Source organism: Anolis carolinensis, chromosome 4 (assembly GCF_035594765.1).
Source record: "Anolis carolinensis isolate JA03-04 chromosome 4, rAnoCar3.1.pri, whole genome shotgun sequence".
In the NCBI taxonomy this organism is placed as follows: Eukaryota; Metazoa; Chordata; class Lepidosauria; order Squamata; family Dactyloidae; genus Anolis; species Anolis carolinensis.
In genome coordinates, this window is record NC_085844.1 from 251,435,827 (window position 1) to 251,507,915 (window position 72,089).

General features: G+C 43.1%; 2 protein-coding genes and 1 long non-coding RNA gene across 4 annotated transcripts in view; 2 read left to right on the top strand and 1 right to left on the bottom strand.

Annotated features, from left to right (window-relative positions):
- The first annotated feature begins 14,334 nt into the window (after positions 1-14,334).
- On the top strand, positions 14,335-23,947 carry LOC134298564 (uncharacterized). Of its 2 annotated transcripts, XM_062979197.1 has the most exons (8): positions 14,335-14,398; positions 15,122-15,233; positions 18,415-18,628; positions 21,078-21,209; positions 21,435-21,584; positions 21,758-21,818; positions 22,227-22,287; positions 22,882-23,947. In XM_062979197.1, the coding sequence occupies exons 2-7, from the start codon at positions 15,128-15,130 to the stop codon at positions 22,242-22,244; spliced, it is 681 nt and encodes a 226-aa protein (XP_062835267.1). In that variant the 5' UTR covers positions 14,335-14,398; positions 15,122-15,127; the 3' UTR covers positions 22,245-22,287; positions 22,882-23,947. The 2 variants fall into 2 exon arrangements, with proteins under 2 accessions (XP_062835267.1, XP_062835266.1); XM_062979196.1 differs by lacking the exons at positions 22,227-22,287; positions 22,882-23,947 and having other exon boundaries at positions 21,758-22,099.
- Positions 23,948-38,932: 14,985 nt separating this feature from the next.
- Positions 38,933-39,935, top strand: LOC134298733 (uncharacterized). The gene is made up of 2 exons (XR_010005823.1): positions 38,933-39,023; positions 39,164-39,935. It is a non-coding gene; the product is annotated as an uncharacterized LOC134298733 (long non-coding RNA).
- A 13,312-nt stretch (positions 39,936-53,247) lies between these two features.
- Positions 53,248-72,089, bottom strand: part of LOC134298565 (BPI fold-containing family B member 3-like) — a 19,162-nt gene continuing 320 nt past the window's right edge. Inside the window, exons 1-13 of the mRNA XM_062979199.1 lie at positions 72,069-72,089; positions 68,586-68,670; positions 67,297-67,479; positions 66,623-67,156; positions 63,744-63,835; positions 62,600-62,776; positions 59,265-59,318; positions 58,493-58,645; positions 57,800-57,867; positions 57,193-57,235; positions 56,122-56,185; positions 55,924-56,003; positions 53,248-53,534 (exon numbers count right to left, since the gene is read on the bottom strand). The exon at positions 72,069-72,089 is cut by the window's right edge and continues 320 nt beyond it. Of these exons, the coding sequence (XP_062835269.1) occupies positions 53,496-53,534; positions 55,924-56,003; positions 56,122-56,185; positions 57,193-57,235; positions 57,800-57,867; positions 58,493-58,645; positions 59,265-59,318; positions 62,600-62,776; positions 63,744-63,835; positions 66,623-66,644 (792 nt within the window). The 5' untranslated portion in view covers positions 66,645-67,156; positions 67,297-67,479; positions 68,586-68,670; positions 72,069-72,089 and the 3' untranslated portion in view covers positions 53,248-53,495. The remainder of the gene's footprint in view (positions 53,535-55,923; positions 56,004-56,121; positions 56,186-57,192; positions 57,236-57,799; positions 57,868-58,492; positions 58,646-59,264; positions 59,319-62,599; positions 62,777-63,743; positions 63,836-66,622; positions 67,157-67,296; positions 67,480-68,585; positions 68,671-72,068) is intronic.

Sequence of the window (72,089 nt, forward strand, 5' to 3'; positions counted from 1 at the left end):
CCAGACAAGACCTCGATGTGAGCCGGGTCGGTCATGTATTTCTCTACCACGAGCTTGGGTGGTCCAGTCTCATTTTGCATCATCTGAATAATGACTTTGATGGTAATGTCCAGAACAAGATGTGGAAGATCAGTCAGAGCCCTGGAAGGTCTGGAAGAGAAAGGGGATCATTGCTTTAGAAGCCCAGAATTGGTATCAAGACCTCCAGGGCCATCCACCCCCTGTCCAAAAACCTCCAGACAAGGAGACTTGGTTGATATCGATAGCGCTGTATGTTGCATTTTTGATTTCTCAGAAAGGTGGGCTCATGCAGATTCCTTTTGCGTTTCCTCTTATTTGAGGAAAACAGAGGCCCCTTCTACACTGCCATATAAAATCCAGGTTATCTGCTATGAACTGGATTATATGGCAGTTTGGAAGGGGCCAGAGGGAGGTTATTAAGAGCTAACAAGCAAGAAGCAAGAGCCTGAGAGCCATCAGATGCCAATAGTTAGACAAAAATGGAAAGTAGGAAAAAAAGTTCTTCATTTACATAAAACTCTTCACACCTTCCTTTGAATAAGAAGGTTTAAATATCTTTTCTTGCTGTAGTATTCTTTGATACTCCTGCACACATATCTCTATTTGTTATCCTTTCTTGAAGTACATCATGTGTCCAATCATAGCTTATTATGTGAGTAGAGTGATGCTCTGACAATATGAATCTGCTGTTTAAACTGGAAAATCCTTCCAGACTGGATTTGGAGGAGACCTCCCAGCTTGGTCCACTGCTACAGAATGGACAATAAATAGCTGAAGGAGGTTGTTGGTGTTATCATTTATATAAGCACTAGCTGTCCCCGGCCACGTGTTGCTGTGGCTAGGACTTAATTTTTCTTTTCTTTTTGTTGTATGAACGTAGAGGCATGGATGACAGGTTGTGCTGTCAATTTTCAAGGTTGTGGGGCATTTTGTTTAGTTGTTTTGTCTGGTGCCGTGATTCCATTACCCTTTTATATATATAGATCACAGTTGGGCTATATCAACATCACAGGACTTGCCTTAAGTTTGTGTGCTTGCTTTTAATTGCTGGCTAAGCATTCAATAACATAGGGACAGGCAATTGTGAATCCTGAGGGAGAGGATTCTCAGACCAGGCCTTTCTGCTCACCTGGCCTTCTTGGGTGCAGCACCTGAACTATTGCTCCGGAGTTCCAGTTTGACAGGGATCACCAGTAGGAGCCCATCATCTGGCAGGGTTTTCAGGCTGACATTAAGCAGCTTGGCATCTGCAATCTTCCAACTAGAAAGTGAGAGAGAGTTTGGCCAGAGTCAGAAATGGAAACTGTGGCTGGAAACTTTATGCACATAAATGACCTGCTTTGAGCCACACACAAGGAGGTGCAGTCAGCCCTCCACTTTCACTGGGGTTAGGGGCACAGGAACCCGTGAAGGTGAAGCAATGTGAATAATGAAATTACTATGTTTTTACATGCGTTGACAAACACCTCCCAAGGAAATTCTAGGTCCTCCACCATGAGTCTGGGCTCAGCCTTGCCTGGAAGCTGACCACAGGTTTGCAATAAAGGATCAAGGTGTTCTCTCTAGAAATCTCTAGGTCCTTCCATGTGACTGGGTGAAGTTGACCATGGAGTTGTACTGGGATATAGGGACAGTATAGAAGGAGACTTAATTGTGTATCTTACACTTTACCAAAAAAGAGAACCATCTCCTTCCCTGAGTAGAGTGTCAATTTGCTGGCTCCCATACATACTTTTATATATTTTACTAGCTGTGCCCGGCCACGCGTTGCTGTGGCAAAGTGGTGGTGGTATTGGTTAAAAATTGTTGTGTAATTTTTATTTGACGTTATTTGCATTTTTTATTAATTTTATTGTAAGTTATCTTTTTATTTATTTTATTTTATTATTTTCTTGTATTATTTGTAGTTATTTTCTGTTATAGTATTTTATTGTATTAATTTTTAGTGTTTTTAATTATTTTTTATTGGGTTGCTAGGAGACCAAGTTGGAGGAGCTTAGCCTTCTAACTGGCAGCAATTGGATAAAAGCAATTATTCCTCTCTCTCTAATTAGGACTTTATTTTTCTTTTCTTTGTTGTATCAACCTAGAGGTGTGGTTGATGGGTTGTGTTGTCAAATTTCGAGGTTGGGGGGCCTGTAGTTTTGTTGTTTTGTGGGTCGCCGTGATGCCATCACTCTTTTATATATATAGATTCATCCATTGAATTTATGTTCCATCTTGTTCCCAGTATCACTTACTTAAGCTGATTCTGGAGACTTCCAAGCCGACCTTCCTTGTCTCCCAAGACATTTCCAGGCAGACCTTTCTTGCCTTCCAAGGCACCGTGAAGCAGATCTCTTCTTCTTCGCCCAAAGAGACGTATAAACCGATCTCCTTGATTGTCCTGGATGCCACCACTTAAGCCTTCTAAAACACCTCCTTGGAAGGCATCTCCAAGAAGTTTATTGTAGCCGAAGATCGGACGGAGTACTGTAGAAAGTTGATACCATTTTGTACCAGAGATGGAAAGTCAACAAAGTAAAACTGTGTCCCAGCATTATTTCCCACCATCATTATTGTTTTACAAAACTGACTCCTGACTTTATAGGCAACTCCATAGTGCCAAGAAAAACACACTGATGGTTCCAGCACCAACACCCTGCAGATAAAGACTCTGTGTTCCTTCTCTGAGCAAATCACTCCTCTTCTACCTGAGTAAACAAGGCTTCACCTGAGTCTCGGCTTTGTCCTGGATCTGCCCAAAAGTGTGTGTCTCTCATTCATAAGAAGTGTCTTCTTTCAGACATAAATTTCAGAGGAAATAAGGAGGATTCCTAAATTCAGATAGAGTACAACCCACATATATTCTTGCACTTACCACAGGAATGTGAAAACACAGATAATAACAAACCCTATTGAAATGAATAACTTTGGGAGGAATCATATCATAGAATAATGCTGTAGGGTTTAATAAATGCCTTGTGGGGATACATCTCTAGCATTTCTAGGTTCTCCAGCATGACTGTGGTCAACATCCAGTAGAAGCAAACCATGCACTGATGCTGGAGGACCTAGAAAATGCCTAAAAAGAACACCGCTCTAGCATTTCTAACTCTTCCACTATTACTTTGTGGTCAACATACTAAAGAAACATGCAGACGACTTAGAAGATCTCTAGACTTGTAGTGGTTCTCAATCTTTGGATTTCCAAGTGTTTTGGACTTCAGTTGCCACAATTCCTAATAGCTGGTAAACTGGCTCGCATTTCTGGGGGCTGAAGTCCAAAATACCTGGTAGACCAAATGTTGAAAACCACTGGTCAAAGTCCAGCATTTCTATGGCCTCCAGCATGATTGTGTGGTCAACTTCCAGCAGAAAGACTTCTGAAGGCCAGACAGGAGGCCGGAAAAGGTAGGGCCTCAGATGCAAACCACAATACCTAGCGGAAATTGTGGTTTGAAACAGACATCTATCACCCAATTCTTTCCATCTATAGTTTCTAAAAAAAAAAGAGAAAGTAAAGGCCCTTAAAGAGGGGAACCCTACATACCTATACAAAAATAGAGTCACCCAGTCACATTTAAATAGTTTAGGCCCGAACAACTATATAAAAATGAAAACAGCAAAGGAGCTAAAGATCCTGTCCTGGAATATTGCTGGATGGATGGGAAAACTAGTGGACAAAGAGTTCACAGAATATTTACAGGAGTTCTCTATCATCATGCTACAGGAGACCTGGGTGGAGGATACTCCAAACCTCACTTTGCAGGGTTTTAGGAGTTTTGCAGTGGCTGCCTCGAGGCGACATAAGTGGGGGCGCTGCTGTGGGGGTTTAGCAGTTTTTGTTTCAGTCGAGATAGAAGCTGAATGTCAAATTATGATTAACCACACGAACAATAATGTTTTAGCAGTAGAGATAAAATTCAGGGATAACCAGGTTCTGCTGTGTATTAATGTATACGTGCCCCCAGTAAACTCAAGGTCTTCGATCAAAGAGGTATGGAGGCTACTAGACGCAGCCTTAGGGGACATTACCGCGGACTTGGAAAACACGAACATAGTCTTAGGAGGGGATTTTAACGCGAGGTTGGGAAAATCAAATGAGGATCTAGCGCAGCATTTTGGGCTTTATCTAGAGAACCAGTTCTCGCTTGGCAGAAACTCAAGAGACGTGAAAATTAATAAGAATGGGCTGGAATTATTCTTACTAGCCTATAAGCATTTTTTATTAATTATGAATGGTAGCTATTTAGAGGAGTCATCTGGACTATACACTTACCACTCAGCAAGACGGGGAAGTGTTCTAGATTACTTTATAATCTCAACTGGGTTGTTACCAGCAGTTAAAACCTTTAAAGTGGACATGCGCCCAGAAAGTGACCATCACCCAATCAAATTAATTATAAAAACAGAAGTAGAGCAGGACAGTGCGTCAAATAATTATCCGCTGGACCTGGTCTCCACGGGCCCCAGACGACTCAAATGGTCAGGGCCCATGTGCGAAAAGATGTTAGACCTACTTACCGGACCGACTCTCGAAACTTGCAGAGACAAGATACTCAAAAGCACTATCGACCCAATAGAAGGTTATCAACAAATTATTACCTCCCTCAAACCCCATCTGATTCACTCAGATCCAGCTAAAGACATCAAGCACAGCAAAGGAAGTTGGTTCGATGCAGAATGCAGGAGCCAAAAAAAGACCCTTGTCCGGGCCATTAGAGCAGCCAATAAAAATGGGACCGAACAATCCTATAAAAGTCTGAGTGTAATCCGTTCACAGTATAAATCCCTACTAAAAAAGAAGAAATTCGAATTCAACAGGCAAAATTGGTGCAAACTGGCCCTGGCAATTAGGCAAAAGGATGAGGGCAAATTCTGGAACATGGTACATTCTGGGCTAAGGTCCGTGCAACCCCACTTAGATTCCCAAATTTCAGCTCCTACATGGGAAGCCTATTTTGGAGAGGTATTTGACGACCCGGAGGCAGCGGGAGAGGTATCCGAACCTATTGACGCTCCTGCTTGGCCACCAGTTTCTTCTGAGGAAATGGAAGGCCTACTTCAAAAATTAAATGCTGGAAAAGCTCCAGGAGAGGACATGCTCCCCCCAGAACTGTTCAAATGTAACATCTCCTGGTGGGCCCCCATCTTGGCCAAACTGTTCACACATATCAACCAGACAGGAATCATTCCGAGTGGGTGGAAAACCAGTATAATTGTTCCACTATATAAAAAAGGTAATAGGACGGACCCCCACAATTATAGACCAATTAGTCTGTTGGATGTAGTATCAAAAATCTATGGTAGGTTTCTGTTAAACAAATTACAGAGTTGGGCAGAAGAAAACGCTCACCAATGCGTCGTCTTCATCATGGAAAGAAGTGACAAGTGGAGTGCCGCAGGGCTCCGTCCTGGGCCCGGTTCTGTTCAACATCTTTATTAACGACTTAGACGAAGGGTTAGAAGGCACGATCATCAAGTTTGCAGACGACACAAAACTGGGAGGGATAGCTAACACTCCAGAAGACAGGAGCAGAATTCAAAACGATCTTGACAGACTAGAGAGATGGGCCGAAACTAACAAAATGAAGTTCAACAGGGACAAATGCAAGATACTTCACTTCGGCAGAAAAAATGGAAATCAAAGATACAGAATGGGGGACGCCTGGCTTGACAGCAGTGTGTGCGAAAAAGATCTTGGAGTCCTCGTGGACAACAAGTTAAACACGAGCCTACAATGTGATGCGGCAGCTAAAAAAGCCAATGGGATTTTGGCCTGCATCAATAGGGGAATAGCGTCTAGATCCAGGGAAGTTATGCTCCCCCTCTATCCTGCCTTGGTCAGACCACACCTGGAATACTGTGTCCAGTTTTGGGCACCGCAGATGAAGGGAGATGCTGACAAGCTGGAAAGCGTCCAGAGGAGGGCAACTAAAATGATTAACGGTCTGGAGAACAAGCCCTATGAGGAGAGGCTTAAAGAGCTGGGCATGTTTAGCCTGCAGAAGAGAAGGCTGAGAGGAGACATGATAGCCATGTACAAATATGTGAGGGGAAGTCATAGGGAGGAGGGAGCAAGCTTATTTTCTGCTGCCCTGCAGACTAGGACACGGAACAATGGCTTCAAACTACAGGAAAGGAGATTCCACCTGAACATCAGGAAGAACTTCCTCACTGTGAGGGCTGTTCGGCAGTGGAACTCTCTCCCCCGGGCCGTGGTGGAGGCTCCTTCTTTGGAGGCTTTTAAGCAGAGGCTGGATGGCCATCTGTCGGGGGTGCTTTGAATGCGATTTCCTGCTTCTTAGCGGGGGGTTGGACTAGATGGCCCTTGAGGTCTCTTCCAACTCTACTATTCTATGATTCTATGATTCTATGATTCTATGATTCTATGATTCTATGATTCTATGAAAATAATATTATTGCGGAAGAACAGGCTGGATTCCGTCAAGGCAGAAGCACAATAGATCAATGCTTTGTGCTGTCGCACTTAATCCAAAATAGCCTGAGGAAACCAAAGGGTTGCCTTTACACAGCATTTGTGGATTTCACCTCAGCTTTTGATTTAATTGATAGACAACGTCTGTGGGCAAAGTTGGCAAAAACGAATGTGGACAGATGACTGCTGTTATTATTGCACCAGCTATACTCGGGAACTGATCTAAGAGTGAGGTTAGGGCTATCAGGCAAGCTATCGAACAACATTGATACCAAAAGAGGAGTGAGGCAAGGCTGCTTGCTTGCACCTTTTTTGTTTATCTTCTACGTGAATAACTTAGTGGCCGAGTTGAGCTCTCCTGAACATTTTCCCCCAGCAGTAGGTAACAGGAGAATCCAAATCCTATTATATGCGGATGATATGGTGCTACTCTCATCTACGCAAATAGGTCTCAGGAGACTTTTGAGGTCACTAAGTAGGATTTGTAAACAAGAGAAGCTGACAATCAATCACTCAAAAACCAAAGTGATGGTATTCTCCAAAAGGAAGCAAAGTCACACCTGGAAATTGGATGGTCACTCAATAGAGCAGTGTGATAGTTTTAAATATCTGGGCTTACACTTCGCATACAACGGTAAATGGAAGAACCATATAGAGGCAGCCAAATTATCTGCCTGGAGGTCAGCGAAAGCAATCCTAGCCTTTGGAAAAACAAAGGGAGGTTCACTGGTTTGTCCCACAGTAAAGATTTTTGCCGCTAAAATTTTACCCCAACTGTTATATGGAGCGGAAATTTGGGGGCAAGGTATCACAGAACAGGTTGAATGCATCCAGAACAAGTTTGCAAGAGCTCTTTTAGCCCTTCCCTCGGGGACCCCAGCCGCCTTGTTAAGACTGGAATTAGATCTTCCCTCACTCAAGGCCAGAATGCACAAGCTTAACATCTCGTATGGGAAGAGATTGCTAGGAATGGAGGAGGAGAGCATAGCAAAGCAATGCTTGAGGGAACAGTTTAAACGGGGAGGTTGGGTGCAATCCTGGCTAGCCTTGCTCCATCAATATTTTGATGGGTCAATAACAACTCTAATGCAGCTAGACAAGAAGGCGATTAGGGACAATATCTTTGAGAAGGATGCAGCCGACAATTTAGAGATTAGTAAAAAGCAAAGTTTTTCTATATGGTATCCCAGACTAAAGATTGACCAATACTGCCAACAATATCTTCAAGACCTAACGTCAGCTGAGTTGAGGAAAGCCTTTACAGCCCTGCGTTTCCAAACAATGCCCTCAAACTGGCTAGAAGGGAGATACAGAGGGATCCCTCATGCCCAAAGGCTTTGCATTTGTGGCGCCGGGGAAAAAGAAGATCTAACTCACTATCTATTGCACTGCCCTTTGTATAATGACCCCAGAAAAAATCTCCTGGGAACACTCCTTGAAGAAAGGGCAGCATGGCAAGAACCTGCCGTGATTGGTGCCTTACTAGCAGATTATGATAAAAATATAACACTAAAAGTAGCCACATTTGCAATCGCTGCCCAAAAGATCAGAGACAGAGTAGCAAAAACCTCGCCGGAGACCAGATAGGGAAAGGGAGATGGTTAAGGAGGTCACAGATTAGACGCTGTTATTGCTAGGTTTCTGCCAGCAAAATTTTAAAGTACTAGTTTTTAAATCTTGAACGGGTTTTGCTTTACATTGGAATGTGTTTATAAAGGTTGTATGTTATTGATGTCATGGCCTATGGCTAGTGCAATAAACTTTATTGATATATTGACTTCTTGGATCCCATCTATACTTCCATATAATCCAGTTTGCATTATAATAGTCAGTGTAGATTCATGTAGTGACAACAAAAGTGATTTACAGATGGGCTTAAAGCTAACTTACACAATGTGGCATAAACTGTGAGAATTAGGAAGTCCTGACCCTTGAGCATCTATCTGGAGGTCAGGTGTGACCATCAGCCCTGTGGATTTTGAAGATGAACAAATGGAGGGTGAATGGGAGAAATGTGTCAAGAGGAAGAAGAAACCCCAAGCAAACCCTTGTCATGACCTCCTTCCATCTAGAAATGTATATCCTCACGATGAAAAGAAACCCATGCAGATCCAGAATAGATCTCTACATTTTGGTGGTCCCACCGCCAAAACTCTAACTCTGGAAGACAATCAGACTCATGGGCCACGAGAGATCGCCTGTGGTATAGTACAATAATGCAGACTGCAAATCATTGAACTGGATTATATGAATCTACACTGTTATATAATCCAGTCAAATCCAGTTAACCTGCATTCTGAAAGTAGATTTATATGGCAGTGTAGATGAAGTCATAGACTCGTGCTGGAGGGCTTAGAAAATATCTAGAAGGAACGTATATTTTCAGCTGTGCCTTAAGTGAAATCACAAGAACTGGTTTCATGGCTATGGGTATTGCAGTGTATGTCATAAATGGCTGGTCTGAAACATCACAGAAACTTTCACACTACACATTCCGCTTAAATATCATGTTCACTACCATGGATGCAGACAACAGAGCCCAGGGATTTGCCTTTTTGGGAGGCCAATGAATTGTGAATCCTTCACAGAACTACTAATTCCAGGATTGTGTTGGATGGAGCCAGGGCAGTTAAGGATGTATCAAAGTGGAATGATTTTGTGGTGTGAAATGTACCTTAGTATGTGCAGGTTTAGGAATTAAGGAGAAAGCATCAACACTGATGGGCCCAAGTTATTTGAGTCCCAATGTGAGGAGCCCTGTGGTGGTGAGACAAGATGGAGGTGTAGTCTTCTGGTGCAATAGGTCTATTCTAGTTGGGACTCATAATAGGATATGGACCATAGCAACCCAAGCAGTTGGATAGCAGATCCACTGACAGTTTCTATGAGGACCTGAAAGGCAGTTTGAGTAAATCAGAAAATGGATTTCACAACATACACACAGCTTGGGTGTATCTATACTAGGCATGGGCCAACTTGGGACCTCCAGGTGTTTTGGACTTCAACTCTCACAATTCCTAACAGCTTTCAGGAATTGTGGAAGTTGAAGTCCAAAACACCTGGAGGGCCCAAGTTTGCCCATACCTGATCTATACTGTAGAATGAATGCAGATTGACAGCACTTTTCTTGCCATGGATCACGGAATCTATAAAATCATGGCAGTTGCAGTTTTAAAGGTCTTTAGCCTTCCCTGCCAAACTACAACTCTCCAGATTGGGTCATGCCAGATAAAGTGGTATCAAGCTGTATTAAATCTACAGTTTAGATGCATCCTGAGACACCCGCTAGAAATATAACCAATTGCCTTGAGATTTTTTTTAAAAGTCAAGATTCTTTTGTGAAAATTTCATTTTTGTAAAAGAAACAAAACCATTTCTGTGCCCAAAGTATTGTTATTGTGCTATTTGTCTGTCTATCTGTCTGTCTATCTGTCTGTCTGTCTATCTACCTACCTATCTATCTATCTATCTATCTATCTATCTATCTATCTATCTATCTATCTATCTATCATCTATCTGCTATCTCTCAACATAAAAAATCAACCCACATACAAATACTGACCTTCTTCTAAGGTTTTGAAATCCAACCCGACTGTTGAGGTCTTGCGCAGCAGCTTGTTGGAAGGGCAAGAGGCCACACAAGACAATGATCCAAACCGTGAGCATCTTGACCTGAGAAAATATGGATCCTGGAGTTGGAAAGGGACCCCAGGGCCACCTACATCACTCCCTTCACCCAGGTAGGAATCTACAATGCAAGCCCTCCTGACAGATGGCCATAATCCAGCCTCTGCTTATGAACCTCCAGAGATGGAAGGAGGTTCCACCAAACTCCCAGGCACCAGATTCCCCTGGAGAACACTTTGGACCCTCAGGAAGTTCCTCCTAATATTCAATGAGATTTCTTTTCCTGGAGTCTGACTTCATGGGGGCATCTACACCGTAGTTGGACACCACTGTAATTGCAGTAGCTCAATACTATGGAAGTTGTAGTTTTAAAAGGTCTTGGGTCTTCTCTGCCAAAGAGCACTGGTTCTTCACCCAACTCCAACTCTCAGGATACCACAGCATTGAGCCATAAAAGTTGAAGAGATGTCAACCTGCATGAATTTTGCTGTGTAGATGAAACCTAAATGTAAATGTCATGGAGTCAGTGGGTTTCTTCAACATGGGACCAGCTATTTAGATTAGAAGAAAATCCCACAAATGTTCATTTTAGCTTCTGTTGCGATCATATATGAAACTGAATCACCCAAAGCCAGATGCTCATACCCCAAATCCATTCCTGCTTAGCCATCTAGCAATGGGTTGAATGTAAATTAGGCTAATTGTAACAAATACATGGATTTATTTATTTATAAATACCTAGCCCTTGAAAGATCATTCTTGAGTTTGGAAATCAGACTGGTTGATTCATTTTGGGAAAAGCAACCTTTTTGCAAGGGAGTCAAGCTGAGCTCCCTTTGGATCCTGACCTTACTCACCTGTTGGCTTCTCAAGGTGTCCCCAAGGTGTTGTCCTCTGCAGAGGAAGATGTTGTGAGCCAAGAGCCGATGTGCCTTATATAGAAAATATATACATCAGGAATGAGGAAAACCCTCTCTTTGTGGGAAACCCATGACATTTACTTGGGTATAGAGTAGCAATTACTGCGTGCAAAGCAAATATTTTTAAATTTGAAAAAGTTGGCAAATTGTTGTTATGCAAGAATATATGGAACACGTCAGCAGAGGCATTTGGCCCAAGATTGATCTGGGATGCCAGAGTCAAGTGGAGAGAGTCAGTGACCTGGACAACTGAGGACAGAGCCATCTGAGATTTACAAAATACCAATGAAAATTTATTGGGTAAGTTTCGATTGTAAAGTTTTTGTTGCTGGCTACGCAAACGCGTTGAATATCACTTTGGATGTACAGATTTAACAAATTTCCTTATGACTTACAAAACATCCAAACATTTTGCACATGCCTACTGGGTACGCAAGCTAGTTTATATACGAGTATATATAAAAGTTAGAATCATAGAATAGTAGAGTTGGAAGAGACGTCATGGGCCATCCAGTCCAACCCCCTGCCAAGAAGCAGGAAATCGCATTCAAAGCACCCCCGACAGATGGCCATCCAGCCTCTGTTTAAAAGCCTCCAAGGAAGGAGCCTCCACCACGGCCCCGGGGAGAGAGTTCCACTGCCGAACAGCCCTCACAGTGAGGAAGTTCTTCCTGATGTTCAGGTGGAATCTCCTTTCCTGCAGTTTGAAGCCGTTGTTTCATTGCGTCCTAGTCTGCAGGGCAGCAGAAAACAAGCTCCCTCCCTCCTCCCTATGACTTCCCTTCACATATTTGTACATGGCTATCATGTGTCCTCTCAGCCTTCTCTTCTGCAGGCTAAACATGCCCAGCTCTTTAAGCCGCTCCTCATAGGGCTTGTTCTCCAGACCCTTAATCATTTTAGTTGCCCTCCTCTGGATGCTTTCCAGCTTGTCAACATCTCCCTTCAACTGTGGTGCCCAGAATGGGACACAGTGTGATTCCAGGTGTGGTCTGACCAAGGCAGAATAGAGGGGAGCAGGACTTCCCTGGATCTAGACGCTATTCCCCTATTGATGAGGCCAGAATCCCATTGGCTTTCTTAGCAGCCGCATCACATTGCTGGCTCATGTTTAACTTGTTGTCCACGACGACTCCAAGGTCTTTTTCACATGTACTGCGGTCAAGCCAGGCATCGTCTCCCATTCTGTATCTTTGCATTCCATTTTTTTCTGCCGAAGTGAAGTATCTTGCATTTGTCCCTGTTGAACTTCATTTTGTTAGTTTCGGCCCATCTCTCTAGTCTGTCAAGATCGTTTTGAATTCTGACAGTACCGCAGGGTTCCATCCTGGGCCTGGTTCTGTTCAACATCTTGATTAATGACTTAGATAAAGGGTTAGAAGGGATGATCATCTCGTTTGCAGATGACACCAAATTGGGAGGGATAGCTAATGCTCCAGAAGACAGGAACAGAACTTAAAACAGTTGTTTTCAACCTCTGGGCTGTGGCCTAGCAGTAGGCCGTGAGAACGAAAATCTGGTCCACAAATCTCCTTCCTCTTTATTTATTTATTTTAATTTATTTCCTCCCCTTTCTGCAGAGCTGACCATTGCATTGGATAGACCACATCAGCTCTAAATTATTAAATATCATTTTCTGTGGGCGAGCAGATGGCAACTACTGCATGGCATATAATAATAATAATAATAATAATAATAATAATAATAATAATAATAATAATAATAATAATAATAACAACTTTATTTTTATACCCTGCCCCATCTCCCCCAAGGGACTCGGGGCGGCTTACATGGGGCCTGGCCCAATAAAACAAACAAAACAGTAACAAAGCAATAAAACAATTATCCCAGTAAAAAACATCAACATCGATAAAAACAATCATTAAAATCAACAAGCAGGATACAGTGTTAAAAACAGGAGACTAATTCGTAGATCCCAGGCGAAATGCAGAATGATACGAAATGGGAAAAGGAAATTTCACAGTTGGACAATAAAGTATGATCTGTATGAACAATATGATCTGTATCAGAAACTAGAGTTGATGTGGTCCATCTAATGCAATTTTCTGAATCAGCATCTCAAATAATGAAACCAAATCTAAAGTTGACCAAAAACTTGATTTGTAACCCTTTAATACAAATGTTGGAGAGTGCTCCCTGGTCAAGTGGTCCTTGGTCAAAAAAAAGTGTGGGAACCACTGATTTAAAATGTTCTTAACAGATTAGAGAAATGATTGGCCAAAACAAACAAAATGAAGTTCAAAATGCCAGATACTCTACTTAGGCAGAAAAAAGAAAATGCAAAGAGACAGAATGGGGGATGATGCCTGGCTTGACAGCAGGATGTGTGAAACAGATCTTGGAGTCCGCGTGGGGAGGAAGGGGAACATGAGCCAGGAATGTGATGCGGCAGCTTAAAAAGCCAATGGGATTTTGGCCTGCATGAAGAGGAGTCTAGTGCCTAGATCCAGGGAAGTCCTGCTCCCCGTCTATTCTGCCCTGGTCAGACCACACCTGGAATCACACTGTGTCCAATTCTTGGCACCACAGTTGAAGGGAGATGTTGACAAGCTGGAATGTGTTCAAAGGATGGCAACTAAAATGGTCAAGGGTCTGGAGAACAAGCCCTATGAGGAGCGGCTTAAAGAGCTGGGCATGTTTATCCTGCAGAAGAGAAGGCTGAGAGGAGACATGATGAGGGCCATGCATAAATATGTGAGGGGAAGCCATAGGAAAGAGGGAGGAAGCTTGTTTTCTGCTTCCCTGGAGAATAGGACACGGAACAATGGCTTCAAACTCCAGGAAAGAAGATTCCACCTGAACATGAGGAAGAACTTCTTCACTGTGAGAGCCATTCAGCAGTGGAACTCTCTGCCAAGGAGTGTGGTGGAGGCTCCTTCTTTGGAGGATTTTAAGCAGAGGCTGGTTGGCCAACTGTCGGGGGTGCTTTGAAAGCAACGTTCCTGCTTCTTGGCAGAATGGGGTTGGACTGGATGGCCCATGAAGTCTCTTCCAACAGTATTATTCTATGATTATATGAAAAGCCCTGTTGCGCCAACCTCTCTCATCTCAGAGAAGATCTTGACATTGTTTTGGGTTGTCAAGGTCCTTGTCTCTCTCCGCTTGAATCTGGCATCCTATATAAATCCTGGGCCAAATCCCTCTGCTGACGTGTTCCATACATTCTTGCATAACATAACAATTTGCCAACTTTTTCAAATGTATAAATATTTGCATTGCAACAGTAATTGCTGTTTTATACGCAAATAAATGTCATGGGTTTCCCACAAAGGGAGTGTTTTCGTCATTCCTGATGTATATATTTTCTATATAAGGGAATCTGCTCTTGGCTCACAACGTCTTCCTCCACAGAGGACAACGTCTTGGAGACACCTTGTGAAGCCAACAGGTGAGTAAGGTCAGGATCCAAAGGGAGCTCAGCTTGACTCTCTTGCAAAAAGGTTGCTTCTCCCAAAATGAATCAACCAGTCTGATTTCCAAACTCAAGAATGATCTTTCAAGGGCTAGGTATTAATTCGTGTATTTGTTACAATTAGCCTAACGTACATTCAACCCTTGATGGTTAAGCAGGAATGGATTTGGGGAATGAACATCTGGCTTCAGGTGATTCAGTTTCATATATGATCACAACGGGAGCTAAAATGAACATTTGTGGGATTATCTTCTATTCTAAATTCCTGGTTCCGTGATGAAGAAACCCACTGACTCCATGACATTTACATTTAGGCTTCATCTACATGGCAAAATTCATGCAGGTTGACATCACTTAAACTTTCTCAATGCTGTGGTATCCTGAGAGTTGGAGTTGGGTGATTAACCAGCGCTCTGTGGCTCTTTTTCTTTCATTGGACAATGTAGATGCCCCATGAAGTCAGACTCCAGGAAAATAAATCCCAATTGAGTATTAGAAAGAACTTCCTGAGGGTCCAAAGTGTTCTCCAGGGGAATCTGGTGCCTGGGAGTTTGGTGGAGCCTCCTTCCTTCTCGGGAGGTTCATAAGCAGAGGCTGGATAACGGCCATCTGTCAAGAGAGCTTGCACTGCTTGGCATAAGGGAGTGATATAGATGGCCTTGAGGTCCCTTTGTAACTCCAGGATTCATATCTTCTCAGGTCAAGATGCTCAAGGTTAGGACCATCCTCCTCCTGTGTGGCCTCCAGATCTTCCAACAAACCACAGCGCAGGAAGGAAGCCCTCTGACAGCCGTATTTGATGATGAAGATGGTCAGTATTTGTCAAAGACAGAACGCCACAAGGTCAAAGATAACAGAGTTTATTGGAATTACAGAACTCAAAATGCCCGTAAAAGACAAGGGCTAGGCAAACACTGGCCTTAAAAGTAAAAAGAGAACAGAAAAACGTTCTCTTTCAATGTTTATATTAGGATAGACGATAGAGATAGATAGATAGATAGATAGATAGATAGATAGATAGATAGATAGATAGATGATAGATAGATAGATGATAGATAGATATAGCATGATTATGTATGTATGTATTTATTTATTATTCTATTTATAGGCCACCTTTCTCTACCCTGAATGGGACTCAAGATGGCTTACATAGAGGCAATTATTCAATGCCTTAAAACACATACAATTTCAAAAATACTGGGAACATGGTGGAACATTAATTCAATACATGAATAAAATATATACAAGTCTGTATGGGGGTTGGAAAAATGAGCTATGTGTAATAGGACCAAAGCCTAGCCATCCTGCTGTAAATTGGGACATTGGCTGGGGAGTGCTGAGGTGCAAGAATAGATGTTGATATGCATTGGGGTCCTCTTGCTGGCATCCTGTTACAAAGCTTTGCAGTTCACTAATTGGGTTTCTTAGCTCCTCCACTTCATAGTTAAGTAGACTCAAAGTTACATAATGTAGACTATGATACAGAAGAGGTTCCACCTGAACCTTGGGAAGAATTTTGTGATGGTAAGAACTGCTCAACAGTGAAATATATTATTGCCTGGGAGTAGGGCCGTAGCCAGAAAAAAAAATGGGAGGAGGGGGTTGAAACCTTTTTTGGTGAATCATGAAGAGTCGTTCCATAACACAAAATGATTTAATGTGTTGTTGAAGGCTTTCATGGCCGAGATCACAGGCCATGTTCCAGAAGTATTCTCTTCTGACGTTTTGCCCACATCTATGGCAAGCATCCTCAGAGGTTGTGAGGATGCCCGCCATAGATGTGGGTGAAAGGTCAGGAGAGAATACTTCTGGAACATGGCCATACAGCCCGAAAGACATACAACAACCCCAAAATGATTTAAATAGTATGGTTCATTCTGTATTTTTATATTGTCTTAAATCAATTTCCTATTTTAGTTACAAAGTTTCAAGTCTCTTGGTAATTTATAGTTACAAAAGAATACCACAACGTCTGTTGGAAACACCTGAAAACTGTGTCAATACACTTTGACAGAAATCAGGCTCCATCGATAAACTTCAGTGGACACTCAAGAGGGCAAGTCCAGCCAGCCTTTCTTGCCCCATTGTACTTCTTATGTATGTTTTCAAACGTTTAAAACTTCCCCGTTCTCTGTGTTTATGCCACATTTTGTAGGTTAGCTTTAAACTCATCTGTCAATCCCCTTTGTTGTTATTACATGAGTCTACACTGACTATAATAATGCAAACGTAATTATGCAGCATTGTAGATGGGGCCCAAGATATGCTTCTGCTGGAAGTTAACCATAAAGTCATGCTGGAGGATGTAGAAATACTAGACCTGGACCTGTGGTTCTCAACCTTTGGTCTTGCAGGTATTTTATCAGCTATTGGGAATTGTGGGATCTGAAGTCCAAAACACCTGGAGAACCAAAGGTTGAGAGCCACTGCCAGTCTAGACATTTTTAAAGTCATTCTCATATTTCTTTCATAAGCTATCATCAAACATTGACCATAGAGTCATAGTGGAAGAGCTAAAAATGCTAGAGGCTTGAATATGTTTTAATAGCTTTAAATGGGAATTTCTTAATAGTGTTTACATGTAATCCTGTTTTAATGTTTGCATGTTTGGATACTTTAAATGGTATGTGATGCTTATACAGTAGAGTCTCACTTATCCAACACTCGCTTATCCAACATTATGGATTATCCAACACATTTTTATAGTCAATGTTTTCAATACATAGTGATATTTTGGTGCTAAATTCGTAAATGCAGTAATTACTACATAGCATTACTGTGTATTGAACTACTTTTTCTGTCAAATTTGTTGTCTAACATGATGTTTTGGTGTTTTATTTGTAAAATCATAACCTAATTTGATGTTTAATAGGCTTTTCCATAATCCCTCCTTATTATCCAAATTATTAGCTTATCCAAGCTTCTGCCGGCCCGTTTCCATTGGATAAGTGAGACTCTACTGTAAACGAATCTGGTTTGAGTCTCTTGCAGGAGAGATATACCGGAGAATGAATTATTATTAATTATTAATTAATTATTAATAATTATTAATTATTAATTATTAATTAATTAATTAATAATTAATAATTAATTAATTATTAGTAATTATTAATAATTAATTAATTATTAATTATTATTAATTAATTATTAATTATTATTAATTAATTATTAATTATTATTATTATTATTATTGAGAGGTTCTTTTTAGCCATTTTAGGTCCTCCAGCATGAGTTCATGATATGGTTCTACTGGACATTGACAATAGTAATGTCAGGGATGTCTTCCCTCTAGGCATTTTCTAGATCCTACAGCATTATTCTATCATATGCTTCCTCCAGAAGTCATTCATTGCAATAAGGTTCGCTACTATTTGTGGTTTCACCTTCCCATGGCAAGTGCAAGAAGACATATGGGTTGTACTCTATCTGCATTTAGTAATCCTCCTTATTAACTCTAAAATCTAAAGTCTGACAGAAGACATGTCTTATGAGTGAAAGACACATAAGCGAAGCCTTGTTTACTAAGGTAGAAGAGGCGTGATTTTCTGGGAGAAGGAACAAAGAGTCTTTATCTGCAGTGTGTTGGTGCTGAAACCATCCGTGTGGTTTTTTTGGCACTATGGACAGTGCTAATTATTAATCATCATTCATTGCAAGGGAATGCCATTGTCATTAACTTGGCAATGCCAAGCTTGAAGACCTGACTATGTAGCACTAAAAACATGCCCTTGTTGCACATAGTCCCCTTCAGGAGAGAGGGTGGTCTATAAATAAAGATGATGATGATGATTTATAGCTTCTAGATACTCATGCCCCATCTGCATATAATTGATGATGAGACAAAAATGGAGTAAGGGGTTGCCTATAAAGTCAGGAGTCAGTTTAGTAAAAAGAAACACAGCATTGGGAATTAAAAGGAGGTGGAGAATAATGCTGGGACACAGTTTGTTGACTTTACATCTGTTGTGCTAAACAGTATCAACTTTCTCCAGTACACCCTCAGATCTTGAACGATGATGGAGCTGTCACAGAACTATTGGGAGGAGATCTTTTAGGAGACTTACCTGGTGGCACCCTGGACACCCTGGGTATCATTGGGCGGCAAAGAAGAGATCTGCTTGGAGGTGCCTTGGAAAGCAAGAAAGGTCTGCCTGGAAATGTCTTGGGAGGCAAGGCAGGTCGGCTTGGACGTCTCCTGAATCTTAAGTAAGTGATACTGGGAACAAGGTAGAACATAAATTCAATGGATGAATAAAATATATAATAGTATGCAGGGAAGCTGGCAAAATGACATATGTGTAATGGGACCAAGATGTAGCCATCCTGCAAGAATCTATGTAGATATGCACTGGGGTCCTCTTGGTGGCATCCCGTTACAAAGCTTTGCAGTTCACTAATTGGGTTTCTTAGCTCCTCTGCTTCATAGTTAAGCAGACTTAAAGTTACATAACATAGACTATGGTACAGAAGAGGTTCCACCTGAACCTTGGGAAGAACTTTGTGGTGGGAAGAACTGCTCAACACTGTTGCCTGGGAGCCTGGTGACATCTCCTTTTCCAGAGCTTTAGTAGCAGAAGCGGGATGCTCACTTGTTGGGAGAGCTTGGATTGTGTCCTCCTGAGTGGCAGAAGAGGAGAGGATTGGGTGACCACGGGGGTCTCTCTGAAATCTGGGATAATTGACTCTGGACATAGAAGTGGGGAAGGGGAAGGCAACCCCAAACAGATTGCAGATGGTCATTCATCCTTGCTGAAGCTCATGAGTGAGAGAAAGAGCGATAGCAACGATGGTATCATATTAATAATATACTCATGTACATGTTGGCCTCATGTATAAGTTGAGGGCAGACTTTGGGCCCAAATACTGGATTTAGAGATAACTTTTGGTTAAGGCAAAGGTCATTCTGCAGAGAGAAGAACGGACTAGGACCACCTCAAGGGTCCAGCTATGTCTGATCACCATCACATTCCAAAGGGTTTTCATCATTCTCCTCAGGGAAGGAGGTGGTTCCCTTTTTTTGATACACTATTAAGTCCCCTTCTACACTGTCCTTTTATCCCAGGACCTGATCCCAGATAATCTACTTATCCCAGATAGTATGGCAGAGGAGACTCATATAATCCAGTTCAAAGCAGGTAACCTGGGATAAGTCTAGTGGTGTTCGACTCTGGGGGTTGGTGCTCATCACCATTTCTAAGACGAAGAGCTGGCGTTGTCTGTAGACACCTCCAAGGTCATGTGGCCACTGACATGACTTCATGGAGCGCCATTACCTTCCCGCCGAAGTGGTACCTATTGCTCTACTCATATTTGCATGTTTTCGAACTGCTAGGTTTGCAGAAGCTGGGGCTAACAGCGGGTGCTCACTCAGTTCCCCAGATTTGAACCAGCGACTTTTCGGTCAGCAAGTTCAGTAGCTCAGCGGTTTAATCTGCTGCACCACCGGGGACTCCTAGAAGGGGTGTCAGTCTTATCAAAAATGAAACCATTCCTTTGTCTGAGTAGAGAGAAGAAAGGTGAGAACTTAGTCCATAAGACCTATACTTGGCCTATGCAGTAACATCCTGCCTTCCTCCCAGCACAGGATTCAAGGTAGCTTATTACAAGTGAAACCATTTCAGCATCATTTCCCTCTCTCTCCCTTTTGTGAACCTTGGACGGCTGCATTCCTGCACAAAATATATTAAATTTTGCACTGAAATGCCCTGAATTCTGTGGGCATTTCCAGCATTCATTGAGAACCACGGGCAGAGTGTATATGGTGCCATTGGCTCCAATGCAAACTGGTTTTCTGCTTACATGGAAATGGCCACCATCCCAGAAACCGGGCCACTTGGTTTATCCCACGTTAAAAACTGTAAGTCCCCGGATATTGTTTGGACATCCAAAAGGGACCTGAATAGACAAGTCTATTTCGTTGTATGTTTTTCATCACCTTTGGGCTAGAGGATGCAGTCAGCCCTCCGCATTTGCAAGTTTAATTATCCACAGGCTACTCAAAGCTAATTCAAGCTTGTTAATTGCAACATTTACACTGGCTTTAAACTGACAAGGGTTCTTTCTCCCACTCTGGACATTATTCCACAGGTATTATATGCATTCCATTTGCCTCACTTTCAACAGACCTCTGAAAATGCCACCCAAAGATGCAGGCGAAACATCAGGAGAAAATGCTGGTGGAACATGGCCATACAGCCCAAAAAACTCAAAGCACCCAGAGATTCCAGCCATGAAAGCCTTTGACAACACATTCACAGATCTGTTTAAAAAGTTCTCTCTAGCAATCTTGAGGCCACCCAGTACAACTCCATGGTCAACTTCACCCAGTCACATGGAAGGCCTACAGATTTCTAGAGAGAAGACCTTGGACCTTCATTGCAATCCTATGGTCAGCTTCCAGCAGAGGTTGAGCCCAGAGTCATGCTGGAGGACCTAGAATTTCCTAGGGATGTGTTTTTCCTCTCATGTAAAAACATAGTAATTTCATTATTCACATTGTTTCATCTTCACGGGTCCCTGTGCCCCTAACCCCAGTGAAAGTGGGGGGCTGACTGCACCTCCTTGTGTGCGGCTCCAAGCAGGGCATTTATGCGCATAAAGTTTCCAGCCACAGTTTCCAATCCTGACTCTGGCCAAACTCTCTCTCACTTTCTAGTTGGAAGATTGTGGATGCCAAGCTGCTTAATGTCACCCTGAAAACCCTGCCAGATGATGGGCTCCTACTGGTGATCCCTGTCAAACTGGAACTCCGGAGCAATAGTTCAGGTGCTGCACCCAGGGAGGTCAGGTGAGCAGAAAGGCCTGGTTTGAGAATCCTCTCCCTCTGGATGCACATTTACCTATCATCACATTATTACATGTTTAGGCAGCAATTAAAAGCAAGTGCTATCAATATCACCCGATTGCCTGGGAGTGTGGCGGAGTCTCCTTCTCTGGAGGTTTTTGGACAGGGGTTGGACTGGGGGGATCTTGATTCCAATTCTGAGGTTCTAGAGAACCGTTTTTTTTCTAGGTCTTCCAAGGCTCTGATTGATCTTCCGCGTCTTCTTGTGGAAGTAAATATCAAAGCTTCTCTTCAGATGGTGCAAAACGAGTCCGGAGCACATAAGCTAGTGGTTGAGAACTATATGACCGACCCAGCTCACATCAAGTTCTTGTCTGGGTAGGTGTCCAGAGATCTTAATAATGTTTTGGGGACAACAGTTTGGAAAGTGATGTTGAGGGGAGTGTGTATTCCCCTCCCCTGCATGAGTGGTCAACGGACCATATCTTGGCCCAGAAAGGAGGATGTTTCTGAAGTCAACGTTTGAAGGATGAACCCTTTCTCTTTCTTAGGACCAGGCAGTTGAACTCGGATGCCAGCTTCTCCATCCTCTTTGACGGATTCCTTCGTTCGGTGTGTTTTCCAGGGATTTCGGTTCTCCAGGGTCATTGATCATCCCATTTAGTCTCTCAATGTGTGACATCCCTATTGACCCCAGTCAGAATCCAAACTTTTCAGATAATTACCAACATCTATCTGAGTTTTCTCCCTACAAAAACCATTTGTAGCAAGCCATAAGAATGCATGCTGAACAACCTCTTCTTTGCATTGGCCAAGACAAAGCTCCAGTTATTTAGGCCTCCATTTAATTGCTACACCCCAGAACTGAATCTTTGAACATTTATCCTGAACCCACCTGCAAACTAAAACAGACCCATTCAATGATTTAGCTGAACTCGTCAAGATTGCAAATGCTGTCCTACAAATATGTGGGGAATGAAGTTCTGTTCCTCCCACTGATCATCTTCCTTTCTTTTGCAGCTCCGTCCAATTGTATAGTTTATGATGAATGGCTTGAACACACGTCTTGGGACAGTCACCAGTAAGTTGTCCCAAACTCTAACCCTTGAAACAGAAAACCTTGGATGTGATCTCCATGTCCAACCAGATGCAGGAAAACAATCCAAAACAATGATGTTCCAGGTGATAGTCCATGAATTATGGACCATGAACTATGGGCCTCTGGTTTATGCTAAGTTAGGCCCCACCTACACTGCCATATCATTCAGTGCAAAGCAGATACTGTAACCTCAATTTGGAAACTTGATTGTATGGCAGTGCAGATGGGACCTTAATTCCAGAAAAGGGAGAAACAGCCATTGGGCGCAAATGTAGTGACTGGTGCCTAGAACCTTTGGTGGGAAAATCTTCCTGGCCTCCAAACCAGAGTCCTTGAAAAACACTCATCTAAGGGAAATTACATCCCCCCAACCTTCCCAGTATTTAAGTTGGTCAAGTTATGCATGACACATGTGGTCCAGATCCATGGTCATTGGGCATCTACGACAACGCTGGCTCTTTTGCTTAGAAATGGAGATGAGCACCAACCCCCAGAGCTGGACACAATTAGACTTGATGTCAGGGGAAAACCTTTACCTTTAGTATTTTTTTTCCTTGCCCTTGCCATGGTTGCCAGAACACACCATCGTGACACCGCTGACTCCTAAGCTTCCATAGATGGATCCATGTTGCTGCAGAAAGAGCTTCAAGATAGACCAGATCTCCTTTCTGGCTGCTTCATCTGCCATCTTGGCTCCAAGTCTGAACCATGGAAAAAACATCAGATGTATCCTCATTTTTGTTTCTCTTTGAGCTGTAGACCTGCTTATCTTTGTTTCATCTTGTCAAAGAGGGATGTCAACTGGCTCTTCTCCAGTCAATAAAATATATCATTTCCTAGCATTTGCTGTGTCTGTTAAATGTTTTTCCTCTACTTTAGTGCATTTTGAACAAGTCCAGTCTCAGCATGTGTTGCCCCCTATGCAGTCAACCCTTCACTTGGGTCAAGGCTTAAAGATGCAGGACCACCCCAAAAACTGTACCGGTCAAATTCTTCATCTGAATGCAGAATAATCACAGGTTGTCTTAAACCTACACCTGTTGATAAACTCTACAAGTTAGCTGGCATTGCCCCTCCTGACGTGCGACGGGAAGTTGCTGCTAACGGTGAGAGAAAAAAGGTCGAACATTGTGAAAGCCACCCACTGCATGGCTATCACCCTCCTCCCACCAGACTCAAACCAAGGAAGGGCTTCATGAGAACCACCACTCCTCTTGATGTTCCTCCAGCAGCAGCAAGGGTGTCCCTCTGGGCAGCTAAACCAGGCAATTCCAACTGGATGGCCCCCCATGAGGGAGCTTCTGCCTCCAGGGGCAAACCAAGAATGGGCAACTTGGAAGTCCCTGAACAGACCCAGAAGCGGAGTGGGCAGATCTAAAGACAACTTGGCAAGGTGGCACTACCTGGAGGAATCCTCCACCTCGTGTGACTGTGGAGCAGAACAAACAACTCCGCATATGTATGCTTGCCCACAATGTCCTCCCTTATGTACGGAGGAGGAGTTGCTTAAAGCTACGGACAATGTGGTTACTGTTGGCCGCTTGTGATTTCCTTTTTTTCATCATTTTTAAAATGTATTTGTTATGCAATGCTTTTGACACGAAATAAATAACCCCAAGAAGTGGGGAACTGGAATTGAAAACCTCTCTTTTTTTTGCCTGAGAGAACGCTTCTTTAGGAATCTCTGGGTCTTCAAGCATGACAAACTGATATATACTCACAAGTACAATGCTATGCACTAGTAAATGGTCAATAAACAGATATAAAATATAAACTTATATTGAATGAAGTACAATCAGTACAGAATTTACAATGTGATGTTAATGTTCCATACATCAAAATGACTATATAACTGAACAATGTTTGCTAAATTTCTAAATTGAGTTTTAACCACTTCCACCTCCTGATTGAAATCATATTATGAAGAGGAATTATGCTTAATTCTAAGTATCTGTGCAAAGGGTAAGTTATTCTTCAAAGCCCAGTGATGGTAGATGTTGTAATGTAGTAAAGCATGTCTGTGGATTTACGATGATTTCTAACCTTCAGTTGGTCATTCTCTTTTATAACTGAAACATCCAAGAAGACTACAGATGTAGAACTAATGTTTCCTGTGAATTTAGTGTTGGGGTGAATGGTATTAATCCATGACAGTAGTTGTTCTGCAGCCTGGTGGGATTTAATGATGATAAAAATGTCATCTATAAATCTGCAGTATTTAATTACACTGTCTGTAATAGGGTTGTGAGAGTGGTTGAGAATGAAGTTGCATTCTAAGTTATCCATGAATAGGTTGGCTATAGAAGGGGCCATGGGACTCCCATAGCTACGTCTTGTACTTGGAAGTAAATTTCTGATCAAATTTAAAATAATTTTTCTCTAGGATGATGTCAATTAAGTCTAACAAAAATGTGTAGGAGGGTGACAATTAGCCCTTTTATTCAAAGTTAATTCACATACGGTACGTGCTTCATGCAAGGGGATGCTGGTATACAACGCTGCAACATTTATAACCATTAGAACAGAATCAATAGGGATTGTCCCTAAAACTTAGTTTAGAAATCGGGGCTATCCTGAGCACATAATTCAATCAGCTTTTTTAAGAGCATCTAATATACCAAGAACTAAATTACTCAAAGACAAGACTAAACATAAAGTAGAGAGGTTGATATGGCCACTCACCCTTACAAACATGTCTAATATTGCCATCAAAACTGTTAAAACTATTGGAATTTAATTAATGATATCCCAGGATGTGGGAGACCCCCTTTAATTGCTTACAAGAGAACAAAAAACATTAAGAACATACAGACATTCAGACATTGGCCACAATAAACATCTTACCAAACCTAACTTAATAGGGAATTACCGATGCCACCATTGCTCTGTATGCTCTCAATTGGGAGCCTCAAAAACATTCATAGAAAAATACTGCAGAAAGTCTACCATATTACCTGGGACTTTGAATTTACAAAAACTGTCCAGACCCTCCTGGAAAACAGCAGCTTCTACGTGGAGTTTCAGGGCAGGAAAAGTAGATGAAGGAGGCAGAAGAATAGTTTGTCCCAAGGCAGCGTTCTTGCCCTGATCTTATTTAACATCTTCACGAACGATCAGCCACAACCACCACTCACAAAGAGCTTTATATATGCTGATGACCTTGGCCTAACAACACAAGCAAAAGACTTTGAAACAGTTGAAAAGCAACTCACTAATGCCTTGAAAGATCTCTCCAGCTACTACAAAGAGAACCACCTGAAGCCTAACCCTGCCAAGACACAAGTGTGTGCTTTCCACCTACGTAACAGTGAAGCCAACAGGAAACTGAAAATTACTTGGGAAGGCCAAGAACTCAAACACTGTTTCCATCCTAAATATCTTGGTGTCACCTTAGACCGAACACTAACATATAGGAAACACTGCATGAACACCAAGCACAAAGTAGCTGCATGCAACAACATCCTGCGGAAACTTACTGGCAGCCCATGAGGTGCAGACCCACAAGTAATAAGAACGTTAGCCCTGGCCTTGTCTTTCTCAACTGCTGAGTATGCCTGTCCTGTCCGGCACAAGTCTGCCCATGCGAAGCAGGTGGACATAGCATTGAACAAACATGCAGAATAATCACAGGATGCCTTAAACCTACACCTGTTGATAAACTCTACAAGTTAGCTGGCATTGCCCCTCCTGATGTGCGATGGGAAGTTGCTGCTAACTGCGAGAGAAATAAGGTCAAACATTGTGAAAGCCACCCACTGCATGACTCTCAGCCTCCTCCCACCAGACTCAAATCAAGGAAAAGCTTCATGAGAACCACCACTCCTCTTGAGGTTCCTCCAGCAGCAGCAAGGGTGTCCCTCTGGGCAGCTAAACCAGGCAATTCCAACTGGATGGCCCCCCATGAGGGAGCTTCTGCCTCCAGGGTCAAACCGAGAATGGGCAACTTGGAAGTCCTTAAACAGACTCAGAAGCAGAGTGGGCAGATCTAAAGACAACCTGGCAAGGTGGCACTACCTGGAGGAATCCTCCACCTTGTGTGACTGTGGAGCTGAAGTAACAACTCCGCATATGTATGCTTGCCCACAATGCCCTGCCTCATGCACAGAGAAGGACTTGTTTAAAGCTACGGACAATGCAGTCACTGTTGCCAGCTTTTGGTTTAAAACTATTTAGCTGTTTGTGATTCCTTTATTTTATCACTTTCAGACTTGTTTGTTATGCAATGCTTTTGACACAAAATAAATAAAAACCTTTTTGGCATGGAAGCCCACCTCCCAAAATGGACATTTTAGTATCACTGTAGAGCAGGGAGAACAGCGGAGACACATCCAGTTATTTTCCTTTTCCTGGATACACTCCCATAGACCTTTTCAGAACCCTCACAGAGAAAGTTCCTAGTGAAGTCAAAATGTAGATTTCTATCGACTGTGGATACTGAGGGCCCGTACCTGGTGAGGCCCACTATCCTCCAAAGTTCTCAGAAGAAGTTTGGATTAGTTAGAAGTTAGAAGAAGTTACTTGAATGCAAATTATATGGACTTTATTCAATCTGAAGATTGGATGTAATGTACAGCAACAGATGCTGCTGAAGATCCATGCATTAACATGGTCTAAGTTTGATTTTCCCTTCCCAATCCCTGATTGGCTGGGTGCTGGGATCCAGCTGGTGCTGTCTCAGGTCCTGATTGGTCAGTGGGCGGGCCCAAGACAACCCACTCCAGGATTGGTGCTGGCCCTGCTGACGTGCCTGGGGATTCCCTCCTTCCCAGACGGGGAAGTTCAGAGGCCACCAATAAGCCGTTGGTGGGTGTTAACCTGGATGGAGAGGGGTCACCAAGAAGCGATGCCCATATTTGGAGGGCTTAGGTCGTAGTTTCAACAACAGTGGGAGTGCAGACATGGAGATGATAGGATTATGCAGATGGAAAACTATAGAATTCCCGGGGATGCGTCCCAAGCCCATTCCCAAACAGGACAGACAAAGGAAAGGTCCCAAGATTGATGACCGTCACCCCGGCTTTCAAATTGATTTGAAAGACACAGCGGAGAGTTCCGTAGATCGCTCACCAAAGGAACGGAACGGGACCGCAGCAGACTATTATTAAAAAGACTTTTTTCTTCATTTTCCCCTTCCCTGAACTATGTAACAAATCCCCCCAATAAAAGTAGCATTTATTTTAACAGTAACCCTCTCTATCTGGTTATTTTGTATCTTTTCTCTGACTCCTTCCTTTGCATGCAATCTCTCTCTCTCCCTCCCGTCCCTTTAACTCCGGATGAGGTTTCTCAGCCATAGATTAATATGGCGGTCGATACAAATTGGCTCATATCTCTATCAAAATTACCCCTAGAACGCTCCTCTTTTAGTCCTAACCCTTTCTAAGGCTCCTGACTCGAAGACAACCAGCAGAACCGGAATCGGTCCAGTTTTCGGTCAACAGCTGACTGTCAAACGGGACCGACGGCTCCTTTCAAGCTAAACTGCTGCCTTATCCCGGACTTTCCTCTCCCCGCAGCCCGCGGAATGGGTTTAAGAGATCCCTAGCCCCTTTCTGTGAACTGGGGATGGGGGATCGCTCTCTCGCTGGGGAAACATAGTTCTCCAAGAACCCTTACCCTCTCTACAGCTGCCAGGGGGTGCCCGGACGGGTGCCCTCCACGTTTCATTCATACTTTCATGATTTTATGAAGGAGAAGAACACTCTTCCCCAGACCTACCCCTGGACTTATGAAATCCTATACTTCCAAAGACTGCAACCCACATGTGCCTCTTCCCCATGCCATCTCTACGAATTCCTCCCATCACAGAACACATGAACTCTTTTTCCTCATGTATTTGTGAATTTTCATATTCTATGTACCTGGACACCCTCATGACTCACTGTTGTATGAATTTCTAATCGTTGGGCTAACTTCATGAATTGTGAAATCATGCTGCTAGAACTCCACTCTTATGAATTTCCATATTGGGTCCCCCAGATGTTGTAAACCTCATTCTGATCAAATGTTTTCAATTGATTATATCATCCATGGTTCCCCTTTGTGCAATGTAACCCCCCCTCTATGGATTCTCCCTTTCCTCCTTGAAATCTACCTATCTGCCAATATGTATTTATACTCTTTGGGATCCCCGGAAAATATGTATTCTTCCCAGCTGGGTTTATGTTCCAACTTTATTTTAATTTTCATTCTATCCCATATAATTGTCAAATCATGAAATCAAATGGGAAATATTATGACCCCAACGTGAACCTTAGCCCCATGTCCCAGACCTCCCTTCCCAAAAACAAAAGGATAATCTGCCACAGTTTAATCCAATCTCATTCCGATCGCATGGACAATATAGGGCTTGAGCACCAGATTCCTAAAGGTGACTCGCCCCCAAGGCAAACATTGTCATATCCCAGGCCAGGACGCCGCTGGAAGGCACCCAATGACGGCTCATCACCACCCATCACCACTTCCCGTCTGACACCCCAAGACATATCTAAAATCTGTGAACGTGACAGGACCCCGGACATCCTTGATGGGTGCCATTAATTCCTTTAGAAATCGGCTGGGCCAGAATTAATCTGATATTTCCTGTCCTGCCACCTCATTGTTTCAATAGCTCCCGCCTCCTCCTCTCTGATTGGCCCGAGTGGGGACAAAAAACGGCTCTCCATTGGGCCAGCAGGGCAAGGCGGGAAACGAAAGCCCGCCTCGTTCAACCTCCCAGCCTATCCGCGATCAGATGGGCGGGGAAACGGGGCGGGAAATTCAAAGGGCTGTCAGACCGAAACATTGTATAAATATGGCTTTATTTGAAACATATGTTACGCTAGTAGATTGAATGATCGCTATTAGCGTCCTTTTCAGCTGAATTGCTCAATAAAAACTCCTTGGCGGATTTTCCTTCAACTTGGCGGACCTTCTTCATTTCAGGCTTCAGGTTGTATTGCGGCTTATATTCTCCTTTTGGCTTCGCCAAGGTCCGTTCCCTCAGGACCGGGTCGGGTCTCTCTTTAAGGGCCCGATCCCCTAAAGTGCGGTCGACAACAAGATGACTAATGAGATGTCAGGGTGATCATAGTTTCTTTGTCCAATGTCCTGTGTGGCTGTTGACTCAGGTCCCACCTGAAGCAATATCAGACGGAAAATCATAAGCCCATCAGTAGAACTGTTAGTCCATGAAATAATTCATGCTGCACCTCTGACTTGAGGCACAATGAGATACTCCTCAGTTGTTGTTCCTGCCCTAGGTCAGAGCAAAGGTTAAGCAGTGTCTCTAGTCTTGAGAATAAAATATATTGAATAAAATTTAATAATCAGACATATTTAATAGTAAAGAATAGAAAGAGGGAGGCAAAGGGATATAGTGTATTTGGATCAGTTTGGAGAGGATAGAGTTTTTAGAAGAGACTGGATACCACTCAACCTAACAACTATTGACCAGTATCCTCTTCCTGGGCAAGGTTCTAGAGAAGGTGGTGCCCTCACAAACATTAAAGATTTGTGGAGGAAACTGATAACCTGTATCCATTTCAATCTGGTTTCAGGTCCGAATGCGGAACAATAATGACATTGGTTGCCTTTGTAGATGATCTATGAAGAGAGCTAGACAGGGTGTGTGGGTCCTTCTCGGTTCTCCTGGACCTCTCAGTAGCTTTTGATACCATTGACCATTGTATCCTTCTGGGCCGTCTCTCTGGGATGGAGCTTGGGGGCACTGTTTGATATTGTCTCAGGTCCTTCCTGTAGGGTTGCTTCCAGAAGGTGATGCTGGGGGACTCCTGTTCAACTCCCTGCCCAGTGGCCTGTGGGGTCCCTCAGGTTTCAATTCTGTCCCCCATGCTGGTTAACATTTATATGTAACCACTGGGAGAGATCATCCAAAGTTTTTGTCATACCCCAACCACCTTTGGTTTCTGAACCTGATTCAGAAATGAACTTTGACCAGGATGAAGCTTATTTTGACCTTTTGCCTAGTCCGCAGAGCTCCTTTCAGTTACAGCTGCCAGCTGTTGATAGTTCAGATGCTTCCTTAATTGGGAGAGATACTGGAGATGTTACTCCCCTGGCTGAACCAGATGTCCAGAGTTCCCCAGAGAACGTGCCCTTCAACCAAAGGGAGTTTCAGCATCGCCAGAGATCAGAAAAACAAGGACGTCGAAGGAGTAACCGCTTGGCATCACGAGAGGATTGTGGATAAGGAGATTCCCTTGAGAACCTTTGGGGAGTTTGGTTTCCCTTCGTTGGGGATCTTCGTTCCATAAAAGTGTCTTGCACTGCAAACACTTTGCGGTGTCCATGTAGCAAATACCTAAGAACAGTTCACCAACTCTAGCTCCTGGTGTTTACCCAGCCAAGTTTCCTGCTCCTGGCGGCCAAGCCGAGCCCTGACTCCCTATTGGAACCGGAGTAAATCCTCTTCCTTGCCTTGTTCCTGAATCAAGTTTGATCTTCTCCTCGTCTTGTTTCTGACTTGATATCCACGACTTCTTAGTGACTTTGGACCTTGTTATTCAGCCTTGTTTCCTTGTTGTTCCCTGCTCAAACTTTCCAACAGTTTGAGCATGTTTCGGTTTTTGGACTTGAGACAATTATATTGGACATTTCTCTTCATCTTTTTGGACTTATTCCTACCTTTTCACAAAGGACTATTTCCCACTCATCTTTTTCACTTATGCATTCCTGAATTTATATTTGCTTTAATAAAGATATTATATGATTATTGGTCTCTGTCTAGTTTCCAGTGCTCACGCTGCCTTGGGGTGCAACAGTTTTGGAGTTTGGTGTCAAATTTATGTGGATGAAACCCAACTCTATCACTCCTTTCCACCTGAAGCCAAGGATGCTGTCCTTGTCCTAAACCAAAAACAGCCATCAGTAATGGACTGGATTAGGGTTAACAAGTTGAAACTAAATCCAGACAAGTCATAGGTACTCCTGGCCAGTGGTAAGGCAGAACAGTGTATAGGGATACAGCTTGTGCTGGATAGAGTTAGACTCCCACTGAAAACACTGGTTTGCAGTCTGAGGGTGATCCTGGACTCTTCTCTGACCCTAGTACCTCAGGTGTTGGAGGTGGAAAGGATCACCATCGCATAATTAAAATTTCTGCTTCAACTGCACCCGTACCTTGAGATGCCAGATCTGGCCATGCTAGTCCATGCCTTAGTCACATCTCGTGTGAACTACTATAACACTCTCTATGTGAGGATGCCTTTGATGATGGTTCAAAAGTTCCAATTGGTTCAGAGATCGGCAGCCAGGTTAATAACTGGAGCGCTATACAGGGAGCGGACAACTCCCATGTTACGGCAGCTCCACTGGCTGCCAGTCTGCTTCTGCTTGAAATACAAAGTGCTGGTTATTACTTATAAAGCCCTTAATGGTTTGGGTCCAGGCTATTTGAGAAACTGCATCTCCCTTTTATAAACCACCTCGGGCACTGAGATCAGCAGAGGAGGCCCTGCTCTCAGTCCCACCAACTGTGTCTCAAGCGCAGTTGGTGGGAATTGCCCCCGGCCTCTGGAATTCCCTTCGTAAAAAAAGAAAAACAGCCCCTTCCCTCCTCTCCTTTTAAAAATGTTTAAAAATGCACCTCTGCACTTTAGCTTTTGGAGAGGAGGAGGAGGACTAGATCACTTTAAGATACAACCTCACCTGGAAACTATTAAGCCATGCTGGCTCTACAGGCTTTTATAACTTAATTGCACTTCAGCTGTTTAAATTTTATTATGGTCTCAATGTTTCTTTAATATGTTTATGTAATAACTCTGTCATTGCTTGGTTGTTTTATGAATTTGATTGAGGTTGTTTTATGTATTGTTTCATTTGGTATGTTTGTATTATTTTATGGCATTGAATATTTGCCTTTCTTGTTTGGAAACTGCCCTGAGTCCCTTAGGGGAGATACGGGAGGTTATAAATCAGGTTATTCATTGGTTTTATTTAAAACACCATGCAATACGTTTTTCAAACCATTGGCTTGATAAGATTTCAGGGGCATCTACACTGAAGAATGGCTGTATTTCAACACTGTTGTAATTGCCATGGTTCAATGATACAAAATCATGGGAGTTGTAGTTTTACATGGCCTTTAGTCTACTCTGCCAAAGAGGGCTGGAGCCTCACCAAACAACAATTTCCAGGTTTTCATAGCATTGATCCATGGCAGTCAAAGTGATGTCAAATTGCATTCACTCCACATTGTAAGTATACCTTTAAAGGAGTCAAAGTATGTCTGTCTGTGCCACAAAGGCTGTTGCTAGGTGAAGTGGCTCTGCATGATGACACTGTGGTGGCTATTGCTAGGTGAAGTGGCCATGTGATTTCACAGAGAAAGGAAGCTGACTTATGTACGAGGGGAAGGGAGGCAGGGAAGAAAGAAAGAGCCACAAAGGCCCCTTCCTCACTGCCATATAATCCATATTATCAAAGCAGATAATTCACATTATCTGCTTTGAACTAGATTATATGAGTGTACACTGCCATATAATCCAGTTCAAAGCAGATAACCTGGATATTATATATCAGTGTGGAAAGGGCCAAAGAGATCCATGTTGCTATGGAGAGATGTGTTTTAACTGTGTTGTAACTTACCTCAAGCCACAGAGAGAGGTGGGTAAGAAATATTATTATTATTATTATTATTATTATTATTGTTGTTGTTGTTGTTGTTGTTATTAAAGAAAGGAACGGAGGAGGGAAGTAAGAAAGGAAGAGAAAGGAAAGAAGAGCAGTTGTCCCAACATCCAGGCAACATCATCTGTATACTCTTCTTCACCGCGAAACAGCTCTTGTAGTTTAGATAGACTTTAACTTTTATATATACTCGTATATAAACTAGCTTGCGTAACCAGTAGGCATGTGCAAAATGTTTGGATGTTTTGTAACTCATAAGGAAATTTGTTAAATCTTCACATCCAAAGTGATATTTGACACATTTGCGTAGCCCGCAAGAAAAACTTTAGAATCCAAACTTACCCAATACATTTTCAGTTATATTTTGTAAATCTCAGAAGTCTCTGTCCCAAAATTAGCTTGCTCTTTGTGTTGTTGAAAACTTCCATGGCTGGAATTACAGGGTTCTTGTGTGTTTATAAACACTCCTTGCTTAATGTGTTGTAGAAAGCATTCATAGCCGGAATCACAGGGTTGTTGTGTGTTTTCCAGGCTCTATGACCATGTTCCAGAAGTATTCTCTCCTGATGTTTTGCCCACATCTATGGTAGACATCCTCAGAGGATGCCTCACAACCTCTGAGGATGCCTGCCATAGATTTGGGTAAAACGTCAGGAGAGAATACTTCTGGAACATGGCCAGACAGCCTGGAAAACACACAGCAACCCAGCTTGATCTTTATTTTAATGGGAAGCAATGAAAGTAAAGTAAAAACTAGCTCCCATTCCCTGTAAATTAATGGCCTCCCACCATTAGGAGCGGGAAAGGAGGGAGGTGAGGGGAAGAGACGGCAAGAGAGGCAAGAAGGAAAGGTTTTTGCCACGAGAGAGGTGAGGAATAAAGGCTTTTGGCAGCAAGGGAGGCAAGAAGGAAAGGCTTTTAGCAATGAGTGAGACAAGGACGGACCCCTATTGTTGGCAAGAGAGGCAAGAAGGAAAGGCATTTTTGGTGAGGGAGATGAGGAGAAAAGGCTTTTGGTGGCCTTTTGAAGGAGGCGGAGTAGGGGGTGGAGGGAGGAGGAAAGCATCAAGCCCCTCCGTACGCTTCGTGCAACCCCAAGGGCTCCACAGAGCACACTCAAAGTACCAGTGTTCTGTTGGATCCGCTCTGGGAATAACGGCTAGATCGGAGATCCTCTGTGTTAATGTTGCATTATGGACCTCATGGGGTTGATGTGAGTGAACGTGAAATCAATGGTCAACAAAATTGTATTCTGAAACATATTTGCATCTGTTCTCTTTCTGTTCCAGTCGTTGTCTGTATAAAAGCCCTTCTGCACCAACCTCTCGCATCTCAGCCAAGATCTTGACATTGTTTTGGGTTGTCAAGTTCCTTGTCTCTCTCCACTTGAATCTGGCATCCCAGATCAATCCTGGGCCAAATCCCTCTGCTGACGTGTTCCATACATTCTTGTATAACATAACAATTTGCCAACTTTTTCAAATGTATAAATATTTGCATTGCAACAGTAATTGCTATTTTATACCCAAGCAAATGTCAAGGGTTTCCCAACAAGAGAGGATTTTCGTCATTCCTGATGTATATATTTTCTATATAAGGGACATTGGCTATTGACTCACAACATCTTACTCCACAGAGGACAACGCCTTGGGGACACCTTGCGAAGCCAACAGGTGAGTAATCTAAGGATCCAAAGGGAGCTCAGCTTGACTCCTTTGCAAAAAGGTAACGTCTCCCAAAATGAACCATCCAGCCTGATTTCCAAACTTGTTTTTTGCTGCCCTGGAGACTAGGACATGAAACAATGGCTTCAAACTCCAGGAAAGGAGATTCCACCTGAACATCAGGAAGAACTTCCTCACTGTGAGAGCCATTCAGCAGTGGAACTCTCTGCCCTGGAGTGTGGTGGAGGCTCCTTCTTTGGAGGATTTTAAGCAGAGGCTGGATGGCCAACTGTCGGGGGTGCTTTGAAAGCAACGTTCCTGCTTCTTGGCAGAATGGGGTTGGACTGGATGGCCCATGAAGTCTCTTCCAACAGTATTATTCTATGATTATATGAAAAGCCCTGTTGCGCCAACCTCTCGCATCTCAGAGAAGATCTTGACATTGTTTTGGGTTGTCAAGGTCCTTGTCTCTCTCCGCTTGAATCTGGCATCCTATATCAATCCTGGGCCAAAGGCCTCTGCTGATGTGTTCCATACATTCTTGCATAACATAAAAATTTGCCAACTTTTTCAAATGTATAAATATTTGCATTGTAACAGTAATTGCTGTTTTATACGCAAGTAAATGTCATGGATTTCCCACAAAGGGAGCGTTTTCGTCATTCCTGGTGTATATATTTTCTATATAAGGGACATTGGCTCTTGACTCACAACATCTTACTCCACAGAGGACAACGCCTTGGGGACACCTTGCGAAGCCAACAGGTGAGTAATCTAAGGATCCAAAGGGAGCTCAGCTTGACTCCTTTGCAAAAAGGTAACGTCTCCCAAAATGAACCATCCAGCCTGATTTCCAAACTCAAGAATGATCTTTCAAGGGCCAGGTATTAATCGATGTATTTGTTACATTTAGCCTAACTTACATTCAACCCATTGTCAGATGGTTAAGCTGGAATGGTTTTGGAGTATGAAAATCTGGCTTTGGGTGATTCAGTTTCATATATGAAAGCAACGGGAGCTAAAATGAACATTTGTGGGATTTTCTTCTAATCTAAATAGCTGATTCCATAATAATAATAATAATAATAATAATAATAATAATAATAACAACAACAACTTTATTTTTATACCCCGCCCCATCTCCCCGGAGGGGACTCGGAGTGGCTTACATGGGGGCCGAGCCCGAAACATACAGCAATAAAACAATAAAACAAATATTCCAACAGTAAAACGTCAACATCAATAAAACCATCATAAAAATCAACATACAGCATAAAATGTTAAAACAGGAGACTAAAACACGGATCTGGGCTAAGGTGCAGAATATATCAAAATGGGAGAGGTTGTTTCTCAGCCAAAGTAGTCCATAAAGTGCAAAGTAGTAGTGGCAAAGTATCCTGTAGTTGGATGGGCAGATAGTTCAACCTAATAATTAATCATCAAAGGCCTTTTGGAAACCCACTTACTCCATGACAATTACATTTAGGTTTCATCTACATGGCAAAATTCAAGCAATTTGATGTCACTTAAACTTTTATGGCTCAATGCTGTGGTATCCTGAGAGTTGGAGTTGGGTGAAGAACCAGCGCTCTTTGGCAGAGAAGGCCAAAGACCTTTCAAAACTACAGCTTCCATAGTATTGAGCTACTGCAATTACAGTGATGTCCAACTGCATTCATTCTATGGTGTAGATGCCCCCATGAAGTCAGATTCCAGGAAAAGAAATTCCCAATTGAATATTCGGAAGAACTTCCTGAGGGTCCAAAGTGTTCTCCAGGGGAATCTGGTGCCTGGGAGTTTAGTGGAGCCCCTTCCGTCTCTGGAGGTTCGTAAGCAGAGGCTGGATAATGGACACCTGTCAGGAGAGCTTGCATTGTAGATTCCTGCCTGGGTGAAGGAAGTGATGTAGGTGGCCCTGGGGTCCCTTTCCAACTCCAGGATCCATATTTTCTCAGGTGAAGATGCTCAAGGTTTGGACCATCCTTCTCCTATGCAGCCTCCTGCTCTTCCAACAAGCTGCTGCGCAAGACCTCACGACCGGGTTTGATTTCAAAACCATTGAAGATGGTCAGTATTTCTATGTATTTTATTTTTTATGTTTAGAGATATAGATAGATAGATAGATAGATAGACAGACAGATAGCACAATAACAGTACTTTGGGCACAGAAATGGTACTGTTTCTTTTACAAAAACAAAATTTTCACAAAAGAACCTTGATTTTTTTAAAAAAAAAAATCTCAAGGCAATTGATTATATTTCTAGTGGGTGTCTCAGGATGCATCTACATTGTAGATTTAATACAGATTGATACCACATTATCTGGCATGACCCAATCCTGAGAGTTGTAGTTTAGTGATGCACCCACATTCTTTGGCAGGGAAGGCTAAAGACCTTTAAAACTGCCACTGTCATGATTCCATAGTACTGAGCCATGGCAAGAAAAGTGTTGATCTGAATTCATAATACACTCCAAAACACCTGGAGGTCCCAAGTTTGCCCATGCCTGGTATAGATGCACCCAAGCTGTGCGTATGTTGTGAAATTCATTTTCTGACTTACTCAAACTGCCTGTCAGGTCCTCATAGAAACTTTCACTGGATCTGCTATCCAACTGCCTGGGTCACTAAGGACCGTATGCTATTATGAGTCCCAACTAGAGTAGACCTTTTACACCAGAAGACTACACCTCCATCTTGTCTCAGCACAATGGGTCTCCTCTAGTTGGCACTCACATAACTCAGGCCCATCAATGTTGGTGCATTTGCCTTGATACTGAAACCTACATGTACTAAGGTGCCCATGTGCATCTAATTGATGATGAGAAAGAATGGAGTAAGGATTGCCTATAAAGTCAGGAGTTGGTTTAGTAAAACAGTAATGATGGTGGAGAATAATGCTGGGACACAGTTTTACTTTGTTGACTTTCCATCTCTGGTACATAATGGTATCAACTTTCTACAGCAGTCCGCTACAATAAACGTATCGGAGATCTGTTTGGAGCCATCTTGGGAGGCAGGAAAGGTCTGCCTGGAAATGTCTTAGGAAATGAAGAAGGTCAGCGTGGAAGTCCCCAGAATCAGCCTAAGTAAGTGATACTGTGAACAAGATGGAACATAAATTCAATACATGAATAAAATATATAAAAGTATTTACGGGAGCTGGCAAAATGACATTCTACTCAGGAAAGGAGATGGTTCACTTTTTTTGGTAAAATTTGGTAAGATATATGATTAAGTCCCCTTCTACACTGACCATATATCCCAGTCCAACTCCATGGTCAACTTGACCCAGTCACATGGAAGGACCTAGAAATTTCTAGAGAGAACACCTTCAGTGCAATCCTATGGTCAGCTTCCAGCAGAGGTTGAGCCCAGAGTCATGCTGGAGGACCCAGAATTTCCTAGGGAGGTATTTGTCCTCTCATGTAAAGACATAGCAATTTCATTATTTGCTTTGTTTCACCTTCACGGGTTCCTGTGTCCCTAACCCCAGTGAAAGTGGAGGGCTGATTACACCTCCTTGTGTGCAGCTCAAAGCGGGGTATTGGTGCGCATAAAGCTTCCAGCCACAGTTTCCATTTCTGACTCTGGCCAAACTCTCTCTCAATTTCTAGTGGAAGATTGTGGATGCCAAGCTGCTTAATGTCAGCCTGAAAACCCTGCCAGATGTTGGGCAATAGTCCAGATGATGCACCTGGGAAGGCCCAGTGAATAGAAAGGCCTGATTCGGGAATTCTCCCCCTCAGGATCCACAATTACCTGTCTCTACATTATTAAATGTTTAGGCAGCAACTAAAAGCAAGCAAGCAAATTCAGGGCATGGCCTATGATGTTGATATAGCCCAACTGTGGTGCTCATAAAAACAACACCAACAGTAAGTCTCCACTACCATCTAATCCAGTTCAAAGCAGATAACTTGGGTTTAACTGGCAGTGTATAAAGGGCCTCTGTTTTTCTCAAGTAAGAGGCGACCCAAAAGTCATCTGCACGGGACCACCTTTTTGAGAAATCAAAAATGCAACATAGAGCACTATCGATATCAACCAATTGCCTTCTTCTGAGGTTTTTGGACAGGGGTTGGACTGCATGGCCCTGGGAGGGTCTTGATTCCAATTCTAGGCTTCTAGACCAATGATCCCCTTTCACTTCCAGGACAATTTTCATCTCTGTGAATGATTTTGTGCAAAGGGTGAAAACCGAGTCCAGAGCACCCAAGCTCATGGTCCCCTTTCTCTTCCAGGGTTTTCACGCCTGTGACTAATTTTGTGCGTCGTTTAGAGGAATTAATCGCCGAAGCCTCTTTTCGAAGGGTGCAATCCAAGTCTGGAGCACCCAAGCTCATGGTTGAGAACTACATGACTGACCCGGCTCACATCGAGGTCTTGTCTGGGCGGGTGTCCAGAGATCTTAATAGAGTTTTGAGGTCAGTGGTTTGTGTAGTGATGGAGAGGGGAGTTTGTATTCCCCTCCCCTGCATGAGTGGTCAATGGACCATACTTTGGTCCAGAAAGAAGGATGCTTCTGATGTCTACGATTTAAGGATGACCCCCTTCTCTTCCTTAGGACCCAACAGCAGAACGTGGATATCAGCCTCTCCAACGACTTGAACCGCCACCTTCCTGGCGTGGTGCGTTCTCCAGGGATTTGGTTCTCCAGGGTTATTGGTCATCCCTTTGAGCCATTCAGTGTGTGGCACCCCTATCAACCCCACTCAGAATCCAAACTTTTCAGTTAATTACCAACATCTATCTGAGTTCTCTCCCTACCAAAACCATTTGTAGCAAGCCATAAGGAATGCATGCTGGACAACCTCTTCTTGGTACTGGCCAAGACAGAGCTCAGTTATTTAGGCTTCCATTTAATTGCTACTCCCAATCACTACATCTCTGAACATTTAGCTTCAACCAACCTGCAAACTAAAATAGACCCATTCAATGATTTAGCTGAACTCATCGAGATAGCAAATGCTGTCCTTCAACTAAATGGGGAAAGAAGCTCTGTTCCTCCCACTGACCATCTTCTTTTCCTTCGCAGCTGCAAGTTGAATGACTTGAAGATGCTTCTTGACACAGTCAACAGAAAGTTGGCCCAAACTCTAACTCTTGAATCAGAAAATCTTGGATAAGATCTCAGTGTCTTGGATTCATCTCCTCTGAACCTCAGTGGGATATTTAGTGTCCTTTTCAGGGAGGTGGAAATCTTGCCATAATTTCTAGTTCTTTGGTGGGCATTATTTGCACAGAGATGAGTCTTGTTTCTCCAGGGCTCTCTCTTCATGATTTCCTATGCTTGCTTCTCTTACTTTGGTAATAAAAAAATTATCCTCTGACTACAAGGTGTCTCCTTTTTTGTGAAACACAACCATTTCAAAAATGTTCTTGCTCTTGTATGAAAAGGCCAGTTTGGGTTGAGAACAAGAGCAAAAAGACTAAGGCTAAGTTGTCTCAAAACATGCCCTTTAGCAAAGGCATTATGGATTTGGAGGAATGGCTGTGTAATGATTTTAGTTAGGACTGCAGACAAGATGATCCATGCCCAGTGGGCTTCCACTAAATCAGATCAGCCAGGACTGAGAACAAGGCATTCTGGGTTTGAAGGCATGTGACAGAGGTTTGTTACCATTTGGTCAAAAGAGATGCAACTACCGAGTCACCGCTCAAAAATGTACAAGCATACATTCACAGAGAAATAGGTGACATTTTATACATTTTGACATCTATTCAGGCTTTTGGCACCTGCCCCTGATTGGCTAAGAAATAGCCCAGCTTGGATATGCTCTGTGATTGTCCCAGGGTTCCTTCTGCATCGCAGGTGAGAGTACAGATTCCTCATGGCTGGAAAAAGGAGAGCTGACTATTGGATGGTTTAATGATCCAGTCAATTGCAGGGACATGTCCATGGAAGGCATGAGACTGAAGAGGATGATGACATCGGTATGCTAACGATTCCTTGATTGACTTAAGTGTCTAGCTCCAAAGAATTCCAATGTATAGGGCAGATGAAGCTGCTGGGAGAGATCATCTGGAGTTCTGGAGTTCAATGTAATCTGTAAAAACACACATAAAGGTCCCGGTGTCCGCTGACCATGCTGTGGGCAGCAATGGCCTGGGACTTTAGGGTGGTTTGGGCTTACCCGTGGTCAGGGACACATGCAAAGGGTTTCATAGGGAAAGGAAAAAGGAAGGAAAGGGGTTTGTTCAGGAGTGGAGAGGCAGGGAACCTCAGCTGGGGATGATAGGGTCCGTAGGAGTAGAAGCCAGCCGCTGCAGAGAGAGAAAGGAGAAAAGCGAGTCGAGAAAGATACAGAGAAGGAAGCATAAGTTAACAAGAGATACTTTTTCTTGGGGGATAGTTTTACAGTCCAGGGAGAAAGGGAGTTTGAAGTGCTATCTCCTGGAGCCGGTTGTGCTGCAGGTCCTCTCCGAGGCTTGCGCTGGTGCTTCATCCAATTCATAATTTTCCACCTTGACGGATGGTGGTGGTTGTGGCTCAACATCACTATCTAGGAAACTCTAGTTCCTCTGGTGCAATTTCAGAGAAGTTAAAGTTGACCATGGAGTCTTGCTGGAAGACCCAGAGATTCCAAAAGAAGCGTTCTCACAGTTAAAAAAACAGAGGGGTTTTAAAATGGTGTTTCCCTACTTTTGGGGGTGGTCCTGCACCTTTAACCCTTAGACCCAGTGAATGTGAAGGGCTGGCTACATATGGTGAATCTGGACTTGTCCAATGCATTAAAGTAGAGGAAAAACGTATACACATCCAGTAAATGCTGGGAGATTATATATTTTATTGACTGGAGAAGAGCCGGTTGACATCCCTCCCTGATTAAAAGAAGAAAGGCAAGCATTGTTTCTTCCCTGGACCACAGCAGGTCGACAGTTCAAGGAGAAACTGAAATTAGAATACAATTGACGTTTCTTCCATGGTTCAGACCTGGACCCAAGATGGCAGATGAAACAGCCAAAAAGGAGACTTGGTCTAACTTGAAGCTCCTTTGGGGTCTCCCGTTGGAAACAGCTGCAAAAGAAAGGAAGATGATCGGTGGGAGGGAACTGAGCTTAATTCCCTGTTTATTTGTAGGATACCATTTGCTATTACGTTTGACAAAGCACCATCCTTTAAATGCTAGTCACAGAGAAGCAACCCACTGAAATAATGGGGTTGATGCAAGTGTTATCTTATGAGTTCCGCAAAATCATTCTATAGGTCTATCTTAGTGCAGGTGGATTGAAGTCTAAATTACATGTTTGCTGGAGCTCTGTCTTGACCAGTACCAAGATGAGGTTGTCCAGCTTGCATTCCTTATGGCTTCCTACAAACTGTTTTAGTAGGGAGAGAGCTCAGCTAGATGTTGGCAATTATCTGAAAAGTTCGTAAATCAGGGTTTCTCAACTGGGTTTCCCTGTAATCCTAGGATTCTGAGTGGGGTTGATAGGGATGCCACACACTGAGAGGTTCAAAGGGGACGACCAATAACCCTGGAGAACCCAAAATCCCTGGAGAACGCACCATATCGGCATGATGGCGGTTGAAGAGGTCGGTGAGGACGGCACCCACGCTCTATTCCATGGTCCTAAGGAAGAGAAAGGGTTCATGCTTAAAAGGATGACTTCAGAAACATCCTCCTTTCTGGGCCAAGGTATGGTCCATTGACCACTCAAGCAGGAGAGCGGAAAGAGCATTTCTGTATAGAAAAGGGAAGGCCACTCACTCCTCTCTCTATTGCTACCCAAACCACTGTCTCCGAAGCTTTATTAAGATCTCTGGACACCCACCCAGGCAAGACCTTGATGGGAGCCGGATTCGTCTCTGCCATGAGCTTGGGCGCTCAGGACTCATTTTGCAACATCTGAATAAAGTCATCCATGTCATCGACCCCAAGAAGACTCAGAAGAAAAATCACATTCCTGGAAGGCCTGGAAGAGAAAGGGAGACATTGCTCAAGAATTGTTATCAAGACCCCCAGGGCCATCCAGTCCAACCCCTGCCCAAAAACCTCCAGAGAAAGAGACTCCACCACACTCCCAGGCCTCTCTTACTTGAGGAAAACAGAGGCCCCTTCTACATTGCCATATTAAATCCAGGTTATCTGCTTAGAACTGGATTATATGACAGTGGAGATTCATTTAATCCAGTTCAAAGCAGATAATATGGACTATCTGCTTTGATAATCTTGATTATACAGCTGTGTAGAAGGGGCCAGAGGGAGGCAATTAAGTGCTAATAAGCAAGAAACAAGAGCCAGCAGATGCCAATAAGTTAGACAAAAATGGAAAGTAGGTAAAAGTTCTCCATTTACATAGAACTCTTCACTCCTTCTTTTGAAAAAGGAAATTTAAACATCTTTTCTTACTGTAGTATTTTTGATATCGGTGCGCACAAATCTCTATTTGTTATGCTTACTTGAAATGTATCATGTGTTCAGTCATAGCTTATTATGTTAGTAGATCCTGCCAGACTGGATTTGGAGGAGACCTCCCAGCTTGGTCCACTGTTTCAGAATGAACAATAAATAGTTGAAGGAATGACTTACTGTTGGCGTTGGCGTTTATACAAGCACCAAAGTTGGGCTATATCAACATCACAGGACTTGCCTTAAGTATGTTTGCTTGCTTTTAGTTGCTGGCTAAACATTCAATAACATAGGGACAGGCAATTGTCCCTATGTTAGGGACAGGGGCCGGGCTGTGGCGCAGCTGGCTAGTAACCAGCTGCTATAAATCACTACTGACGGAGAGGTCATGAGTTCGAAGCTCGGGTCGGGTTAAGCCTCCGACCATTAAAAATAGCCCCGACTTGCTGTTGACCTATGCAGCCCTGAAAGACAGTTACATCTGTCAAGTAGGGAAAATTTAGGGACGCTTTATGCGGGAGGCTAATTTAACTAATTTACAACACCATAAAACTGCCAGCAAAACACGAGGAAAAGAATGAGGAAGAACAGCCACCAGCAGACAGTGAAGCAACAGCTTCCCCTGTGGCTGGAATCGGGAAGCTGGAAAGATGTTAAAATGCCTCTGTGTCTGTCTAAACTGAATGTTGTTTGTCTGTTGGCATTGAATGTTTGCCATATATGTGTGCATTGTAATCCGCCCTGAGTCCCCTTTGGGGTGAGAAGGGCGGAATATGAATACTGTAAATAATAAATAATAATAATTGTGGATCCCGAGGGAGAGGATTCCCGAACCAGGCCTTTCTGCTCACCTGGCCTTCCCGGGTGCAGCACCTGAACTATTGCTCTGGAGTTCCAGTTTGACAGGGATCACAAGTAGGAGCCCAACATCTGGAAGGGTTTCCAGGGTGACATTAAGCAGCTTGGCATTCAGAATCTTCCAACTTGAAAGTGAGAGTTTGGCCAGAGTCAGAAATGGAAACTGTGGCTAGAAGCTTTATGCTCATTAATGCCCTGCTTGGAGTCACACACAAGGAGGTGCAGTCAGCCCTCCACTTTCACTGGGGTCAGGGTCACAGGATCCCGTGAAGGTGAAACAATACAAATAATGAAATTACTATGTTTTTACATGAGAGGACAATCGCCTCCCTGGGAAATTCTAGGTCCTCCAGCATGACTCTGGACTCAACCTCTTCTGGAAGCTGACCATAGGATTGCAATGAAGGATCAAGGTGTTCTCTCTAGAAATCTCTAGGACATTCCATGAGACTGGGCTAAGTTGACCATGCAGTTGTACTGGGATATATGGAAAGTGTAGAAGGGGACTTAATAGTGTTATCTTAAATTTTACCAAAAAAGTGAACCATCTCCTTCCCTGAGTAGAGTGCATTTTGGTGGCTCCTGTACATACTTTTATATATTTTATTCATCCATTGAATTCATGTTCCATCTTGTTCCCAGTATCACTTACTTAAGCAGATTCAGGAGACTTCCAAGCAGACCTTCTTTGCCTCTCAAGACATTTCCAGGCAGATCTTTCTTGGCTTCCAAGGCACCGTGAAGCAGATCTCTTCTTCGCCGCCCAAAGGGACCTCTATTCCGACTTCCTTGGTTGTCCAGGCTGCCACCACGTAAGTCTGGCAAGACTTTTACACCGTAAATTAAAATCTCTTTGAGTACTGTAGAAAGTACAAGAGATGGAAAGTCAACCAAGTAAAGCTGTGTCCCAGCATTATTCACCACCATCACTACTGTTACCTTTTTTCCTGTGTTGCCTTTTACTAAACTGACTCCTGACTTTATAGGCAACCCCTTACTCCATTTTTGTCCCATCATCAACTATATGCAGATGGGGCCAGAACTATGTTCAGTAAGAGTATGTTTTTAGTGCCACAGAGGCAGGCCTTGAAGCTTGGCATTGCCAGGTTAATGACACCGGCATTCCCTTGCATTGAATGATGATTAATTGACAGTGTAGTGTCCATAGTGCAAAGAAAAATACACAGATGGTTCCAGCATCAACACACTGCAGATAAAGACTCTTTGTTCCTTCTCTGAGCCAATCTCTCTTCTGCTAGCTGAGTAAACAAGGCTGCACTTGAGTGTTGGATCTGCCCAAAAGTATGTGTCGCTCATTCATAAGACGTGTCTTCTTTCAGACTGTAGATTTCAGAGGAAATAAGGAGGATTGCTAAATTCAGACAGAGTACAATCCAGATATTTTCTTGCACTTACCACATGTGAAACTACAGATAATAACAAACCCTGTTGAAATGAATGACTTTGAGGGGAATCATATCATAGAATAATGCTGTAGGGTTTAGAAAATGCCATGTGGGGATAAATCTCTAGCATTTCTAGGTTCTCCAGCATGACCATGGTCAACATCCAGTAGAAGCAAATCATGCACTGATGCTGGAGGACCTAGAAAATGCTGAAAGAGAACATCTCTCTAGCATGTCTACCTCTTTCACTATGACTCTGTGGTCAACATACTAAAGAAACATGCAGATGACTTAGAAAATCTCTAGACTTGTAGTTGTTCTTAATCTTTGGATTTCCAAATGTTTTGGACTTCATTTCCTACAATTTCTAATAGCTGGTAAGCTGACTGGCATTTCTGGGGTCTGAAGTCCAAAATACCGGGAAGAGCAAAGGTTAAGAACCACTCCAGCATGACTCTGTGGTCAACATCCAGCAGAAGGATTTCTTGGATCCCATCTACATTGCCATATAACCCAGTCTGCATGATAATAGTCAGCGTACACTCATGTAGTGACAACAACAAAAGTGATTTATAGATGGGCTTAAAGCTAACTTACACAATGTGGCATAAACAGTGAGAATTAGGAAGTCCTGGCCCTTGAGCATCTATCTGGAGGTCAGGTGTGGCCATCGGCCCTGTGGATTTTGAAGATGAACAAATGGAGAGTGAAAGGGAGACATGTGTCAAGAGGAAGAAATAGCCCCAAACAGATCCATGTTGTGACCTCCTTCCATCTAGAAATGTATATCCTCACTGAGAAAAGAAACCCATGCAGATCCAGAATAGGTCTCTACATTCACTTATGGTCCCACCGCCAAAACTCTAACTCTGGAAGACAATAAGGCTCATGGGCCATGAGGAATCGCCTATAGTATAGTACAATAATGCCGACTGTAAATCATTGAAATGGATTATATGAATCTACACTGCCATATAATCCAGTCCAATGCAGTCAATCTGCTTTCTGAAAGTGGATTATATGGCAGTGTAGATGGGGCCATAGACTCGTGCTGGAAAGCTTAGAAAATATCTAGAGAGAATATCTCATTAGGATTTCCAGGTCTTCAATAGTCAAGCTCCAGTGGAAGCATGCCATAGGATCACACTGGAGGGTCTAGGAAATTCCTAGAGGGAATGTATTTTTTCAGCTGTGCCTCAAGTGAAATTGCAAGAACTGGTTTAGTGGATATGGAATTGCAGTTCATGCCATAAATGGCTGGTTTGAAACATCAGTCTTTCACACTACACATTCCGCTTCAATACCATGTTCACTACCTTGGATGCAGCCGACAGAGCCCAGGGATTTGCCTTTTGAGGAGGCCAATGAATTGTGAATCCTTCACAGAACTATTAATTCCAGGATTCTGTCGGATGGAGCCAGGGCAGTTAAGGATGTATCAAAGTGGAATGATTTTTTGTGATTCAAACTGCCAACTTTTCAGTCAGCAAGTTCAGCAGCTCAGCTCAATCTGTATTAAATCTACAGTGTAGATGCATCCTGAGACATCTGCTGGAAATATAGTCAATTGCCTTGAGATATGTTTTTTAAAAAATCAAGATTCTTTTGTGAAAATTTCATTTTTGTTAAAGAAACAGAGAACCATTTCTATGCCCAACTCTTTTTGTATCTATCTATCTATCTATCTATCTATCTATCTATCTATCTATCTATCTATCGTCTATCTAATCTCCCAATATAAAAACTGAATGAGATACAGATACCGTACTGACCTCCAAGAAAGTCTTTTAAATCAACCTCGTCCGTCTCAGGGCTTTCTTCTTGCGCCACGGCTTGTTGGAAGAGCAGGAGACAGCACAGAAGAAGACTGGTCCAAAGCTTGAGCATCTTGACCTGAGAAAATATGGATCCTGGAGTTGGAAAGGGACACCAGGGTCACTTAGTCTACAATGCGAGCCCTCCTGACAGATGGCCATAATCCAGCCTTTGCTTATGAACTTCCACGGAAGGAAGGAGGCTCCACCAAACTCCCAGGCACCAAATTCCCCTGGAGAACACTTTAGACCAGGGGTCCCCAAACTAAGACCTGGGAGCCGGATGCGGCCCTCCGAGGTCATTTACCTGGCCCCCGCCCTCAGTTTTATAATATAATATATTGTATATATATAATATTGATAATAATATTATAATGTAATACAATATAACACTAATAATAATACCATATAATAATATTAATTATATATTCTATATTACATATAATATTACTAATAATATTACAGTATAGTGGTATAGTTCAATAAAGTAATATATAATGCTAATATTGTACTATGCTAATAATATAATATATTGTATGTACATATAATATTGATAATGATATTATAATGTAGTACAATATAACACTAATAATAATACCATATAATAATATTAATTATATATTCTATATTACATATAATATTGCTAATAATATTACAGTATAGTGGTATAGTTCAATATAGTAATATATAATGCTAATATTGTGCTATGCTAATAATATAATATATTGTATGTACATATAATTTGTAAGCCACTCTGAGTCCCCTTTGGGGTGAGAAGGGTGTGATACACATATAGTAAATAAATGCAGTAAACAAATAAATAATAAATAAATACATTTTAGACTTAGGCTCGGCCAAAGTCTGAAATGACTTGAAGGCACACAACAACAACAACAACAACAACAACAACAACCCTAATTAACTTGACTATCTCATTGGCCAGAAGCAGGAGCACACTTCCCATTGAAATCCTGATCAATGTATGTTGGTTAAAATTGTTTTTATTTTTAAATATTGTATTGTTCTTTTATTGTTCTTGTTGTTGTTGTTGCTGCACTACAAATAAGACATATGCAGTGTGCATCAGAATTTGTTTGTATTTTTCTCAAATGATAATCCGGCCCCTCAACAGTCTGAAGGATTGTGGACTGGCCCTTGGTTTAAAAAGTTTGGGGACCCCTGCTTTAGACCCTTGGGAAGTTCTTCCTAATATTCAATAGGATTTTTTTTCCTGGAGTCTGACTTCATGGGGCATCTACACTAGAATGAATGCAATTGGATACGAATGTAATTGCAAAGAGCGCTGGTTCTTCACCCAACTCCAACTCTCAGGAAATCCCACCATTAAGCCATGAAAGTTTAAGTGATGTCGATCTGCGTGAATTCTGCCCTGTAGATGAAACCTAAATGTAAATGTCATGGAGTCGGTGGGTTTCTTCGACATGGAACCAGCAATTTAAATGAGAGGAAATTCCCACAAATGTACATTTTAGCTCTGAATCACCCAAAGTAAGATTTTCATTCCCCAAAACCATCTGGCAATGGATTGAATGGAAGTTATGTTGATTGTAACAGATGCACGAATTAATACCTAGCCCTTGAAAGATAATTCTTGAGTTTGGAAATCAGGCTGGATGGTTCATTCTGGGAGAAGCAACCCTTTTGCAAGGGAGTCAAGCTGAGCTCCCTTTGGATCCTGACCTTACTCACCTGTTGGCTTCTCAAGGTGTCCCCAAGGCGTTGTCCTCTGTGGAGGAAGATGTTGTGAGCCAAGAGCCGATGTGCCTTATATAGAAAATATATACATCAGGAATGAGGAAAACCCTCTCTTTGTGGGAAACCCATGACATTTGCTTGGGTATAGAGTAGCAATTACTGTGTGCAAAGCAAATATTTTTAAATTTGAAAAAGTTGGCAAATTGTTATGTTATGCAAGAATATATGGAACACGTCAGCAGAGGCATTTGGCCCAAGATTGATCTGGGATGCCAGAGTCAAGTGGAGAGAGTCAGCGACCTGGACAACTGAGGACAATGTCAAGATCTTGCTGAGATGAGAGAGGTTAGTGCAGCAGGGCTTTTACTCAGTCAATGACTGGAAGAGAAATAGAATAGATGCCAATTTGTTTCAGAATACAGTGATGTTGATCATTGATTTCATGTTCACTCACATCAATCCCATGAGATCCATAATGCAACATTAACACAGAGGATCTCAGATCTAGTTGTTATTCCCAACATGGATCCAATACATCATTGGTTCTTTGAGTGTGCTCTGCGGAGCCCTTGGGCCTGCGCAAAGCATACGGATGGGCTCGATGCTTTCCTGCTCCCTCCTTCTCCACCCCCTACTCTGCCTCCTTCAAAAGGCCACCAAAAGCCTTTTCTCCTCATCTCCATCATGAAAAAAGCCTTTCCTCCTTGTCTTCCTCGCTGCCAAAAGCCTTTTTACCTTGCCTCCCTCACCATCAAAAGCCTTTTCTCCTCACCTCCCTTGTCGCCAAAAGCCTTTTTACCTTGCCTCCCTCTCCACCAAAAGCCTTTATTCCTCGCCTCCCTTGTCACCAAAAGCCTTTTCTCCTTGCCTCCCTCGCTGCCAAAAGCCTTTTCTCCTCACCTCCCTCACCTGCTCCATGATCAAGAAAACACATTGGAGAGGTTTCAGACAGATTCTGGGAGTTATAGTTCAACATCATCCAGTAACACACTGAATGAAGCCAATGATAGGTCTCGGCCAAACCTGGCACACATCCCGTACATGTCCAACTCTGAGATTTGTTGGTGATTGACCCATGAATTTAGAAATTGTACTTCACCTGCAATCAAAGAAGACTGAAAGCAACCAATGATTTGTTTATGTGGGATTTGTGTAGTGGTAGTGTTTAAATGAAATTTGTGTCTTGTCTGTATTGTATACTGATTGCATCATCCAGAGTGTACTATAGTCTGGAAAGAGTTATTACTGAGAAGCTGTGATGACCTTGATGTGTGGCTGGAACTGGGGAGTGTCCAGACACAAGTGTGTATGCATTACTGATTACATCAGTTCAGTTCTGTTCTGAGTCGAGTACTGTCTGTTGAGAAGTCAAGTCCTGTGTCCATTGTCTTCAAGTCTGTTTGTCTTGATTATTACTGCTTTCAGTAAAACTTGTATATAGTTTTACCAAAGTCTCTGGGTGTCTCTTCGTTCTGTGTTCCACTGACTCCATCCAACTACTGCTGTGCTGCAAATACTCTGACATGATTAATTGAAACCAAACTTGGCACACATAGTATCACACACCAGGCCTGAAGCCACCTAAGACCACAGCATCACACAAGCGTCCAAAGTAAAGGCAAGTAGTTTATTCTAAAAATCACACAAAAGTGATATTCAGAAAATCAGGGATAAGATTTTAAGGTGTAGCTTCATAGCAGTCAGTAATCAATTATCTCTTATAAAATCAAAAAGCAATAAAGTCCAAGGATAGTCCCAAAATCCAAAGGCAGCTTTAGTCCATCAGTAAAACTTCAACAAGAATACACAGCAAGAACATGGAAAATTCATAGAGTACTTGAGTCCCAAAACCAAGACTTGAAACAAGAACTAGAAAACTCAGGCCTGACTGTACTAGAAAGCCATGTTGCCTGAACTGAATATCAGAGTACCCGTTAGCTCCTAATAAGCAAATATTTACATTACGTCTAACCTGGAATTTCTGCTTCCCATGAAGCTGTGTTGATTTATGAAGCTGGCTATCTGTTTGAATCTGCAAGTGTGCCTCTTTGCTTAGGTCAGTATCACCAGGTGCGTGCCCATGAGAGTTCCTCATCAATCCGTCTTGGCTAGACTCTTTATCTGGAGAGGATGATCCCAACTCCGGGGCCCGGCCTTGACCTTGAGGTTCAGAGGCAATTATACTTTTAGGCTCTTCATCTGTGCCCTCATCTCTATCTATAAGACTCTCACTTTCCTGGCCTGTATGAGAATAATTCCCAGAGCTTGCATCAGAATGAATTTCAGGAAAGCCCACAATCCCATCTGACTCTAAGTCATCAGTGAATCCATCAGCCCCTCGCTGTAGTGACTGCTCCTGAGCTACAACACATACCCATCATGACCAACTTTGAATAATGTTTAGAGTTTGCGGGGAATTCAGCTTCTATTCTGGGCATTGTAGCTCACCCACTTCCAGAGAGCACTGTGAACCCAACCAATGATGGATATGGACCAAGGTTGGCACGCAGACCAAACATGGCTAACTTTGAATACTGGTGAAGTATGGGAGGATTGACCCACAAATAAGGAAATTGTAGCTCACCCACAATCAAAGAACACGGTGAACCCAATCAACAATGGATCAGGATCAGACTTAGCACACATACACAACATTCCAACTTTGAATACTGATGTAGTTGAAATAATAACAGATGATGATGTGAGTTGTAGTTTACCATATTATTTTTCATTTTCTAATGGGGCCATCCCCAAAATTATTTTTTTGTAGATTTAGCACGATGTCCCTCCTGCAAAGACAAAGTTTAGGGCTTTTCGCCCTTCCTAAACTACATTTCCCAGAGTTCTGTGCTTCTTCTTATTGAACTTTGCTCCCTCCTTTCCCACTCCTAACAGCGAGAAGCCATTAATTTACAGGGAATGGGAGCTATTTTGACTTTACTTTCCTTGCTTGCAATGAAAATGAAAATCAAGCTTCCTTTTGAGACAGAGCCTTCTGAGATTTACAAAATACAAATGATTTTGGGGATGGAGCCATTAGAAAAGAGGAAAGAATATGCCTAAACTACAACTCACATCATCTGTTATTATTGCAACTACATCAACCAGTAACCTGGCTGCTGATCTTTGAACCACTTGGAACTTTTAAACTATCTTCAAAGGCAGCCTCACATAGAGAGTGTTATAGTAGTTCACATGAGATGTGACTAAGGCATGGACTATCATGGCCAGATCTGGCATCTCAAGGTATGGGCGCAGTTGGTGCACAAATTTTAACTATGCGATGGCGATCCTTGCCACCGCCATCACCTGTGGTACTACGGTCAGAGAAGAGTCCAGGATCACCCCAGACTGCAAACCAGTGTTTTCAGTGGGAGTGTAACCCTATCCAGCACAGGCTGTAACCCTTCTGCCTTACAACTGGCCAGGAGTACCTCTGTCTTGTCTGGATTTAGTTTCAACTTGTTAGCCCTCATCCAGTCCATTACTGATGACAGGCACCAGTTTAGGACAAGGACAGCATCCTTGGCTTCGGGTGGAAAGGAGTCATAGAGTTGTGTGTTGTCTGCATGAATTTGACACCAAACTCCAAAACTCCGGATGATCTCTCCCAGCGGTTACATATAAATGTTAACCAGCATGGGGGACAGAATTAAAACCTGAGGGACCCCACAGGCCAGAGAGTTGAAAAGGAGTCCTCCAGCACCACCTTCTGGGAGCAACCCGACAGGAAGGACCAGAGACACTATAAAACAGTGTCCCCAAGCTTCAACCTAGAGAGCTGTCCCAGAAGGATACCATGGTCAATGGTATCGAAAACTGCTGGGAGGTCCAGGAGAACCCCCTCTTTAGCTCTCTTCATAGATCATCTACCAAGGCAACCAATGCCAGCTTTGTTCCCCATCTGGGCCTGAAACCAGATTGAAATGAATACAGATTATCAGTTTCTTCCAAGAATCTTTGGAGTTGTGAGGCCACCACCTTCTCTAGAACCTTGCCCAGGAAGGGGAGATTTGATACTGGCCAATAGTTGTTGAGTGGTATCCAATCTCTTCTATAAACTATCCTCTCCAAACTGGTCCAAATACACTATATCCCTTTGCCTCCCCCTTTCTATTCTTTACTATTAAATAGGTTCTGCAGCACTACATTATGGCCAACTTTCGGAAGACTTTGACCAGAAAATCACACTGGAGACCTCAGAAATTCTTGGAGAGGAGTTTTTCTCTAGGAAACTCAAGGTGCTTCAGTGCAATTTGGGGGGGAAGTTGACCATGGAGTCATGCTAGAAGACCCATAGATTCCTAAAGAAGCATTCTCTCAGGTAAAAAAAAGAGAGGTTTTCAATGCCGGTTCCCCACTTTTTGGGGTGGTCCTGCACCTTTAAGCCTTAACCCAAGTGAATGTGGAGGGCTGACTGCATAGGGGGCAACACAAGCTGAGATTGGACTTGTTCAAAATGCATTGAAATAGAGGAAAAACATATACAAACACAGTAAATGCTGGGAAATGATATATTTTATTGACTGGAGAAGAGCCAGTTGACATCCCTCCTTGACAAGATGAAACAAAGGTAAGCATTATTTCTTCCCTGGACCAGAGCAGGTCTACAGCTCAAAGAGAAACTGAAATGAGGATACAGCTGAGGTTTCTTCCATGTTCAGACTTGGAGGCAAGATGGCAGATGAAGCAGCCAGAAAGGAGATCTGGTCTATCTTGAAGCTCCTTCTGTAGCAACATGGATCCATCTATGGAAGCTTTGGAATCAGCGGAACCATGATGATGTTCTGGCAACCATGGGAAGGGCAAGGAAAAATATTAGTAAAGGTAAAGGTTTCCCCCTGATATTAAGTCTAATTGTGTCCAACTCTGGGGGTTGTTGCTCATCTCCATTTCTAAGCCGAAGAGCCGGCCTTGTCTGTAAACACCTCCAAGATCATGTGGCCACTGGCATGACTGCATGGAGAGGCCTTACCTTCCTGCCAGATTGGTACCTATTAATCTACTCACATTACATTGTTTTTGAATTGCTAGGTTGTCAGAAGCTGGGGCTAACCACAGGAGCTCACCCCACTCCCCGGATTCTTTTATTCTGTGAAGCTGTGTTGTAAAGTTTGATATATTAATTTGTTGTGATTGTTATGTATTTTATATTGTTGTATTTTATTGTATGTTGTTGGGCTTGGTACCCGTGTGAGCTGCCCCAAGTCCCCTTGGGGAGATGCATTGGGATACAAAAATAAAGTTATTACTATTATTCGAACCGCTGACCTTTCGGTTAGCAAATTCAGCAGATCAGTAATTTAAACCACTACACCACCAGTGGTTCCTAGGAAAAAAGTTTAGCTTCAACCAAATAGAATCCACCTGGTTTCTATTGGTGTTGTTGTTGTTGTTGTTGACACAATGAAGTTGTATGACACGGCAAACAAGATAGATATGCTGGATTTCATATCACAAAATCACAAGTCGAACACTTCCCAAGTGTTTAGGACTGTGTGATGTATTTTCGGATGATGCGTGCAGATCCCAGTAGGGTGGCCTTATTATTATCAAGACCATTTACCTCATGGTCATTTACCTCAAGACCATTATTATCAAGACCATTTACACAGTCCTGACCAGAGCCTGGAAATGAGGGTTGCCCAACCTCAGGACTGCCCAGTAGTCTCCAGTTTTCATGAGTCATCTCCAGGAGGGAGACAGGTTGCAATTTCTTTTGTGTGGGTTTAGCTTTAGGAAGAAGCGCTGGGTGCAAACTTTCTTCATAGCAAGTAGAGCAGATGCTAGCTACTACTGTATTTACTCTAGTTTAATGCAAACTTTTCATGATTAAATTACAGTACATCCTCTGGGCAGTCTAGGAAGCATTGTCCCAAGAAACATAACATGGCTGTGGGCAAGAGTTTTCGGCTGGGGACAGAGGAGGGAGAGGCTGCATTGAAAAGGGACCCAATTTCCCTCTGAAGATAATGAGAGGCAGCTGTGGCTGCAGAAAGGCTGGTGGAAAACTCAGCCTCTCCATCATGCCGAGGCCACCACTAGTTTGCATTGTATTTGATCCTTTTTTGTAATGCACACCTTCATTAATTACATTTGATGCTGCATTCTACTTGAGTAAATACGATATTCACAAGTGTTACTTTTTTTGTTGCTGCAACTTGCAAAGACTTCCGAGACTATGCGCCGACATAGTTTGCTTTCTCTTTCCATCCCAGTCGTTGCAGCTTGAAAGTTTGCCTTCCACTCTGCTTTGCGTCCCCCTTCTGCCCAATCCCATTCTGCCAGGTTGGAAGACAAAGCTTAAACACTCCTGAAAGATGCCCATCCAACCTCCAAAGGAGGTGAGTTTAACACACTTTAACTCAGTCTATTCCACATCCGAACCCCCGTGGAAAAGGTCTTCTTAATGTTCCACTCAGACCCTTCTCTGGCAATCAAAACACTGATTTTTGGAAAGAAAAATGTATTCTGAGATATAGCATATCAATTCTTGGGGAAATTTTAACACCCTGACTGTCCATACACTTTGAACAGGCCAAATTTTAAATTCTCAGTTTTGAAAACAAAATACAGTAGAGTCTCACTTATCCAACATAAACGGGCCGGCAGAATGTTGGATAAGTGAATATGTTGGATAATAAGGAGGGATTAAGCAAAAGCCTATTAAAAATCAAATTAGGTTATGATTTTACAAATTAAGCACCAAAACATCATGTTATACAACAAATTTGACAGTAGTTCAATACGCAGTAATGCTAAGTAGTAATTACTGTATTTACAAATTTAGCACCAAAATATCATGATGTATTGAAAACATTGACTACAAAAATGCGTTGGATAATCCAGAACGTTGGATAAGTGAGACTCTACTGTACAGATGAATTTCTTCCAAAATTTGGAGATAAAAACTTAAATCCACCTAAGTGTCCTTGGATGGATAGTTTCTCTTTCTACATGACAATCAAATATGTTTATGCTGCTTAAAGACATTGAAAGGCATACAATTGATCTAAATAGTCAAAAGGCCTACTCAATAATTCAATAATATGAAAAGTTAAAGTTTTCAACGTGTTATGGTTCAGATCATCACAGGTCTGTCTGTTCAGCTGTCCCAGACAACGGTTGGCCACCATTGGAAAACACATCTCCAGAAATGAACAACTGAGGGCTTACCCCAAGGATATTGGCTTGACCATCAGCATAACCCATATTCAAGATGTTCGGAAGAGGCAACGCTGCTTTGTCAAGAGCAACTTCAAAAAAACCAAGGAAAAAAGGTTAGATGTAAACCTGGGCTGATGGACCACAAATGTAGACCTGTGACACTAATATTGTTAGCTTGACTGAGCCATACAAATGTCTTTGCCATACCATTAAGCCGAGGTATGTATGCAATTTGAAGAATGTCCAGGATCCAGTTTTTGAGGAGTCCAACCTAAGACACAGACAGAAGTCTCTGGTAAATCAGATGTTAGGTCTGGAGCGGAAATATTCCATTGGATGGATGGATAGATGATCGATGATAGATAGATAGATAGATAGATAGATAGATAGATAGATAGATAGATAGATAGATAGAGATAGATGGAATATACATTCATCTCTTGCCATTTGCTATGGTTGAGAAAAGTGTTGTGAGCTATGCTTCAAAAACATCTGGAAACTCAAATTTGAAAAGGACTGTATGCATCGAATACAAAACAATGTTTCCAATGCTGATTTTTGATGGGAACACCAATCAAGAATATCCTTGTAATTTAGATCTCTGTCACGGGAGGAAAGTGGCTGATATATAGACCCAGACCAATTCCTCTTTCAATAGCTTTTACTATCAAGCCTAAGGGCAAACAAGGAATACAGCACATGCAAAGTGTATGCAAACAAAGGATAAGGTTTTTGATCATGATGGCCATCTGCCAGGATCAAAGGCACTATATGCTTCCAAACATCACTTATTTGGGAATATGACATGGAGGGTACCATTGCCCCTATGTCCTCCTGGTGAGCTTCCCATAAACAAGTGGTTGATCATTTGCGGAGCAGAGTAGGTTGGGTTTGATCCAATTCCACTGCTCTTATCTTTGTTATAACTACAGTCAGCCCTTCACATTTGTGGGTTTAAATTTGGAAGATTTGAATATGGATGGATTCAATCAATATGTTCTTTTTATGTTCAGCAGATGGACATCCTAGGGATTCTCCATAAGCTTGGCACTGACTATAACAGTGACATGCGACAAGCCTGTCATTTTTGCCATTAAATTTTCTAATTCTTGTAACAGCATCTTTCAATATATCAGCACAGAGGACGATTTGTATCATTCTATGGATACAGTCTCATTGGACACCTAAGGATGGCCCCAAATACTCCAGAACATATTTCTTTGACCTCAGTAAGTAGAGTTCTGATCCCATATGCCATTGATATTCCATGTTACTTACGTCAATGTCACCAATTTCAGAGGAAACAAGTCTGAGGTCAAAACTGTAGAAAAGAAAAAGGGGGTTATTGGCAGGTTCTGGGCCTGATTCTCAACTCCAGAACATCTGGAGAAACAAAAATTGAGAAAACCAACTGAAACAAACTACTTTAAAAGGGCCGAAGTGTAAAACAGGAATGAATGGAATTACAAATACACTATTGTGCAGCGACATTGCCGAACTGCATGCCAAGGCCATAGAGAACCTAGAGTATGGAGCAATGCAAAGACAGGAATGTTAAATTACGTACAAACATCATAGGACACAGAATAACATAGGATTTAAAACATAAAATGAGCCATATAAAGAACACAATTCCCATAAATCCCAGCCAGTTTGCCATCTGATAGGATATCTGGGAGTTGAAGGCCAAAACATCTGGGGACTCACAGGTTGAGAACCACTGATCTAATGCTTTCTGGTAGATCTCTAATTGGAATGAATGGAAGTTGTGCACAAGGTTGAGCATGTAATCTAGGACGTTAACAAATAATATCTTTTGGAGAATGTCACCTGGGCTTTGCAAATCTGGATGAATTGGTTCAGGATCTGAGGAAGAAGATCTCACCTGTCTAAGGCTAAGGAGAGGTGCAGCTTTGTTCCCGAAATGATGGGCTGCCCAGTCAGTTTCATGTCCTGCAAACACCACAAAATCCCTGGATAAGAGCTGGGTTTCTAACTGCTGTCATTGGGAATCTTGATTTTTCACTGTAATGTCTGAGATGTGGCCAGAATGAGCTCTTCTTACACAGGGATACAGAATCAATTTTCCTACGGGCTGCTAGGAATCGCCATACCCAAAAAGTCCCATGGCTGGTTTGCATGGATTTCAAACCAAGCTCTTTTTCTAGCAAGAATATTTAGAAGGATAGATAGGTGGTCCCATCAATGAACATCCCAGAGAGGGGTTTCAACCAACTCAGTTATCTGGAGTTGTTTCCACTACTTTTAAGATGTACTAGGTGGGAGGGGGGCCTTCAATCTTCTCTCTGGTGCGTCACCAAACTACAACTCAGGACCCTACAGCATTGAGCTATGGATGTGAAACTGCATTCATTCTGTGGTGTAGCTATCCCCCCCATCATGTCTGTTTTTGAAAGCTAAGCAGGGTGGGGTTGGTTAGTAGTATTTGAATGGGATAATGATAGGAACCTTTCTCAAGGGACAGGGAAAAATCTTTCCTGGTTAGAAGGATTTAGCTACACTTGTTGGTCAATTGAGCTGAAATGAACCCACAGGCAGCCCAGCCTTTCTTACTTACAGCCTCCAACACAAGGAGCGGAGTGAGACCAGAGCACTTCATGGTGGTGTTGAGGGTCACCGTGAGGGTCCCATTTTGCAAAGTCACAGCTGGAGTGTCAATGACTCCCATCCTGACCACCAAGGACGTGTTAGCTGGTAGACGCCCAGAGACCTGCGGAAAAGAGATTATGCTTCAGCTTTGGAAGGGATGGGAAGTCTTTTCCACAACTGATCTGCTTTCAAAAGGCAACAGATCCTTTCTGATCTTGGAAGCTAAGCAGGATCAGACCTGATTAGTAATTGGGTAGGAAGCCACCTATGAATCCCAGATGCTGTGTGCTATATTTTAGAGGAAGGAATGGGCAAAATCACCTCTGAGTATCCCATAGCTAAGAAAACGCTATGGAATTCATGTGGCCTCCATAAGTTCATAGGGAGCATTAAGGCATTACTGCACATAAGATCTAACCTTGGCTTCTCTCCCTCCTAAACAGTGGTTTAGGACTCCGGAGCATGGGAAAGAGAGCCTTGAAGGACTGTCACTCCCAGCTATATATGGGAATTTTGAGAGTGGGATTACAAAATGGAGAAGGGCCTTCCCAATGCCCAGAAGGACTACCAAGGAATCCCAGGTGTCATGGGTGATATTTGAGTGGAAGGTCTTGGCAAAGCCACTTCAAAGGGTCCCTTGTCTAGGAACACCTTAAGACATCCATGGGGTGACTATAAATGGGCAGTCAACCTAAGATCCCCTCATCCCTCCACATGCACACAGAGGGCAAAAAACTTACCTCAGATAGTATAGACTCAAGCTCAGAAGTGGTCATTGGGACAACATCAGGCAGCTAGGGAAAAGAAACAAAAGGGGTGGGAAATAAGGGGTGGGAATTATTATTTAATAATAATTATCCCTGTTTCATCACTCCCAGAAATTATATCACCTAGAATCATAGAATCATAGAATCATAGAATAGTAGAGTTGGAAGAGACCACATGGGCCATCTAGTCCAACCCCCTGCTAAGAAGCAGGAAATCGCATTCAAAGCACCCCCGACAGATGGCCATCCAGCCTCTGCTTAAAAGCCTCCAAGGAAGGAGCCTCCACCACGGCCCCGGGGAGAGAGTTCCACTGCCGAACAGCCCTTCTCACAGTGAGGAAGTTCTTCCTGATGTTCAGGTGGAATCTCCTTTCCTGTAGTTTGAAGCCATTGTTCCGTGTCCTAGTCTGCAGGGCAGCAGAAAACAAGCTTGCTCCCTCTTCCCTATGACTTCCCTTCACATATTTGTACATGGCTATCATGTCTCCTCTCAGCCTTCTCTTCTGCAGGCTAAACATGCCCAGCTCTTTAAGCCGCTCCTCATAGGGCTTGTTCTCCAGACCCTTAATCATTTTAGTCGCCCTCCTCTGGACGCTTTCCAGCTTGTCAACATCTCCTTTCAACTGTGGTGCCCAAAATTGGACACAGTATTCCAGGTGTGGTCTGACCAAGGCAGAATAGAATAAGGGGGAGCATGACTTCCCCGGATCTAGACGCTATTCCCCTATTGATGCAGGCCAGAATCCCATTGGCTTTTTTAGCAGCCGCATCACATTGTTGGCTCATGTTTAACTTGTTGTCCACGAGGACTCCAAGGTCTTTTTCGCACACACTGCTGTCAAGCCAGGCGTCCCCCATTCTGTATCTTTGATTTCCATTTTTTCTGCCGAAGTGAAGTATCTTGCATTTGTCCCTGTTGAACTTCATTTTGTTAGTTTCGGCCCATCTCTCTAGTCTGTCAAGATCGTTTTGGATTCTGCTCCTGTCTTCTGGAGTGTTAGCTATCCCTCCCAGTTTTGTGTCATCTGCAAACTTGATGATCGTGCCTTCTAACCCTTCGTCTAAGTCGTTAATAAAGATGTTGAACAGAACCGGGCCCAGGACGGAGCCCTGCGGCACTCCACTTGTCACTTCTTTCCATGATGAAGACGACGCATTGGTGAGCACCCTTTGGGTTCGTTCGCTTAGCCAATTACAGATCCACCTAACCGTAGTTTTGTCTAGCCCACATTTTACTAGTTTGTTTGCCAGAAGGTCATGGGGGACTTTGTCGAAGGCCTTACTGAAATCCAGGTACGCTACATCCACGGCATTCCCTGTATCGACCCAACTCATAACTCTATCGAAAAAAGAGATCAGATTAGTCTGGCATGATTTGTTTTTGGTAAATCCGTGTTGACTATTAGCAATGACCGCATTTGTTTCTAAGTGTTCGCAGACCACTTCCTTAATGATCTTTTCCAGAATTTTGCCTGGTATTGATGTGAGGCTGACCGGACGGTAATTGTTTGGGTCGTTCTTTTTTCCCTTCTTGAAGATAGGGACCACATTCGCCCTCCTCCAATCTGCTGGGACTTCTCCCGTTCTCCAAGAACTCTCGAAGATAATTGCCAGTGGTTCTGAAATAACTTCCGCTAGTTCCTTCAGTACTCTTGGGTGTAGCTGATCTGGCCCTGGGGACTTGAATTCGTTTAGAGAGGCCAAGTGTTCCTGGACAACTTGTTTCCCTATTTGGGGTTGGATTTCCCCCAATCCTTCGTCCATTCCGTGTTGCTGAGGTTGAAGATGGCTTTCTTTTTCTGAGAAGACCGAGGCAAAGAAGGCATTAAGCAGTTCTGCCTTTTCCCTATCCCCTGTCACCATCACCCCATCTACTCCTTGCAATGGCCCTATCGCCTCCTTTTTCTTCCTTTTTCTACCAACGTAAGCAAAAAAGCCTTTTTTTGTGAACCCTATCAGTTCACAATTTAAAACTCTCCTCCAACTGAGAATCCATCCTCTTCCAAGGAGGGCTACTCCACAGTTGAACTGCTTTTATCACCAGAAGACTTTTCCCAACTTTAGTAAGGGTCCTCTTTCTTGTCTTTTGAATCTGTTGGTTGGAGTCTTCCATGGGAAGCAGCAGCAGCAGAAATGAACAACCCTCATTGGAACACATTTCCGTTCACTTAACTCTTTCTTACTGATCTCATTCTGTTTTTTTTTTTTAAAAAAATATATGTTTTTTATTGTAGATACCAGCGAAACAACAACAAAATCCATCAACATACACATCCAATCACATATTCTCGGTAACATTACACTTGTTGGTTCCACTTTTATCTCCCATTTATGTACAGTGATCTCATTCTGTATCCAAAATTGGACACAGCATTTCTGTGGAGACATCATCTTCCAAGCTTATTGAGACATCAGTCACTTAGGCAGGCTGATTCCACACTTGAAACAACACCACTGATGAGATTTTATTGCAAAAATTGATTTACCAGTCAACCACTGGTTCAATACATTTTCATATTTCAAATTTATATTCACCCTTAAGCAAATTTATTGAGAAGGTTATTGAGGATGAGAGCCTGTGACTTACCCAAGGCCACCCAATGAGTTTCCATGGCTGAGAGGGGAGAATGAACCCTAGGCTCCATGATCATAGCCCTATGCTTAAACCAGTACATCATTACTTTGTCAAGTAAATGGCTTGAAGAAAGAGGGGGCTCTGAATTGTAACCTTCCTGTATTCTTCTTTCAATCCTTTCCCCGCATGCTTCCTTTCCTCCCTTTCAGATAAAAACATACAGATTATAATCTCAGTGGGGCAATGATGGAGGTTAGTGAGTCAAGAGACACCCTCCTTGAATTATCCTCCTTTGGTCAGACTTTGCCTGGGATGAGATTGTGTCCAATTCTGGGCACCACCATTCAAGAAGGATATTGAAAAGCTAGGCCTGAAGTGGGACAAGAGAGCCATGTTTAAACATCTGAACGGTTGTCATCTTGAAGACTGAGCAAAGACTAAGGCATGGCACAAGGGGTTCAAACTCCAGGAAAGGAGTTTCAACTTGAACACAAGGAAGAACTTCAACAGAAGCTTATCCTTTATATCAGGACAACTTCGGTGATGTTTTCCTGCCTCACAGAATGCAGTTGGTTGGAGCATTTTCCAGGTTCTAGGATTCCTTCTCACCAGTCTTCTGGTCAATTCAGTTCTTAGATGCCCAGTAGAAGAGCCCTCCAGCACCAAGCTAAAACTCTTCTCTAAACCTTTCTGAGCTAAACCTTGTGGAATGCATCTAATCTGGTCAACTCACCATTTGTTGAGGGATGTCTGCATTGAACTGTCCTCCTTTCACAAGAAGCTCAAGCCAAGGGCGAAGGATATTGAGAGATAAAAGCAGCCTGGAAGTATCATCCGTCACTGGAGGCAGAGCGGGCGGCTCAGCTGGAACTGGGTTGAAGGTGTTGCCATTATTATCACTGAAATAGATCTGGGGGGAGGGGAGAGAGAAGAGAACTGAAAAGGAAGGCCCAAGATGAATGATGGGTAGCATTGGGAGGTGGTGACCATATGAATCAGATTAGACAAGGGCACGTCGTCATAGAAGGAAGAGCACCTACATTTACACTGTAGAACAAATGCTCTTTGAAACCACTTCAACTGATATGGCTCACTGCTATGGAATCCTGAAAGGTCTTTAGCCTTCTCTGTCTAAAAGTGCTGGTGCCTCACTAAACTACAACTCCCAGGATCCCATAGCATGAAGCCCTTGTAGTTAATGTGGTGTCAGACTGCATTCATTCCACAGTGTGGACACACCCTTGGTCAACATTTCTGAGTGATAGGTTCATGTAGTTCATCAAGACATTGTCTAGAAAGAGTCCCAAAGTGCAAAGAATTCTCTAGCTGCTCCCTTATGGATTCACTATGGAGGAAGATCTGAATGACTCTTCTTTGGACCTCTAAGATAGTACCGTGTTTCCCCGAAAATAAGACAGTGTCTTATATGAATTTTTGCTCCCAAAGATGTGCTAGGTCTTATTTTCAGGGGATGTCTTATTTTTCCATGAAGAAGAATTCACATTTATTGTTGAACAAAAAAAATGAACATTTATTATATACTGTACAGTAGTTGTCATCACAAACCAGCATAACCAGACAAACTGTGAATCCTATGAAGAATTTCTTGTTACTACCATTATTTCCATGTACAGCTGGTATGTACATTTACCAATCCTGCATGCTCTTGTCTTCTGTTTGGCAGGTGCTGGGCATGCTTCCAAACAAAAACTTTGCTAGGTCTTAACTTTCAGGGGAGGCCTTATATTTAGCAATTCAGCAAAACTTCTACTAGGTCTTATTTTTCAGGGATGTCTTATTTTCGGGGAAACAGGGTATTATGCCCAGTGGGCAAGACAAACTCAAGCCCTGAAGAGCAACGGGAAATGGGTTCTTACGTTCATATTGAGCAGAAGTTGTCCATCCTTCATCGAGGGTGGCCCAGCCAGAGTATAATGAGCCCATCCCAGCGTCCCCACTGGCAACACACCTGTGGGAGGAAAGAAAGAGGAAGGTGAGGGAGGAGGAAAGGAATAGGGACCACCTTTGACGCACCTACTAGTATTCTAGAGTCACTCTGGTACTTTCATCCAATGTTAGAGGGAAAGAGCTTGTGAGGAATCTACCTATATGGAAATGGTGAAAATAGGTTTGTTCATTTGTATGTATGTAATGTATGTATATATGCATGAATGTCTGTTTGTGATGCCAAATGATAATGGATCTGGACCAAACTTGGCATATGTACCTAACATGACCAACTTTAAATACTGGTGAGTTTTGGAAGGGATTGATTGATGATTTGGGGGGTAGCACTTCACTCATTATCAAAGGGATGTGTGAACTAAATTTTAGATCTTGACCACAATTGGCACGCATAACTTGACCAACTTAAAATACTGGTGAGGGTGAGGGGGTGAGTTAACTCATGGTTTTGGGAGTTGTAGTTCACCCATAATAAAAGAGCACTGTGAACCCAACTGGCAATGGATCTCAACCAAAAATAGCATAAATACATGGCCAGCTTTGAATACAGGGGGTATTTGGGAGGAATTGACCTTGGATCCTGTGAGTTATAGTTCACCCACATCCAGATAGATCTATGAACCATAGCATCATAGAATCATAGAATAGTAGAGTTGGAAGAGACCTCATGGGCCATCCAATCCAACCCCCTGCCAAGTAGCAGGAAATCGCATTCAAAGCACCCCCGACAGATGGCCATCCAGCCTCTGCTTAAAAGCCTCAAAAGAAGGAGCCTCCACCACACTCCAGGGCAGAGAGTTCCACTGCTGAACAGCTCTCACAGTGAGGAAGTTCTTCCTGATGTTCAGGTGGAATCTCCTTTCCTGTAGTTTGAAGCCATTGTTCCGCGTCCTAGTCTGCAGGGCAGCAGAAAACAAGCTTGCTCCCTCCAACCTACGATGGAGCTACACCAATCTGGTACTATACATGATCAACTTTTAATTGTAGCAGCATTTGGGAGAATTGACACAGGATTATGAAATTTGTAATTCATCCACATCATTATGGAGTTTCTAATGGGACCAGTCATAACCCCATAAAACACACAATGACAACTTCTAATATTTCTCATTCCAAAATACCTAACCCAGGCATCACTGGGTAGCCAACCTAGTATATTTTAAATAAAAAAAAATTTCTCCCTCATCAGAACTTCTTGGGACTAGAAGTTTGTCAGATTCCAGATTTTGGAATTCCCGCATTTCCATAAACATAGTGGATGAGAGATGGGGGAAAGGAGGCTAGTCACACATCTTTCTGAGTTGTTCCTAAAAGAGCCCTTGTTCTACTAGATGGCCTTTGTGGTTTGTTCCAACTCTTAAGATTCTATAATTCTAGGCTGGGACAGGAAGAATGTTCTCATAAGTTCTCTGAGTGAATTTCAGAAACATTGGGTTAAACAATGGCATGTGTTCAAAGCCAACATCGTTGCTTTGTGGGATGTAAACCAGGGGTCCCCAAACTAAGGCCCGGGGGCCGGATGCGGCCCTCCAAGGTCATTTACCTGGCCCCCGCCCTCAGTTTTATAATATAATATATTGTATATACATATAATATTGATAATAATATTATAATGTAATACAATATAACACTAATAATAATACCATATAATAATATTAATTATATATTCTATATTACATATAATATTACTAATAATATTACAGTATAGTGGTATAGTTCAACATAGTAATATATAATGCTAATATTGTGCTATGCTAATAATATATATTGTATGTACATATAATTTGTAAGCCACTCTGAGTCCCCTTTGGGGTGAGAAGGGTGTGATACAAATGTAGTAAATAAATAATAAATAATTTTTAGACTTAGGCTCACCCAAAGTCTGAAATGACTTGAAGGCACACAACAACAACAACAACAACAACAACAACAACAATCCTAATTAACTTGACTATCTCATTGGCCAGAAGCAGGCCCTCACTTCCCATTGAAATCCTGATAGATTTATGTTGGTTAAAATTGTTTTCATTTTTAAATATTGTATTGTTCTTTCATTGTTGTTGTTGTTTTGCACTACAAATAAGACATGTGCGGTGTGCATAGGAATTTGTTCGTTTTTTTTTCAAATGATAATTCGGCCCCTCCACAGTCTGAAGGATTGTGGACCGGCCCTTGGCTTAAAAAGTTTGAGGACCCCTGATGTAAACAATAAATATTTGGCCTTATTTCTGTTGGGTGTCTTCAAGTCATTTCCCATTCATGGTGATCCTAAAATGAACTTTTTGTGAGGTTTTCTGGGGCTGACTATGTAACTCACCTAAAGTCATCCAATGGGTTTTCATGGCTGTGTAGGGATCCAAACCCTGGTCTCCGAAATCATAGAACAAGACTGAAACCACTACATCACAATAACTTTACCTGTGAAATTTCCCTTAGACAAGTGTTTCTCAAGTTCTCTGGTTTGGAGGCCTGGTAGATTTTCCCACCTAAAGTTCTAGGCACCAGCTGTTACTACATTTGTGCCCATTGGCTGTTTTTCCCTTTTCTGGAAACTTAAAGTCCCATCACACTGCCACTTTCCAGATCCATATAATCTGCTTTGCACTGGATAATATGGCAGTGTAGATGGGGCCTAACTCAGCATAAACCAGAGGCCCATATTTCATGGTCCATAGTTCATGGACTATCACCTTGAACATCATTATTTTGGATTATTTTCCCAGGTTTGGTGGGACATTGAGATCTTATCCAAGGTTTTCTGATTCAAGGGTTAGAGTTTGGGCCAACTTACTGTTGACTGTGCCAAGAAGCATGTTCAAGTTATTCAACAAAACATCTATACCTGGATACAGCTGCGAAAGAAAGGAAGATGATCAGTGGGAAGGAACAAAGCTTCATTCCCCATTTATTTGTAGGACAGCATTTGCTCTCTTGATGCGTTTAGCTAAATCATTAAATGAGTCTATTTTAGCTTTCAGGTGGGTTGAAGCTAAATGATCAGAGATGTGGTGATTGGGAGTAGCAATTAAATGGAGGCCTAAATAACTGAGCTCTGTCTTGGTCAGTACCAAGAAGAGGTTGTCCAGCATGCATTCCTTATGGCTTGCTACAAATGGTTTTGGTAGGGGGAGAATTCAGATAGTTGTTGATAATTATCTGAAAAGTTTGGATTCCTTGTGGGGTTGATAAGGGTGCCACACACTGTGAGGCTAAAAGGGGATGGCCAATAACCCCAGAGAAGCAGATCCCTCGAGAACGCACCACACCAGGAAGGTGGCGGTTCAAGACGTTAGAGAGGCTGGTATCCATGTTCCGCTGTCGGGTCCTAAGGAAGAGAAAGGGTTCATCCTTAAAATGTAGACATCAGAAGCATACTTCTTTCTGGACCAAAGTATGGTCCATTCACCACTCATGCAGGGGAGGGGAATACAAACTCCCCTCTCCATTGCTACCTCAACCACTGACCTCAAAACTCTATTAAGATCTCTGGACACCCGCCCAGACAAGACCTCGATGTGAGCTGGGTCAGTCATGTAGTTCTCAACCACGAGCTTGGGTGCTCCGGAATTGGATTGCACCCTTCGAAAAGAGGCTTCGGCGATTAATTCCTCGAAACGACGCACAAAATCAGTCACAGGCGTGAAAACCCTGGAAGAGAAAGGGGACAATTGCTCTAGAAGCCCAGAATTGGAATCAAGACCCCTAGGGCCATGCAGTCCAACCCCTGTCCAAAAACCTCAGGAGATGGAGACTCCACCACACTCCCAGGCAATCTCTTGATATTGATAGTGCTCTATGTTGCATTTTTGATTTCTCAAAAAGGTGGTTCCATGCAGATGCCTTTTGGGTTGTCTCTTACTTGAGGAAAACAGAGGCCCCTTGTACACTGCCGGTTAAACCCAAGTTATCTGCTTTGAACTGGATTAGATGGCAGTGGAGACTTATTCTTGGTGTTGTCGTTTTTATGAGCACCACAGTTGGGCTATATCAACATCATGGGACATGCCCTAAGTTTGCTTGCTTGCTTTTTGTTGCTACCTAAACATTTAATAATGTAGAGACAGGTAATTGTGGATCCCGAGGAGGAGAATTCCTGAACCAGGCCTTTCTGCTCACTGGGTCTTCCCGGGTGCATCATCTGGACTATTGCCCAGGAGTTCCAGTGTGACAGGAATTACCAGTAAGAGCCCAAGATCTGGCAGGGTTTTCAGGCTGACATTAAGCAGCTTGGCATTCACAATCTTCCCATTAGATATTGAGAGAGAGTTTGGCCAGAGTCAGGAATGGAAGCTTTATGTGCATAAATGTCCTCCTTGGAGCTGCACACAAGGAGCTGCAGTCAGCCCTCCACTTTCACTGGGGCACAGGAACTCATGAAGATGAAACAATGCGAATAAGGAAATTACTATGTTTTTACATGAGAGGAAAAACACCTCTCTAGGAAATTCTAGGTCTTCCATCATGACTCTGGGCTCAACCTCTGCTGGAAGCTGACCATAGGATTGCACTGAAGGTGTTCTCTCTAGAAATCTCTAGGTCCTTCCATGTGACTGGGTCAAGTTGACCATGGAGTTGGACTGGAATATATGGAAAGTGTAGAAGGGGACTGAAACGTGTATCTTAAATTTTACCAAAAAAAAGTGAACCATCTCTTTTCCTGAGCCGAGTGTCATTTTGCTGGCTCCTGTACATACTTTTATATATTTTCTTCATGCATTGAATGTATGTTCAATCTTGTTCCCAGTATCACTTACCCAATTGGATTCGGGATGCCATCAGGTAAGTCTTCTCCGAGAAGAGTATTATAGCGGAACATCACAGAGGGATGTAGAGGGAGTACTGTAGAAAGTTGATACCATTTTGTACCAGAGATGGAAAGTCAACAAAGTAAAACTGAGTCTCAGCATCATTATTGTTTTACGAAGCTGACTCGTGACTTTATAGGCAACCCCTTACTCCATTTTTCCCCATCATCAATTAGATGCACATGGGCACCTTAGTACATGTAGGTTTCAGTATCAAGGCAAACACGTCAACATTGATGGGCCCGAGTTATGTGAGTGCCAACTAGAGGAGACCCATTGTGGTGAGACAAGATGGAGGTGTAGTCTTCTGGTGCAATAGTTGGTCTGCTCTAGTTGGGTCTGCTCTAGTTGGGACTCATAATAGCATGTGGTCAATAATAACCCGGGCAGTTGGATAGCAGATCCAGTGAAAGTTTCTATGAGGACCTGAAAAGCAGTTTAAGTAAGTCAGAAAATGAATTTCACAAGATACTCACAGCTTGGGTGCATCTATACCAGGTATGGGCAAACTAGGTCCCTCCAGGTTTAGAATCACTGCGCCCCCCAACCTCCGCAGGGGTGGAGGACCCAAAATGGTCCGCCCCAGGAGGCTTATGGATCCGGATGGATTCCTGACGGCTCTTGGGGAATTTCCCACCACCTCGGCTGGTGACCCTGTCGATGCTCTGGTCGCCCTCTGGAACAAGGAGGCGGCTAGGGCAATAGACACGGTCGCTCCGGAACGTCCCCTCTCAAGTACCCGAGCTAAACCATCTCCTTGGTTCACCGAGGAGTTGGCAGCGATGAAGCGAAAGAAGAGGGGACTAGAGGGTGTGTGGCGTTCGGAGCCAAGCGAGCCAAACCGAACACGGCTGTGTTCCTATCTTAGGGCATATGCCGCGGCAATAGATGCTGCAAAGAACATTTTCTTTGCAGCTAATATTGCGTCTGCAAAGAACCGTCCGGCGGAGCTGTCCCGAGTTGTCAGAGGTTTGTTATATCCCGTCCCTCAAGACGGGATCTCTGACAACTCGGCAGCCCGCTGTGAAGCATTTGCTCGGTTCTTTGCGGACAAAGTCGCTTTGATCCGTTCTGGCTTTGACACCATATTAACGGCAGTCTCCGAGGATGTAGCAAGAGCACCTGCTTGTCCTATTTTGATGGATTCGTTTCAATTGGTTCAGCCTGAGGACGTGGACAAGGTGCTTGGAGAGGTGAGGGCTACCACATGCATCCTAGACCCCTGCCCATCCTGGCTAGTGAGAGAAGCCAGAGGGGGATTGGCCGAGTGGGTGAAGGTGGTGGTGAATGCCTCCCTTCGGGAAGGCATATTTCCAGCGAGCCTTAAATTGGCTGTGATCAAACCGCTGTTGAAGAAGCCATCACTGGACCCCACTCAATTGGATAGCTATCGGCCTATTTCCAATCTCCCCTTTTTGGGCAAGGTCGTGGAACGTGTGGTGACCGCACAACTCCAGGCATTCTTGGTTGACACTGATTTTCTAGATCCGGCGCAGTCTGGTTTCAGGCTGGGGCATGGTACCGAGACAGCCTTGGTCGCCTTAGTCGATGATCTACGCCGGGAACTGGACAGGGGGAGTGTGTCCCTGCTGGTTCTGCTGGACCTCTCAGCGGCCTTCGATACCGTCGATCACGGTATCCTTCTGGGGCACCTTGCCGGGATGGGTCTCGGAGGTACTGTTTTGCAGTGGCTCCGGTCCTTCCTGGAGGGGCGTTCCCAGATGGTGTCATTGGGGGACACCTGCTCGGCCCCACAACCATTGACTTGTGGGGTCCTGCAGGGTTCAGTACTGTCCCCCATGTTGTTCAACATATACATGAAGCCACTGGGAGAGATCATCAGGAGTTTCGGGGTTCGGTGTCATCTGTACGCAGATGATGTCCAGCTCTGTCACTCCTTCCCACCTGTCACTAAGGAGGCTGTTCAGGTCCTGAACCGGTGTCTGGCCTCTGTGTCGGACTGGATGAGGGCGAACAAATTGAAACTGAATCCAGACAAGACAGAAGTCCTCCTGGTCAGTCGCAAGGCTGAACAGGGAATAGGGTTACAGCCTGTGTTGGACGGGGTCGCACTCCCCCTGAAGACACAGGTTCGCAGTCTGGGGGTTCTCCTGGACTCATCGCTGAGCCTGGAGCCCCAGGTCTTGGCGGTGGCCAGGGGAGCCTTTGCACAACTAAGACTTGTGCGCCAGCTGCGCCCGTTCCTTGGGAGGTCTGACTTGGCCACGGTGGTCCACGCTCTGGTTACATCCCGTTTGGACTACTGCAACGCTCTCTACGTGGGGTTGCCTTTGAAGACGGCTCGGAAGCTCCAATTAGTACAACGGGCGGCAGCCAGATTAATAACTGGGGCGGCTTATAGGGAGCGTACCACCTCCCTACTTAGCCAGCTCCACTGGCTGCCGATATGCTACCGAGCCCAATTCAAAGTGCTGGTTTTGACCTATAAAGCCCTAAACGGTTCTGGCCCAATCTACTTGTCCAAACGTATCTCCTCCTATGAGCCAGGAAGATCCCTAAGGTCATCTGGAGAGGCCCTGCTCTCGGTCCCGCCTGCCTCACAGGCACGGCTGGTGGGGACAAGGGACAGGGCCTTCTCGGTGGTGGCTCCCCGGCTGTGGAACACCCTCCCCAGAGAAATACGGCAAGCCCCAACCCTTTTGAGTTTTAGAAAAGCCCTGAAAACATGGCTATGTGCCCAGGCTTTTGAAGATTAAACGATAATGACGACCCGGACTGATTTACGGCTACAGCACGAGGATTTTGGAGGAATAGATTTTAATCATATGTTTTTATATATTTTATATTGTTTTAATTGTTTTATTGGATTTTTATAGCTGTTTTAATTATGTATAGGCATCGAATTGTTGCCAATTTTGTACGCCGCCCTGAGTCCCTTCGGGTGAGAAGGGCGGGATATAAATGTTGGAAATAAATAAATAAATAAATTTGGACTGTATAATGAATGCAGATCAACACCACTTTTCTTGCCATGGATCAGTACTATGGAATCATGACAGTGGCAGTTTTAAAGGTCTTTAGCCTTCCCTGCCAAAGAGTGTGGGTGCCTTGCCAAACTACAACTCTCAGGATTGGGTCATGCCAGATAATGTGGTATCAATCTGTATTAAATCTACAATGTGGATGTATCCCTGAGACACCCGCTAGAAATATAATCAATTGCCTTGAGATTTTTTTTTAAAGTCAAGATTCTTTTGTGAAAATTTCATTTTTGTAAAAGAAACAACCATTTCTGTGCCCAAAGTACTGTTATTGTGCTATCTGTCTGCCTGTCTGTCTGTCTATCTATCTATCTATCTATCTATCTATCTATCTATCTATCCATCCATCCATCCATCTCTATCTATCTATCTATCTATCTATCTATCTATCTATGTCCACATAAAAAATAAAACACATAGAAATACTGACCTTTTTCAAGGGTTTTGAAAT

Bases quoted from the DNA above. Each gene is read 5' to 3' on its own strand.
- LOC134298564 (XM_062979196.1), top strand. From the start codon at position 15,128: ATGCTCAAGGTTAGGACCATCCTCCTCCTGTGTGGCCTCCAGATCTTC. The intron at 21,210-21,434 runs GTGAGCAGAAAG...TTTTTTTTCTAG, and splicing joins GCTGCACCCAGGGAGGTCAG to GTCTTCCAAGGCTCTGATTG. The intron at 21,585-21,757 runs GTAGGTGTCCAG...TCTCTTTCTTAG, and splicing joins CACATCAAGTTCTTGTCTGG to GACCAGGCAGTTGAACTCGG.